Source organism: Haliotis rufescens, unplaced genomic scaffold, assembly GCF_023055435.1.
Source record: "Haliotis rufescens isolate VD_foot unplaced genomic scaffold, xgHalRufe1.0.p SCAF_11, whole genome shotgun sequence".
NCBI classification, from domain to species: domain Eukaryota; kingdom Metazoa; phylum Mollusca; class Gastropoda; order Lepetellida; family Haliotidae; genus Haliotis; species Haliotis rufescens.
This window is the reverse complement of record NW_025963791.1, coordinates 7,202,029-7,255,121: the sequence shown is the minus strand read 5'-3', so window position 1 is coordinate 7,255,121 and position 53,093 is coordinate 7,202,029. Positions and strand designations below refer to the sequence as shown.

At 42.8% G+C, this 53,093-nt stretch overlaps 3 protein-coding genes across 3 annotated transcripts; all 3 read left to right on the top strand.

Annotated features, from left to right (window-relative positions):
* Positions 1-5,133: 5,133 nt before the first annotated feature.
* Positions 5,134-15,090, top strand: LOC124134268. Its single transcript, XM_046498994.2, has 5 exons — positions 5,134-5,254; positions 9,791-9,927; positions 10,501-10,629; positions 11,463-11,579; positions 14,574-15,090. Exons 2-5 carry the CDS (start codon positions 9,807-9,809, stop codon positions 14,726-14,728), a joined length of 522 nt encoding a protein of 173 aa, XP_046354950.2. The 5' UTR covers positions 5,134-5,254; positions 9,791-9,806; the 3' UTR covers positions 14,729-15,090.
* A 9,875-nt stretch (positions 15,091-24,965) lies between these two features.
* Positions 24,966-34,388, top strand: LOC124134269. Its single transcript, XM_046498995.2, has 5 exons — positions 24,966-25,104; positions 26,196-26,325; positions 27,087-27,212; positions 32,255-32,368; positions 34,153-34,388. Exons 2-5 carry the CDS (start codon positions 26,208-26,210, stop codon positions 34,203-34,205), a joined length of 411 nt encoding a protein of 136 aa, XP_046354951.2. The 5' UTR covers positions 24,966-25,104; positions 26,196-26,207; the 3' UTR covers positions 34,206-34,388.
* Positions 34,389-39,309: 4,921 nt separating this feature from the next.
* Positions 39,310-49,257, top strand: LOC124134356. Its single transcript, XM_046499120.2, has 5 exons — positions 39,310-39,418; positions 43,772-43,887; positions 44,658-44,783; positions 47,184-47,297; positions 49,143-49,257. Exons 2-5 carry the CDS (start codon positions 43,788-43,790, stop codon positions 49,193-49,195), a joined length of 393 nt encoding a protein of 130 aa, XP_046355076.2. The 5' UTR covers positions 39,310-39,418; positions 43,772-43,787; the 3' UTR covers positions 49,196-49,257.
* The last annotated feature ends 3,836 nt before the right edge of the window (positions 49,258-53,093 follow it).

Sequence of the window (53,093 nt, the reverse complement as noted above, 5' to 3'; positions counted from 1 at the left end):
GGGGATCGAACCCCGGACCTTTCGCTCTCCGAGTGGACGCTCAACCTCTAGACCACGGGAGGCAGTCTCGCCCGTAATGGGATGTCCTCAGATCTTTATTTAGCGATAGCGAGAACTAAGATTTGATTTAATGAGATTGCATCAGTCACAAAAATTATGTCCGATGCAATTCCCTATTTTGACTTGTGTCATAATTATGTTCCCGTGTGTTTTCAGGTGAACAATTGTCTTGCTATTGCATGTGTTTGTGACGGATGCCACCGGTGGGACAGGATACGCTCACCTTTTCGCGAACACCTGGTGTCCTGGTGGAAATGGAAAGGGTTTTTTCGCTTTATTTTCATAACCATTCGCATCTTTCCGTAAGCCACACGTATATCCCAGAGTAACACATGTTCCTCGAGAGCTCATTCGGCTTGTCTATATGCTTGTCGTAAAAGGCAACGAACGGGATCAGGTGGTCAGGCTCGCTGACTTAGTTGATGCATGTCATCGATCCCAATTGGGTGGATCGATGCTCATGATATCAATCACTGGATTGTCTGGTCCAGACTCGATTATTTACAGACCGCCGTCATATAGCTGGAATATTGCTGAGTGCGGCGTTAAACAACAAACCAACCAACCATCATTTGGCTTGTCTCACAATTATGGTGGTTGACTAGGGCCATTGCAATATCGCCTTGAGATATCCACGCGATATCGCGACAAAGCGATAGCACGACACGATATAGCGATATTGCGATGCAGACAGAAACGACATGGCGATACCATGCAACGACATTGCGATAACACGACACGACATGGCGATAGCAAGACACAACATCGGGTGAACATGCAACGACATTGCGATAAAACCACACGACATGGCGATAACATGATGCGGCACGATATGGCGATATTGTTCAGTCGCCATTTGTGAAATAAAGTAAAACGGCTTCGCAGGTTCATGCTGAACATTTTGTAATAAGATGGGAGGAAGTCAGTCAGATAAACGCATCCATAAGCCGATGTACAGAATTAGCAAGCACGAAGGCACCCTGTATCTAACCGTAGTTGTAATTCTATAACAAATTATTCCATCTCAGCCACAAAGTGTGTTTTTGTTATTCATTGTCAAGACGACTGATCAAGTGAACTTATTAGAAACGTGTAATTATCACCGAATCCCACAAGTAAGGCTAATAGAATGAGCTGTTTCATAATCGTGATCACGATGTAAAATCATAAATCAGTTAAAAACAGTTCTTTTTGCTGTAAAATGTCAAATCCATATATACTCCTACAAACGAAATTTGGGTGTGCGAAGAAAAACATTTATTGCACATCCAAAAGCTTGATGAGTGTTTACATATTGCAACACTGACACAGGACAACAGTGACCACGTGTCCAGTATGAAGCTATTGCACTGAACACGACAATACCTAAATCACGAGAACTCTGTAGGCAGTAGGATTTCATCAGAACAACTTTCGGTTGTCACAGTGAGTGAGTGAGTAAGTGAGTTTGGTTTTACGCCGCTTTTAGCAATATTCCAGCAATATCACGGCGGGGGACACCAGAAATGGGCTTCACACATTGTACCCATGTCGGGATTCGATCCCGGGTCTTCGGCGTGACGAGCGAACGCCTTAACCACTAGGCTACCCGACCGCCCCCGGTTGTCACAGTGCCTGGTACTATTTTGTTCTACGTTAGGATGAGAATCTCCAACATCATTACGCTGCCATTGTCATCTCTGTTGACTCTCCCATCAGTTCAGTGCAACATCAATCTCTATACTCAACGCTGTACACATATAGCAAGACAACATAGCATAGCAACGCAACATTGCAACACGGGATCCCCCACATCATTACGCTGCCATTGTCATCTCTGTTGACTCTCCCATCAGTTCAGTGCAACATCAATCTCTATACTCAACGCTGTACACATATAGCAACACAACATAGCATAGCAACGCAACATAGCAACACGGGATCCCCCACATCATTACGCTGCCATTGTCATCTCTGTTGACTCTCCCATCAGTTCAGTGCAACATCAATCTCTTTACTCAACGCTGTACACATATAGCAACACAACATAGCATAGCAACGCAACATTGCAACACGGGATCCCCCACATCATTACGCTGCCATTGTCATCTCTGTTGACTCTCCCATCAGTTCAGTGCAACATCAATCTCTATACTCAACGCTGTACACATATAGCAACACAACATAGCATAGCAACGCAACATAGCAACACGGGATCCCCCACATCATAAGGCTGCCATTGCCATCTCTGTTGACTCTCCCACTATCTCATTAAAATCAGATCTTAGTTCTCGCTACCGCTAAACAAAGATCTGAGGACATCCAATTACGGGTCACGTGAGACCGACCTTGCGCGAACTTTGACCGACCAATGGAATGACCAATCAGAAGGCAGCTTTCTCGTGCTTTACGGCACTAATTTCAAATTGACAACTACGCTTCGAAACATATTTTGACAAATTCTCGATTACAAATTTGAAGCTGAACAAAAGAACATTCTGGAATGGTAAATAGATGGTCTAGATTGTATGGATTCAGTCGTTAAACTCGTAACTATCGTTCGGAATATCCCGTGTTAATGTTTTCGAGGTTGTATGATTAGAAATCACATTCCGACTGTCACTTTCATGATCTGGTAAGTGACGCTCTGATTGGTCGAAAGAAAGGTCGTTCTGACGTGACCCCTAATGGGATGTCGTCAGATCTTTGTTTAGCGGTAGCGAGAACTAAGGTCTGATTTTAATGAGATTGACTCTCCCATCAGTTCAGTGCAACATATATCTCTATACTCAACGCTGTACACATATAGCAACACAACATAGCATAGCAACGTTACATAGCAATACGGGATCCCCCACATCATTACGCTGCCACTGTCATCTCTGTTGAACAAAGTTGTAGTTGGAAACTAGAAAAGGAAAAATTGACATCGTAGCAGCACAACACAACGTTCCAGTACAACACAACGTTCCAGCACAACACAACGTAGCAGCACAACACAGTAGAACAGCACAATACAACGTAGCAGCACAACACAGTAGAACAGCACAACACAACGTTCCGGCACAACACAGTAGAACAGCACAATACAACGTTCCAGCACAACACAGTAGAACAGCACAACACAACGTAGCAGCACAGCAGAGTAGAACAGCACAATACAACGTAGCAGCACAACACAGTAGAACAGCACAATACAATGTTCCAGTACAACACAGTAGAGCAGCACAATACAACGTAGCAGCACAACACAGTAGTACAGCACAATACAATGTTCCAGTACAACACAGTAGAGCAGAACAATACAACGTAGCAGCACAACACAGTAGAACAGCACAATACAATGTTCCAGTACAACACAACGTAGCAGCACAGCACAGTAGAACAACACAATACAACGTAGCAGCACAACACAGCAGTACAACACAAGATAGCAAAACGACACAGGAGAACAGCACATCACAACATAGCAGCACTACACAACATGGCACCACAACACAACACAACATGGCTGCATAAAACGACATAGCAAAACAACATAGCAACAACACAACATAGTTAATATGATTTTTTTTAAAATAAGAAATATAAAACAGCCCGCACAACTGCTGATGGGTATCCTGCACACATTTCAAACACGGTAGGGGTCATGTGGTGGCAAATTCTTTTCTTACCCAAGTCCTTATTAAACGAATTCATTTTTACACAAAATTACACAGATTGCTATTTACAAACTGTTGCAGGAATGAGTGATGGTGAAATCTACATAATCATATATAACAACGTTTTTTTTCAATCTACATCCCGTTTCTTATAATTAGCCTGCTAATAAATCTGCTGCAGTGTTTGTACAGCATTACAATCGACAATAAAACACGCACACACAAGCAAATAATACAGTGTAGCACCAATTAATGTAATATAGCATAACGTGCATGTGAACAAGTACAATGCGTCATTCTTTAATTACCGTTATTTTCTCCGAATGTCGAGGTTAGTCCGGTTCCCACGAATGAAAAACTCTGGTATTGAAAATATGGACTGTGAAAAAAGTGTATACTCCCCAGGGAGGTGAGAATGTAAATTGAAACATACTGATCCATTGATAGGCCATCTTCGATAATCAAGTGTGTTCTATTTCACCATCTATTCTTTTTTTCATAATAGAACGTAGATTTACTACACTAGATCATGTTGAATGGGATGCATGTATAAGTCATGCAAAAAGACAACAAAAAAAGACCGGGATTCACCAAACGTAAGTTTGACCATAAGTTCAATAATTCAATAATGGTGATATAAGATACGACCATAATAAGGTAGAGAACAACAGGTGGCGGTGGTTACGATCGGGTTGCAACAAAATGACACAATTACATACACAACTCGAACCTGGCCTTTGGAGCAAAGAGCGAACGCGTTGATCACTTCGCTAATCGCTATATAAATAAGTGAAATATTTCAAACAATTATCGCCACCTGTCAATCAAACGACATGAAAATACCTGAAAATTAAACAAAGTTATACAGGAATTATTCTTATACACAGTGGAGTACGCACAGCACTCGACGTGGCCACTCAAGGCGTGGGAAACAATTGTATCTTCGTAATTGTTATACATGGCGTGTTAAAAGTACACAGATTACAAAGGAAACGTACATGTATATGAGTGAGTGAGTTTAGTTTTAACGCCGCTTTGAACATTACTTCGGCTACAACGGCCCGTTAGCTTCGCGTAGGCGGTCCTCTTTGTTTGTTGCTCTCAACAATATTCCAGTTATTTGACGGCGAGCTGTAAATAATCGAGTCTGGACCAGACAATCCAGCGATTGACACCATGAGCGTCGATCTACGCATGACAGTGAGTTACGAAGACATCTGAGAACGTGGCAGCCGTGACTGACTGATATCTGTAAATAACATAAAGAGAATAATTTAACCCAATGATTAAGCTAATATTAAACGCGATAAAAGTCATTTGCTAAGATCAATGTTCATTTCAAGGGCATGTCATCCAACGATATAATCGTTTCTCATAATTATCTACAAATTGGAATATTTAGCTAAATAAGGCTTTTCCGCCGTAGTGAGTAGGCGTATAATCACAGACAGAGGTTAGAGGTGGCAGAAGGTCCCACGGCTATAAGGGACGGATGTTGAAAGTCAGAACATTACAACAACGACTGACCTACTACAAGCGGACGCTGTCACAAGGTATTTGTCACTTTTTGCACCGAAAATGTAAAGTTTGGATATTGTTTATACTCGTACATAAATTCCATTTCTTCAAAACACAATTTCGCCCATCATCGTACTACGCCCATATTGTCTTTGTGTTTCAATTATTATTATGAATATAATTTTTATTTGAATCTTGTGTCAATATTAATATGTCGTACAATCCATTTACACCTGACAAGAACGATTTTATTAATTGATAAGGGTTCTTAATGGCAAGATTTCAGATCCCAGTTGATAATGGCTCACTTATCTGGCCATTTTCACCCCACATACTGTCAACCCCGTAAACATGGATTGTGCCGAGGTGAAATCGTCTGTTTGGAAAAAAATCATTGGTAGAAGAAGATTTTCTTTCATCATGCTGGCCTTTGATCCGTAATACACGTGAGGTAAATTCATTTGTTCTAAACACGCTTTCGCAAATATGTTTTTAAAAATGGTATTAATAAATGCAGATGGTGACTAATCAATTAATCAACTAATCAATCCCTTAAAAAATCACCATAGAGCGCTTTCTGCGTAGGCCTAGGTCACTCCTCTTTACTCACCAGTGATGTTCCGGGTAAGAAAAAAAGGTCTTCAGCAGCAACCCATGCTTGTCTTAAGATGCGACTATGCTTGTCGTAAGAGGCGACTAACGGGATCGGTTGGTCAGACTCGCTGACTTGGTTGATGCATGTTCGTCGTATCCTAATCCGGGATTTGAACCCGTAATCATAGGTTTCTGGCGGGCCTAAGGGGACGCAACTCTGCACAGCGAATCGCGGCGCCATAGACGAACCTCGTTGTGTTCATTGAAATTCCTGCATTCTGATTAGCTGAATTGGTCACGTGTTATTGCATTCATTTCCCAATGAATGTAAAACATTAAGCCACGCCAACCGAGGCACACTACTTTTATCACTGCGGAATGTCGGGGAATTCCAATATTACAGTCGAGGGAATTCCCTTTCTGCTCACGTGTATCGTCATGCACAGGACACTTAGCGTCATTCTTGCATTTTCATTAACCCAAACTACCCTTTGAGACCGAAGGCCGAGAAGGAATGGAACAGCAAACGTGCAGGCTCGCTCGCCTTTTTTTTAACCGCTCGCCTCGATTCCACAACTTTTGTTTCGTGTCTTTGGGTTTCATTTCTAACCCGCACATATCCAACTGTGTCTTCCCGTTCTCATGGGACTAATGTTTGGATCTGGCGGAAACTGACCATGTCATTTGAAAAAGCCGCCTTCTCGGAAACATATATTTGTACGGGTTCGTTACAGTCTGACTGATGCCGTGCTTCTCGCCTCTTGCCTAGATTGACAGGTCCTATGAAGTTAGTTTTGATCCTTCTTTGATCCTTTGTTTTTGGCTTCTGATTTGTTGGCGTGTCAAGCTTTTTGGATAACTTAAAAAATCAGCTGATTCATGTCACGCCTCCGCGTGGACCTTGTGATACTTGTGAACACATGATTGGGAAGACGACGCCATTGTTGCTGCAAAATGGTGCCAAGATCTTGCAAGGAGCATCCCAGACGTGTTCGATCGGATTGAGGTCGGGAGACCTTGACGGCCAGTCCATGACGTTGACTCCCGCATTCTGAAGGAAATTCCTTGTCAAACCTGCTGTGTGGGGTCTGGCATTGTCGTGTTGGAAGATCAAACCGGGTCCATGTGCTGTCATAAAAGGCAGAAGTTCTGGTGCCAGTACCGGGTCGCGGTAAGCAGCAGCGTTGAGGTTGCCACGGATGACAAGAAGCCTGGAACGTGCATTGCCACAGAAACCATGACACTTCCGCCTCGAAATCTGTCAACTTCCTGTACACAACACTGGGCGTAACGTTCATGACGGCGCCTCCACACCCTCGCCCTACCATCAGCAAATCGAAGATAAAATCGGGATTCATCACTGAAGACGACTTGATTCCAATTCCTCTGAGTCCATCGTAAGTGTCGCTGTGCCCACAATTGACGTTGACGTCTGTGTAATTGAGTCAGAATCGGCCCGCAGTATGGCCGTCGTGCTTGAAGGTGAGCAGTTCTCAGACGGTTTCGAACAGTTTGCGCACTCAGTCTACCCCTAAACAGTTCATTTCTGGTTGATGTAGCCGTCAAAAATCGGTTAAGGAGGTGACGTAAGACAATCTGACGATCCTCTGCCTGTGACGTAACACGTGACCACGTGGTCAGCGGTGGTACCCGTTTCCTGTAAACGCGTCTGTAAATCATAAACAGGCCGTCGACTACAACCCATCGTCCTTGCGACTTCAGCTACGGACGTTCCCGTCTGCAACATGCCGATGGCACGTTCACGTAGCACATTTGAAAGGCGTGGCATGACAAATGGCCGTAAAGACTTTTGTTTTCTTGTGTTTTTCTTTTTTTTAATGACTGCCAACAAGTATGGCTGAAAAGACGTGCGGTATTATGGCCACGTGACCAGTTGCACGTGAAAAACCACTTTTGCCACTATAGTGCTGTGCACATGATTTTGATCGATTCACCTGCACAAACACGGGTGTTATCTGAAGACAATACGTGGCCATTACTGTTTAAATACACAATAAGGGCCCACAATGATAACTGGTCAAAACGTTAAAATTTTAGGATTCTGAAGTTTTTAATTTGGTTCAATATATATACAATTAAAATTTCGTTGTGTTCATTGAAATTCCTGCATTCTGATTACCTGAATTGGTCACGTGTTATTGCATTCATTTCCCAATGAATGTAAAACATTAAGCCACGCCCACCGAGGCACACTACTTTTATCACTGCGGAATGTCGGGGAATTCCAATATTACAGTCGAGGGAATTCCCTTTCTGCTCACGTGTATCGTCATGTACAGGACACTTAGCGTCATTCTTGCATTTTCATTAACCCAAACTACCCTTTGAGACCGAAGGCCGAGAAGGAATGGAACAGCAAACGTGCAGGCTCGCTCGCCTTTTTTTTAACCGCTCGCCTCGATTCCACAACTTTTGTTTCGTGTCTTTGGGTTTCATTTCTAACCCGCACATTTCCAACTGTGTCTTCCCGTTCTCATGGAACTAATGTTTGGATCTGGCGGAAACTGACCATGTCATTTGAAAAAGCCGCCTTCTCGGAAACATATATTTGTTCCGGTTCATAACAGTCTGACTGTTGCCGTGCTTCTCGCCTCTTGCCTAGATTGACAGGTCCTATGAAGTTAGTTTTGATCCTTCTTTGATCCTTAGTTATTGGCTTCTGATTTGTTGGCGTGTCAAGTTTTTTGGATAACCTAAAAAATCAGCTGATTCATGTCACGCCTCCGCATGGACCTTGTGATGCTTGTGAACACATGATTGGGAAGACGACGCTATTGTTGCTGCAAAATGGTGCCAAGATCTTGCAAATTCTGTGGTTGGTTCTGGAGAGTGCGCAGACTTGTGCCAAGAGCATCCCAGACGTGTTCGATCGGATTGAGGTCGGGAGACCTTGACGGCCAGTCCATGACGTTGACTCCCGCATTCTGAAGGAAATTCCTGGTCAAAATTGCTGTGTGGGCTGTTTTTTGGATAACTTAAAAAATCACCTGATTCATGTCACGCCACGGTATGTATTCCTACGCTTGGAATGTTTATCAATCTCGACATTTTTGTCTTCTTTGATTTATATAACACATATTTTGATGAAACTTTTGTACATAACATACAGTTTGCACATCGGTTTTTCGATTCATACCTCAATGAACCGAAAAACATTACTCAGTCAATCCTTAAAATAAACAAGTGATTTCATCAGGTGTTTAAGTATTAAATATGCTCCAGCAGATATGGACAGATATCCCACAGGACTGTGTGACGCCTGGTCCATTCCATGAGACGAAGATGTGTTGCTTGCATCGCAACCAGAGGTGGACACACACGCTATTGATTTGCAAAATTGACATTTTGGCATGTTCATGTTTTTTTAAATATGAAATCACGCATTTTCTGAAGTCAGTATGGCAATTTAAACCATTTTAACACTAACAGGAGTCTTTAATCTGTTGCAAACCGAAATTGCTTCAGATTTGGTACAAAACATAACTTTGCATTAAATCTTATTCAATGTCACAGGAACCTTTGTTGTTCAGTATATGATGACATTTCTTTGAATCAGCTGCACTTCCAAAATATCTCAAATAGTTACCATAAAATATTAGTTATTGAGTTCTTCAGGAAATTGAATTCCAATTTAATTTCTGATAGCTGTTCAATGTACATAATTGTTATTAATCATTGCCAGGGAAATACATTTCAATTCGCTATCACAAACAAGTGTTGTGTTCTTAATTTATTGTGTATGCAGTCGTATCGCCGTGTATCTATAGTATTGTTACTTGATCTGTCTGGATATCCATGCCTCGTTATCCCGAATGTCCGGGTATCTCGATGTCTTAATACGGCCACGCTAGTATGTTCGAGATAATGGGGTTCGACTGTAATTAATAAAAAAATACTTAAATACAGTGTTTGCCTGAACAAACTCATATAACGTGATTTAATTTCGATTCATCCAGTTGGACCATAACGACAATGATGACGATGCTGCTGACAGTGACGTCGCTGCTGTTGTTGATGACCCCCGCACTGACGAAGCCACAAGAAGTGGACAGAGCCAAGAAGACTAGTGATCCTAACCAGTGGGGACGCAGAGGTCAGCTTACAGATACTCGAAACCCGTCAAGACATGAGTTAGGATGTCTTTAGCAACCTCTGCTTGTCGTAAATGGCGACAATTCTTGTCGTAAGAGACGAGCAACGGGATCGGGTGGTCAGGCTCGCTAACTTGGTTGATTCATGTCGTCGTATTCGGAATTGCGTGGGTGCCCATGATATCAATCACTGGATTGTCAGGCCCAGACTCAACAGACTGCCGTCATTTAGCTGGAATAACAAACAAACAAACAAACAAACAAACAAACAAGAAAACAGGCAAGCAAACAAACAAACAAGCAAACATATTCTTGAGGTCATCATACCTGGTTCAGATGCTGGTCTTGCATTAATAGTTGAACTATGTCTGCTGTCGTGTATGTAAATGTTGTCAGTCAGTCTAAAGCCCGTCTGAAGTGAAGTCAGGGCTCCGTTGCACAAAGGGATCTTAGTGTTAAGACTATAGCAAACCTAGGTTAAAGTATGTGAGCTACTATCACCTAAGAGCTAAAATCGCTTCGTGGAACGGGACCCATCTTGTAACCTATTTATAACATGTTGTTTTTGACGTCAGTTCAAAACCAGGCAAATGGATGCGCCGTGGGAGGACAAGCGTTAAATCACGGCGCCATCTTCATCATGAACAACAACCCGTGCATCAAGTACCAGTGCCAACATGGTGCAGCACAACCAGTTGAAATAAGTGAGTGACCCTTCAGTGACGAATTGAGAAAGATGTTGTATCAATAGTTTGCTTCAATCATGTTTTTCGGTTATTCCGACTGCTTATTAATAAGGTAATCATCGATCGATACCCAATAGCTAGACCTAGAAATAACACGCGACCAAATATCGTCGCAATGGAATTTCCTTACGTCACTCCACACCAGTGTTATAAGTACTAGTTAGGACCAATGACAAGGGGATAAACGCGACGCTAAAATTAGCGCGACATGTAAGCCACGATTTGTAATTACGCAGCGCTTGGGAGGAACGCTCGATGGCCATCTTTTAGAGTTTATATTACAAAAGTAGCTCCGGGTTCACTTTAAATGTTCAAAGATATGCCAGTGGTTGTTTTGTGCTTCTAGGAAACAATTTAATGATGGACACCATGATCACAGTGAAACTGCTAAATACAACGTCACACATGTGTCTTCTTAGAATACAAAGGTGTTTTCTACACTGTTAAATACGTTACACACGTGCCTCATGGAATGTTATGGTAAATTTTATTATAACACACGTGTCCACCTGAGCTTTGCTCATGGAATCGAACCCGTGCCTTCTTCAATGTTTATGTATAAGTTACACCTGCGCTGTCGACAATGTCAATGACCTGAGAAATGTTTAAATGACACAATCACACCTATGAATGTTTTATTGAGAACGCAACACACAGTTGCACCTGTGAATGTTTTTCTGATGAAGCTGCACTTGTGAATGTTTTACGGACGAAGTTGCACCTGTGAATGTTTTACTGACGAAGTTACACCTGTGAATGTTAACTGAAAATGTTACACCTGTGATCTTTAGAATGTTTGGACCAACACAACCGGTGCCACGTGATCGGAAGCACGATGCGAGGAGGATTCAATGGCTGTCTCATGATGCAGTGTCAGGCAAACGGGGTGTTTCAGCACGTGCAAAGTGGTATGTATATCATTTGATAAAAAGGCCCCATTCGAACTTGTACCATATGTTCCCGGGTTTATTTTTCAGATGTAAATTTGATTTTCCTTTGCATGTGTTTGTGACGGATGCCGACGGTGGGGCTACACTCACCTTTTCGCGAAAACTTGGTATCATCACTATTTGATAGGGATTCATGAACACATGCTTAAGATATAGACATGTGGTAGGATGGACTATATTTTTGCTGAGATTTCCTATGTACATTTCCCCCGCTTATATTCACATACCGTTCCACTTAAAGGTCAAATCATACACCCTTTCCTCGCTTGTTTCAAGGGGTGTATACCCCTGTATTGTCTTGAGCATTGGAGTGGTGATTGGTTTGGTGATTGAGTGGGTATGTGAGGATAGAGGTAGTGTGTGTGTTGTGTGTGGTGTGTTGTGTGGGGTGGTGGTGTGGGTGGTGTTTGGGTGGTGAAATGCGGATAGGGTGGTGATTTGAGGAGGATGTGGAAATATGAGGATGAAGTGAGGATGGGGTTGGCGATGTGATGATGGGAGTGGGATAGTGGGGTGAATAGGGTGTGGATGGGGCAGAGTATGTATGGATGTAGGGTGCGTATGGTTGTATGGTAGAGGTGGGGCGGGATGGGGCAGATATGTATGGATATAGGGTGTGTATGATTGTATGGTAGGGGTGGGGCGGGATGGGGCAGGGTATGTATGGATGTAGGGTGTGTATGGTTGTATGGTAGGGTAGGGGCGGGATGGGGCAGGGTATGTATTGATGTAGGGTGTGTATGGTTGTATGGTAGGGCTGGGGCGGGATGGGGCAGGGTATGAATGGATGTAGGGTGTGTATGGTTGTATGGTAGGGGTGGGGCGGGATGGGGCAGGGTATGAATGGATGTAGGGTGTGTAAGGTTGTATGGTAGGGGTGGGGCGGGATGGGGCAGGGTATGAATGGATGTAGGGTGTGTATGGTTGTATGGTAGGGGTGGGGCGGGATGGGACAGGGTAGGGTATGGATGTAGGGTGTGTATGGTTGTCTGGTAGGGGTGGGGCGGGATGGGGCAGAGTATGTATGGATGTAGGGTGTGTATGGTAGGGGTGGGGCGGGATGGGGCAGGGTATGTATGGATGTAGGGTGTGTATGGTTGTATGGTAGGGGTGGGGCGGGATGGGGCAGAGTATGTATGGATGTAGGGTGTTTATGATTGTATGGTAGGGGTGGGGCGGGATGGGGCAGGGTATGTATGGATGTAGGGTGTGTATGGTAGGGGTGAGGCGGGATGGGACAGGGTATGTATGGATGTAGGGTGTGTATGGTTGTATGGTAGGGGTGGGGCGGGATGGGGCAGAGTATGTATGGATGTAGGGTGTGTATGGTTGTATGGTAGGGGTGGGGCGGGATGGGGCAGGGTATGTATGGATGTAGGGTGTTTATGATTGTATGGTAGGGGTGGGGCGGGATGGGGCAGGGTATGTATGGATGTAGGGTGTGTATGGTAGGGGTGAGGCGGGATGGGACAGGGTATGTATGGATGTAGGGTGTGTATGGTTGTATGGTAGGGGTGGGGCGGGATGGGGCAGGGTATGTATGGATGTAGGGTGTGTATGGTTGTATGGTAGGGGTGGGGCGGGATGGGGCAGGGTATGTATGGATGTAGGGTGTGTATGGTTGTATGGTAGGGGTGGGGCGGGATGGGACAGGGTATGTATGGATGTAGGGTGTGTATGGTAGGGGTGGGGCGGGATGGGACAGGGTATGTATGGATGTAGGGTGTGTATGGTAGGGGTGGGGCGGGATGGGGCAGAGTATGTATGGATGTAGGGTGTGTATGGTTGTATGGTAGGGGTGGGGCGGGATTGGGCAGCGTATGTATGGATGTAGGGTGTGTATGGTAGGGGTGGGGCGGGATGGGGCAGGGTATGTATGGATGTAGGGTGTGTATGGTTGTATGGTAGGGGTGGGGCGGGATGGGGCAGAGTATGTATGGATGTAGGGTGTGTATGGTTATATGGTAGGGGTGGGGCGGGATGGGGCAGAGTATGTATGGATGTAGGGTGTGTATGGTTGTCTGGTAGGGGTGGGGCGGGATGGGGCAGGGTATGTATGGATGTAGGGTGTGTATGGTAGGGGTGGGGCGGGATGGGGCAGGGTATGAATGGATGTAGGGTGTGTATGGTTGTATGGTAGGGGTGGGGCGGGATGGGGCAGGGTATGTATGGATGTAGGGTGTGTATGGTTATATGGTAGGGGTGGGGCGGGATGGGGCAGAGTATGTATGGATGTAGGGTGTGTATGGTTATATGGTAGGGGTGGGGCGGGATGGGGCAGGGTATGAATGGATGTAGGGTGTGTATGGTTATATGGTAGGGGTGGGGCGGGATGGGGCAGAGTATGTATGGATGTAGGGTGTGTATGGTAGGGGTGGGGCAGGATGGGGCAGGGTATGTATGGATGTAGGGTGTGTATGGTTGTATGAGGGATCGGGGTTGGGTGTATGGAGGGAGTGGGGTAGGGTATGGATGGGAGTATGGAGGGAGTGGGGTAGGGTGTGGATGGGAGTATGGAGGGAGTGGGGTAGGGTGTGGATTGGAGTATGGAGGGAGTGGGGTAGAGTATGGATGGGAGTATTGAGGGATCGGGGTAGGGTGTGGATGGGAGTATGGAGGGAGTGGGGTAGGGTATGGATGGGAGTATGTAGGGATCGGGGTAGGGTGTGGATGGGTGTATGGAGGGAGTGGGGTAGGGTATGGATGGGAGTATGGAGGGATCGGGGTAGGGTGTGGATGGGTGTATGGAGGGATCGGGGTAGGGTATGGATGGGAGTATGGAGGGAGTGGGGTGGGGAATGGATGGGTGTATGGAGGGACAGGGGTAGGGTGTGGATGGGAGTATGGAGGGAGTGGGGTAGGATGTGGATGGGTATGATGTGGATTATAACTACCAACATCCTGACAGGACAAAGTCATTAATGTAAAAACATGGTGGTGATTCTTTTTCAGATCCATACAAATGTAAGGACATCAACAACGTTTGCCGACGCCCCCTCGTTGACCGCTTTCCCTACAACGTGAACGGCTACCACGTCAACGGCTGCACATGCAAAATAGAGGGAGGCGGGGTTAAGTATTACTGCCCTCAGGTTGGGAAGAAGTAGCCAGATGTCGGATGACAAGTCAGAAACGCCATCAGATGATATTGAAGGTTTACGAATTGGATTTTCACTACTTCTAAACCCCGTGCAAGGAACAACCATCGGTACACATGCATCATACCGGACACATATCCGCCATGTTTGTTTGATGCTACTCATAAAGCCGCACACGTTGTATTTTGTTCCTACTTTGGTAATTAAACATTTCATTTACTTACGAAAGTATTTAATTACAGCCGTTGACTGGGGTATTTTGTATTTTAGCGAGGCGTCAAAAATGGCGTCTGAAAAACCGTTGCTAAGGAATGACACGTGCACATGGTCTTATGGTGCTTTGTCGGTCATGTTATAAATGTTTCCATGTCTCTCCAGTGTTTCTTGTCTTTATCACATTGCAACAGTTCCCAGGCTGTGCGACCGATGGTGTTAACGATTGCCACACGAAACGCTGGTGTCATCGATGAAACCAGTGTTACGGATACTAGTATTTGATACTCGCAGTCTATCCGTGGTGCTGTGCCTTAATATGACTAATACGTCTTCAGGTATTTAGATCTCCATAATTCACTCTGCACTGTTTTTGTCATATACTCTAAAAAAAGTAGGGGACACTCGAAAATCACTTGAAGAGATATTTTTTTCTAGTAATAGTTGTATGATAATGAACGAATTATCTTTGGTGAATTTTGACAGTATATGTTATGACCGCCAACGATCTTGAAGGACAATCGGGGTAGGATGGGACATTTCAAAGTTTTTATCAGTAGTGCGTAATACTGCCACGATTTGTCAAACATTCACTCGACCAGGCATACAGCGTATGAATCTCCCAATGGCGATCTGAGGGTGTCCCACTCCTTTTGCAGCGCCTGGCTAAGTTTAGCCAACGTAGTCGGTGGCCTTGACGTTGACACACGCGTCTCCCTATTATGTCCCAGTCGTGTTCAGTGGGGCAAAGGCCTGGGCTCATTGCTGGCCATCCACGGTTCGTGGACAATGAGCACGGGCGTTGACATTCTGAAAGACAAAACTTCGACTCACACCCCTTGCAAAAAGGTCGACTAAGGGTGTCAGCATGTTGTCCCGATAGTTCTGTCCAGTGACCCTTCCTTGCACAATATGGAGAGGGGTTCACACAGTCATAGTGATGCCACCCCACACCATACCCGATCTACCCCGTGGTGTCAGGTTGGCAAAGGCTTGACGTTCATTTCGACGTCGCCAGACACAATCACGCAAATGCAAAATGAAAACGTGACACGTGACCAGCTACGATTACCCCAGTTTCGACGTTGTGTACGTTACTGACGTCTGTTGGCAATGTGACGATTTGTAAGAGGCGGCACAACACATGGCCGTAGGGCATGGAGTGAGTGAGTGAGTGAGTGAGTGAGTGAGTGAGTGAGTGAGTGAGTGAGGTTTTACGCCGCTTTTAGCAATGTTCCAGCAATATCACGGCGGGGGACACCAGAAATGGGCTTCACACATTGTACCCATGTCGGGAACCGAACCCGGGTCTTCGGCGTGACGAGCGAACGCTTTAACCACTAGGCTACCCGACCGCCCCCGTCGAGCCGCGAGATGAACTGCATGTAGACATTCCTGATCGTCTGAGCCGTAATTCGTACTCCAGTAGCTGATGAAAGATTGCAGCAATTTGAATCGTCGCTTGAGCTCGATTTCGTAGAGCCTGGTTTCGGATCAATCTTTCCATTACTCATGTCGTTGACCCGGAACGACCTGAACGGGGTCGATCGTCTACATTTAGGGTTTGTTGGTACATGTTCAATTATCTCTTAATCACAGACTGTGAAGGTTGAACGTACTGGCCGCTGAAAGCTGACTTCTGCCACTTTCCAGCATTCCAATAGCTAGTAGACGATCCGCGCGTTGCAGACGCCACATCGCCCGTTCATTACACAAACAATGAATGAAATAAAGTTAATCACAACTGTATGATACGTAGAATCAAAAAGACTGATGAATCGACCTTCCTTGAAAGTGTCAAAATCAGGAATGACATCTTTAGCACGGGTGTGGCGCTGCTGCATGAAGCACGTGCAAGCTACAGGATGTGTTTTGGTGTTAAGTGTTACAGACATAAACGTTCTTGAATAATATGTTTGTCATCTTTGTTCTAATACTTGGTGCTAATATTCATAGTTCACGATCCACTCCTTCGCCCCTTCTTTGCGATTAAAGAAAATGTATGTATTGAAGCACAGACAAAAATATTTATGTCTAATAAACATCCAAAGTCCTTTTGAGAATACCATACTAATGGCTGCATAATATCGTGCTGCGTGTCATTGAAACTGCGGAATTCTAATGGTACTTCAATGCTGTGTATTCAGTGTTATTCGTTTTAATGACAATATCATTGCACATGCGTCATCCAGTGAGTCACTTAACTGTATGTTCCATCAGTAATACGTGTAATTAAGGTGACAACAAAATGCAGGATAATGTTTGGTTTGTATTACAGTACGAATAATTTGATGCATTTCTCAACCACCCAAGCAAACATTACCAAGAACTATGTGCACTGACCTACATGCACCTAGGGATCTTAGTGTTGCGACCATTGTAACACACAACGTTTATACAGACATAAATATGTCGTAGCTATAATCGCTTTGCTCAAGTGGCCCCCATATCCTTTCCGGCACAATATCAGTCTTTAAAATGTCATGCGAGGTGCACACTCCGTCGTACATTTTCAAATAAGATCTGTGGTACGTCAAACTCTTCTTGCAAAGTTGTTGGTTGTTTGTTTATTGTTTAACGCCGCACTCAGCAATATTCCAGCTATATGATTGCGGTCTGTAAATAATCGAGTCTGGACCAGACAATCCAGTGATTGATATCATGAGCATCGATCTAGGCAACTGGGATCGATGACATGCATCAACCAAGTCAGCGAGCCTGACCTACCGATCCCGTTCGTTGCCTTTTACGACAAGCATAGTCACCTTTTACGGCAAGCATGGGTTGCCGAAGACCTATTCTACCCGGGATTCTACTTGCAAAGAGTACACCTGCTCTGTTTCTCTTCCGCTCCTGTAACTTTTACACAGGTTATGACAGGATGCTGATATATTATGTTCATGTAGATTTGTCGTTTCATTCAGTAATATCTCATTTACTCTAATTATTGGTGAGTGAGTTGAGTTTAACGCCGCTTTGAACAGTATTCCAGTCAGCACCTCACCTGCTTCAACGTAGAGCTTTCGAGCGCCTTTCTTCAAAGGACATATACTATGTACGATGGCAATTTGCAATATTTACTTTCGGTCTATAAAATGATATTTCAGGAGAGCCTCATTAATTGGATCCTGGAGAGAATGCGCCAATTTTAGTCCATCATTCCTGACGTCGACAATGTAAGATTATGCTATGGATGAGGGTGCCAAATCCCTTTTAGTACGCCGGATGTCGAGCCCTGTTATAGTTAAAACACGACTCAGATGTTTTTGTTGAAAATGTAAAACCTCGAGCGATGACAACTGAAGTCATGGCATGTGAGATTGAACATCCTCTCGTCATCTGTCTCGCGGTTCTGTGGGGAAAACAGTGGGTTACTGTGAGGTTGCAGGTTCGATTTTCAGGAAATTTTCATGTGAAAAAATTAGACTTTCAACCAGCGGAAGCTGTTTATATAATTCAACTGAAATACTAGGTTTTACAATTAAAATGTAAAACCTCCAAACAGGTCTTACAATTCAAATGTAAACCTCTTAACAGGTCTCACTTAAAAGTAGTGCCTCTATAAGATAGCTAGATACCTACAATACTATAGGAAAAAGTAGGGTTATAAGTGGTATTAAGGATACCACAGCTAGATGATATGAGATCTTTATCGGGAATGTGGATGCCAAAATGTCAATGTTGTTATATTGAATCCAGGTCTGCCATCAGACATTCCTCTACTACCTGGACACATAACAGTGTCTTTCCTCTCTATTTTGCAAGCACAAGGAGCACATGTATTGAAACGTGAAATAACATTGATATGTATAAACTGTGATAAAACAAAAAATGCTTGGTGCCATAAGTGGTGTCTTAATATTAATGATGATGATTCCAAAATTCCCCTTTTTTTCACAAAAGCGATGTGTATAATCTTTTTCTCACTAATAAACACCACTGTGCACTCACTGAACTCAGCCCTTTAATACAATGTCACTTGTCAAGCATGTATTTTTTGGATAACTATTTATTTTATTGGCAACAAAAAATTACTAACGCCCAAGATTTAAGTGACGCGCCGATGTCGGAGAAACACATACACTTCTCTTTTAAGACTTTAATATGATATATACTGTGAAGGAGATAGCACGGTATGGTCATCGCGATAAGCAGCAAAGATCGAAGGAATTTAAGCATTTAGCTGGTATATGAAGCTCTCTACATCTTCCAGTGATAGACTTACAAGCCAAGACAAGAAACGATTCTTTCCCTGATACTATAAATAGACTGTGTAAACAACTCAACGTCAACAACACCACAACGTCTCTGAATTCGTGTATTAAAACGCTGTTCACTGAGACTTGACGAGGGGGAATATTTTCTGGAATTATGGAATAATGTAAATGGAAACAAGCTGAGAACAAGCAGCTGATGAAGGAATGTACACCAGCGCCTTACCTAAAATGCATCATATCTAGAAGAAGGCATCTTTTAAAACAGTGGTATGGCATAGGTGGCTTCAAATAGAGACAGGTATAGTCTGGAAGTGAATTTGAGGTACCAACGTTTACTACAATATCTGAAAAAACTCCAGTCAAAGTTGGTATGAAATTATTAAACAGTCATACATAACTGGATATTACATTTAAAGACAATCGGTGCATGAATAAAAAATCTGTCTATTTAGCTATCACTATATTTCACCAACAACCAGACCTGTTCGTCGCGGTTTGAACGAGCATTCATTGGAACAGCCATCTGCATAATGCTACCCCTGCGTCACAGGGCCATATGACACAGGTGAACCAATCAACTCAACTCGAAAGGGTGCACGGGAATCACGCACGCACGAATGCGGTGTTAGCATTAGATTTCATGATGTCTCAGCGCAAGCATCTTTCGGCTGATGCGAAAGGTTTCGTTGTTAAAATATTTGAATACTCTAAGGCTGAAAGTGAAAGACGTTCGCCCTTCTTTGACATTTCAAAGTACATGAAAAGAACAATTCATGCGTTACAGCTTCCCAGACAAACCATAGTTAAGATTTTGAACTCTCATAAAAACACACGCACGAATACGGTGTTAGCGTTGGGCGTCTCAAGCAGTTATTTATTATAATAATATTTATCCAATTATTTTTGCAATCTTTTTCAGGTCAGTGCTATTGACCCGAATGTATCATTCCTTGCCACATTATTATATTTCATGCATCATGTTGTATGTGTAATATATCATACGTAATTATTCATTTAGACAAATCATTGCTTTATGGTTTCGAAGATAATATTTTAATATTTTCGTAGCTGATTCGAGACTTTCGGGGCTGTTTCGGGTGAAAGAGAATCAAATTCTGAGCCAAGAATTGCACAAAGTGGACAAGATCCGATTACGATATGTACTACAAAGCACGAACCTGAAATTCGAAGACGATTCCTAGAAATCACACGAACTACAAGAATGTTTGGGAATCAAATCTTTAAGATTCTTAAGAAATGATTAAGAATATGTACAAATACGTAAGAATTCATATCCGTGGTAAATCGGGCTATTACATGTGGTAGTGAAACAGGGGTATATGTTTTGCACTATTGGTCCCACGAAATGCCCTCGTCGTCAGATTCGGAGTCTGTGCTGTCACCTAAATGAACAACAACAGGCTGGACAGTATCTGGTCGGATACAGTCTTGTTTCCAATACTCTTCCTCAACTTTGATAACATGTTGGACACAGTTTGCCCAAAGTACATCTGCCATCAAATTCAAGACAATCTGCTTGACGTCGGCAAGCTTGAAGGTCTTATTTTGCCGTGCGACCATATTTTTCAAATCACCCCAGATTACTTCGATGGGATTCAAGTCACAATGGTAAAGAGGAAGCCTAAGCACTTCGTGACCGTGTTCTCTCAACATGTTGTCAATCAAATAAGAGGGCGGGGGTTTGTTCTGAAGAACCAGTTGGTAGTAGTCAGGTTTTTTTGGCTTTCGTTGGCCTAGCAATGCGGTTGTTGTCCAACCACTGACATATCTCACCTTTGGTGGAATTTGAGGTTGGACAATGGTTAATAGGATCTCGACAACTGTGATAGGGAGCATTGTCCATAACCACCAACGATTTATCAGGCAGTGCTAAGAGGAGCTGCTCCTCAACATACGCAGTGAAAACCTGACCATTCATCTCGGTATTGTAGTCTCTGCCATCTGTAGATCTGGATCTGAACACTAGATCACACCCAGGGAGGAAACCTCTGTGGGAGCCTGCATGGAGGACAATCAGGCGCTCCCCTTTACCAGGGGGGATCTTGCGCTGTGGCTCTCTGGTATCTGGGTGAGACCATTGGTAAGCCGCTGTGTGGCACGAGGCGTTAACCCAGGTTTCGTCCAAATATACTCTTCAAAAAAAGAAACTTGACATAGATTTAAAACCACTTTTTGCCAAATATCTGAAATAATTACATTAATTGAGAACCAAATAAGTCAAACAGAAAGATGATGTGTCTATAATTCGCGAAAACACACGCAAAGCACATAAACGTAGCGTTTGGGGATCAATTTTGCAGCTTCATCCAAACGCAACCGCCTGTAAAAAACGTGCAGCACTGGATCCTGCATTTAGGCATGCAGGCCCCCCTGCTGAATGGGTATACAAATCCACATCAACGGCTGTTCATACAGTCCTTACAACGGCAGTAGAGGCGGTGACAGAATGCCAAGACTGAATGCAGCTCAACGGAACAACGCCATTGGGAGATTACAAGCTGGAGCAACTCAGCAAGAAGTGGCCAGGCACTTTGGCGTATCCAGACAGACAATCTCCGCACTGTGGACCCGATACAACAACACCAAAAGAGTCGACGAAAGACCAAGGTCAGGAAGACCAAGGGTGACAACCCAAGCACAAGATCGATACATCCGGCTGCGACACCTCCGAGACCGCACTACCACAGCCACGTCTACAACCACACAGATCCCTGGGGTACGCAGAATATCAGATCAAACGGTACGCAACAGACTGAGGGAGGCTGGACTTTTTGCACGAAGACCTGTTTGACGTCATGTATTGACCCCACGTCATCTGGCGGACCGTCTGCTTTGGTGGCAACAGAGGGTTAGATGGGCACGTGCAAGGTGGTGAAATGTACTGTTTCCTGACGAGTCCCGTTTCCTACTCACACGTGCTGATGGGCGCGCACGTGTCTACAGGCGTCGGGGTGAACGTTACGCCCCCAACTGTGTGCAGCAGGTTGTCACATTTGGCGGCGGGAGTGTCATGGTATGGGCCGGAATTCATCACGGTGGTAGGACGCCTCTCGTGCATGCGGCAGGTGCATTGACAGGTGTGCGTTACAGAGACTTGATCCTACAGCCTTACGTTCTTCCTCACGTCAAAGTTCATGGCGGACAGTTCCAGCAGGACAACGCTCGACCGCATATTGCACGTGTTTGTCAGGATTTCTTACACCACAACAACATCCAGACATTACCTTGGCCAGCCCGGTCACCAGATTTGTCCCCGAATTAAGCATCTGTGGGACGAATTGGATCGACGCGTTCGCAGAAGGAATCCATCGCCAAAAACACTTCCGGCGCTTCTTGATGTACTTCAGCATGAATGGCAGCACATCCAACAGCGTGTTATTGACAACTTGATTGCATCTATAGGTCGTCGGTGTCAAGCGGTGATTGATGCACGTGGTGGGCACAACCGATACTGACATTTTCTGTACCCCTGTGACATAAACTATATCGTGTACGTGTGTCTGTCTAGGTGACACGATTAATGTTTTGAACATTGTGTACATTGATCTTCTAGCAGTGTTTCAATTATGGTTTCTGTGTCCTATTTTGAAACAATCGCATTATATTACATTTTGAAAGTCAGTGTCAAGTTTCTTTTTTAGAAGAGTATAGTTAGGCTCATAGCCTTCTTCTCGTTTCTTTTTAATAGTGCGCAAATAATTGATACGCAAACGAATGAAATCTGGTCGTTCACACATTGCTAGTTTCGACCCTTTCGTCTTTTTGTACTGATATCCAAATTTGGAAAGGAGTTTACAAATGGTCCATTTGGAAATATCTAAGTCATGCTCTGTAAGGAGAATTTGTTTTAGTTTTCATTTTCTCGTGTTAACCGCCGAATCACGTCCCTGACAACTTTCTTATCAAAGGAATCTAACTTTAATTTCCTATCCTGTTTTGAGATGCCCCCTAAGGGATGTGCAGGGGAGCATGCATTTTTATCGGAGTTCAAAATCTTAACTACGGTTTGTCTGGGAAGCTGTAACGCATGAATTGTTCTTTTCATGTACTTTGAAATGTCAAAGAAGGGCGAACGTCTTTCACTTTCAGCCTTAAAGTATTCAAATATTTTAACAACGAAACCTTTCGCATCAGCGGAAAGATGCTTGCGCTGAGACATCATTAAATCTAATGCTAACACCGTATTCGTGCGTGCGTGATTCCCGTGCACCCTTTCGAGTTGAGTTGATTGGTTCACCTGTGTCATATGGCCCTGTGACGCAGGGGTAGCATTATGCAGATGGCTGTTCCAATGAATGCTCGTTCCACCCGTGACGAACAGGTCTGGTTGTTGATGAAATATAGTGATAGCTAAATAGACAGTTTGTTTTATTCATGCACCGATTGTCTTTAAATGTAATATCCAGTTGTGTATGACTGTTTAAGAATCTCATACCAACTTTGACTGGAGTAGGTCCAATAATTTTTCAGATATTGTAGTAAACGTCGGTACCTTAAATTACCTTCCAGACTATACCTGTCTCAATTTGAAGCCACCTATGCCATAACACTGTTTTAAATATTTCAGATTGCGTCACAAAACACCATTCATTTCGTTATTCGAGAATGAAACATAAACGTATTTTCACTTACGCAATGCTTAGCAACTAAGAACACCAAACACTTTTACATGTCAGTTGAAATCCTATATTCCAGACGTCTTTTAATTGTGTTTCTAGAAATACTGTGCATGAGATAGAACGCGAGCAAAGAAATAACCTTTATAACCGTTGACACATGATTCTCTCATATATATATAGTAGGGTGAAAACCCTGTTTAAGTCCGTATGCCATCTCTATCTCATTGTTGGTTCGAATCCCAAAATTATGTTGCTAGGTTTTGTCATGGCAGAGTCACAGGTAAATACTATCGGGACAACATCATTGCACCACTCTCGAGGCCAATTGCAACGTTTCATCTTTCAAGATGATAATGCACATGTTCATCGTGATAGGATTGTGACCCAATTCCTTCAACAGCAAAACATCCATGTCATGCCATGGTCAGTACTCCATGGTCCTGACCTGCCCCCATTGAACACGTCTGGGACGTCATTGGCAGACGTGTAGGTCGTCGTCAAAATCCACCCACCGATCTCAATGAACTCGGTCGGTGTTGCTCGCACTGACGAGCGAAACAACATGAGTCAAGCTGACTTTGGGTGCCTAATCAGAAGCATGCCTCGAAGAATGCGTGCATGTCTGGCCAAAAGAGATGGTTTTAACTGATTTTAGTGATTTTGGCTGCAAAATACAAATTTGACCCCGACCTCTTTAACGACATAGCGGGCCACCATCTCATCACACCAACCATTAGAACCTATCAGCTCAGATCGCCCACTCCCCAGCAGTTATGAGCATACCATTTCCATTTGCCCAAACAATATAGATCAAAAGATATGTCTTGATGATTCCGACTATCCCCTACATTTTTGGGCATATACACTGTTAAAGGCTCATGTCCTAAAAACATCATTTCAGGCGCATTTAACATTATTTAAATTAGTTGTTCGATTTTAATTTCATATATTCAATTTTAAGTTAATTTAAAGTTAAAACATAATTGCAAGGTTCCACCCCTTTAACCCCTTGTCAGAATCCTGCTTTATTTAATCCAATCTGATTTCGATTAAGTCGAAGTCGAACGTGTCGATACGTAAATAATTAGGCACTGACATTATGTACTAAACGAATCGAGGAATAAAATACACCATCCTCCTCCTCCTTGTAACAATTGTAGTGAACTGCATCCTTCCGCTTCGATTAGCTGGTGTACATTATGAAACAATATGTCAGAGTGCAAATCTGCCAGAAATTACCACGACAGTTCTCATTACGCAACGGATGTAAAAGTCAGACCCACAACTGACGTATTCCAGCGTCTGCCGTCACAAGGTAGGTTGTGTCATCTGAATGTCTGCATGCTTTGTATGAAGTAATGGATTTTATAGAATCAGGAGAGAACACCACTGGTCGGAATTGTTTCAGCTCAGCGTTACATGGATGGCATTCTTCGTCCGATATGTCCTACCATTTCTACAACAGCCTCTACGACGTGTCAGCATGACAACGTCAGACCCCATACGACCCGAATCGTGCAGGAGCCACTTAAAGCCAACACCGTCAATGAGTTGCCCTTTCTTGCACAGTCCACAGACATATATATGCATGTCCCCTATAGAACACCTATAGGATGTCATGGGTCGTTGACAGCGTCCATATCATCCAGCCGACCAGGCTCTCTAAGAAGAATGGCGACGTATCCCAAGTGACGTCATCAGACGACTGAATTTTTCTTTGCGCCGGGGAGTTTTTGCATGGCGTGTAGCAGGGGGTGGTCATACACGCTATTAATGTGACGTGTCATTGAATTTGAGCGATCTTAGATGTGTGTGGCCTTGGTCCATTACGTTGAAAGCTTGTTTTTGCTACCCCGCTTCAATTCGGGCTGTAGGACTGTGATTAAGTTGTTGATTACGATCTTTTCGAATACATTTAACTTCATGCATCTATTCTTTGTGATTTTAAGACTAGATTGATTTAAAACTATAATTTTTTTGGCCGTCAGTTTATTTATTTTCACAATGATTTAATTTGTTACACAACAGAACATTAAAGTGGGATAAATAGATTATTAATTTTGGCTACGTTTTCTGCTTATATGCAATGGAGAATAATTACATCAATTATATAACTCGTCATACGAGTCAGTAGACAAAGGGCGTACTAATTGACAGTTTGTTTTATTTATAAGGTATTTTGTAGGTATACTAGTATATTACTGTAAGAAAGTGTCTTCTTTCAAAGTAATGACGTCATCGTAATTCATGTTATCAGAGGTTATTTGAGGTCCTACTTTGAATAAGTAACGTTAATTTGAATGTTATAAAATATGTTAGATATATCCCTCAAACTTATGAACCTATTTCTATGATAAAGATAAAGATGAATTTTCAGACTGAATTATACTCTTTTGTTTCATTGAGATCAAGGAGACAATGTCGACATTACTACGGACTCTGATGTGTCTGTTGCTGCTGGTAGCCGTCTCCTCGGCCAAGCCGGCACTGGACAGGGCCAAGAGGTCAAGCGATCCTAATCAGTGGAAAAATCGAAGTAGGTGTTATATATACAACCATATAACCATGCGGGGATTCTGGTTTAGTATTCGTCCCCAGCAACCTACCCTAGTATAGGTGTAATGATTCTGTCATGCATATACATGAAACCGCGTTAACTCGAAAGCCCTTGGGACAATACACACCCAGCGATTTAAGCCACATATCGAGTTAACCATGTTCGAGATAACGAAGTTTAATGGTATGGATACAGTCTCCCTGTTCCCCGTTGTGGCGTTGATTACATAGAACTATAAGGTGCATAAAACTAAACTCACTAACCCAGATAGAGATTTGGGGGGGAGGGGGGTCTAGTGGATAGAATGTCTGCCCCGCGAGTTGGAAGTCTGTGTTTGAATCCCCTGGCCACGTCGTACCCTTTTTTGTTGTCATGTCTGGCGCTCGGCATTAAGAGGATAAGACAAGGATTGGATGGGTCCGAGTCCGTGTACTGTGTTACAGTCGGCTGTCCATGGTATCTCAGTCGGCTCTTACTGACTGGCAAAATCCGGAATAGTACACGCAGCCACACCCACGCACGCACACACGCACACACACACACACACACACACACACACACATCAAACCCCATTTCACCTCACCTCAGGGGGAAATGTCGCACGTCACGCCGTTGCCCCGGGTACAATTCTCTGTATTATTACATGATCTAAAGCCCATTCTTGTGCCTTAACCTATGAATATTGCTAACGGCAGCATAAAACCATACTCACTCACTCATTAACTCATCTCTTTCCTCAGATCCTGGTCAGGCGTCTAGATGTTCTTATGGGGGTCGCGTCTTCAACCATGGCGCCGTGTTCCTTGCCGCAAACCGATGTACCAAGGTTCAGTGCAATGGCGGACGGATAAATTTCTTTGACATAAGTAAGTTTAATACATTTTCTATGATTGGGTGTAGTTCATTCTTAAATTGAAACGCTATGCACGCTCGTCTCATTCTCCTCCAAAGCGAAGGTACGGGTGGCCAAATCCTATAATATTAGGTTCGAATCCCAGATTTACCCTGAAATGGCAAATACATATAGTAGAGGCGAATAGTTTGTTCTTGTTTTCTTAAATGCGTGGCGGTAAATGGATTTTTAGTATTGTTACTAGCTAATTGTTCCACTTTAATTTTCTGTATGCACATTGCCTCGTTACAAGGGGGCAAAGGTTCGTTTCCCCTCATGGCACTATGGCACTGTCGAAACGGATCTTATATCAATGCAATGGTCGATTGCAGGATTTGCAAAGCATGTGTACTGTCAACTTAGCGTCAACAGATCATTTTCCACATCCTTTCATGCTAATAATCAAGGTGCAGACGTGAGTTGGTGCACTTCGCGAAGTAAGACCCGTTCTTTTACAATATAGATCTTGATTAGCGATCCGATCGTCTTGACTGGGCGCCGCCATTTTGTTTGAAGCAAATGCAAGTTGTAGCAGAGGTGGAATCTGATTAGTCAATAGGAGGGACATACAAGGGACGTAACTCGTAATAGTCACTGACGCGCTACGATCGAACCCAAACATTGACAGTCATTTAGCTCCCTTGCCCCGGGTAGGTGACAAAAAGTAGTTTTGGAGAAAATGGGAAAAGATGCCTTGACGAATTATTTACTAGTTATCTACCCAATACAATCTCTTGTTGTATAAACGTTACATAATTCAATACCAACTTGCACAACTACGACATTTTACTAAATCAATGAAAAGAGAGCCATGATGCCAACAACGACTCGTGGGCCCTTCTTAAGCTAATTTAGGCCATAAGTAAGACTGTAATGTTAAGGAAATTTCTTGAAATTGAATAAGCTGTTATATAGGATGAAATCGGAAATGCAGCGCTTCCAACCCCATTTAAGTTCATGCCTTGAGAACCAGGGTCAAGGGTCCATTTGGTACCAAACCTGTTTACCATTCGGCAATTTCTCGACTCGTGATTATCTATTCTTCCTGTCATACCCGCATCGATTGATAATGTAATTTGATTGCATTCAAGTCTTTCTTGTCTACCGAATCGGGATTTCCTCCACATAATCTTTGGTTCATAAACTGTTCGTATCGATGAAGCATGCTTCATAACGTCGTGCCTCTAAATGCTGGCCACCCACTGGGGTTTGTGCAACATTGTGAACATTTTCGTTTTGATATATTTCGTTTGTACAAGACCCATTGTCAAGATCAATCTTTGAGTGAGAGGTCGCCATCCTTCTTAGAAAGGTAATTCTTGCGGCCAATGTTAATGCTAAACTGGTTTCAGAAAGGGGGTTACACTCGCCCATTCTACCCTGGGTAGATTTATATAATACCTCATACGACAAGGATCCCCTCAGCTCCTATTGAGTTCGCCATACTTCTAACCCTTTTTTGATAGAGGCTTCGGCTACTCTCGTTGGATAAAAGATTTTTTCACAGGGGCGTACACGTCTGACATCGACGATGCATGCATGTCAACTAACAAATATGTTCAAACATCAGGGGCAGTTAATTCTAATCACCATTCCGGTTAAGATATAAGGTTAGGTAAAGCATATAATAGTGCAAATAAAACGTCCATAAAATATCAATACACAGTAACTTAAGTTTACAACAGCATCAATGGCAGCGATGATATCAGCCTGGTTCCCTGGGCATATTGCGCTGGCGCTACACTGAGCCAAAGAATCAAGAATACAAGATGATATATAGGAAGAGTAACGAAGTCACTCCAGGGAGTTTGTTCGGCTGAAGGTCAAAGGGAGACAATTCGTGCAACTGTGATTGGATTTAGGAGCCTTGCAGCCTGGTTCCTTGGGTATGCAGCGCTGGCGTTACACAGTAGCTCAGTGTAGCGCCAGCTCAGCATACCCAGAGAACCAGGCTGGGAGCCATCCTCACAGCGATAGCCCGTTCGCGGAGCTCTCTATACTGCCGAGAATGTAACGAAGGTGTCACACGCTGGGAAGGAGCTTGGACGTTGATGGTCAAAGGGAAGTAACTGTAAACCATTTGTTAAACCGGCTTTGGAACAAGGGACGTAGCTCTTGATTTGTTGTACGCGGTTAACTCCCTTTAAGTGATGGCAGTCAAGCTCCTCACAGCGATATCCCGCTCTTTACTCATTCGTCACCACTCGCCCCTTTCCGAGTAACCTGCTTGTCATGGAATAACACGAGTTGGTCACGAATGGCTTGATACTATCGCCCCCTATCGATTAATGTTATGTGCGAAAATACGACAAACCAATCAGTATGCGGCAAGGTCAAAGAATCCCTCAGGAATAATTTTTGATTTTATATATGTCTTGTACGGTGTCCCATAAGGGACATTGAGACTGTTTTTCCATATTTTGATATTTCACTTACTTTTATCGTAACCTTTTGCAAATTAACACCATTTGTCTTACAAATGTGTGATAAATCATGTGTAAAGAAGATATTGAATCGCTGAAAAGTGAAACGAAAATGTCAAAAACAAAAACGAAAATGTCAAAAACTAAAATGAAAATGTCAAAAACAAAAGCGAAAATGTCAAAAACTGAAATGAAAATACAGAAAACTATTTACACCCCGGTGAAAACTATTTACACCCCGGTGAAAATAGTTTTCTGTGGTTTCATTTTAGTTTTTGACCTTTTCGTTTTGGTTTTTGACATTTCCATTTTAGTTTTTGACCATTTCGTTTTGTTTTTTGACATTTCCATTTTAGTTTTTGACCTTTTCGTTTTGGTTTTTGACATTTCCATTTTAGTTTTTGACATTTTCGCTTCACATTTCGGCGACTCAATAGCTACTTGAAAGTACATTTTCCATTTTTTCGGTTGTTTTTATACATGATTTATCACATATTTGTATGACAAATCGTGTTAATTTGCAAAAGGTCACGATAAAAGTAAGCGAAACATCAAAATATTGAAAAACAGACTCCATGTCCCTTATGGGCCACCGTAGTCTTGCATTGAAAAATATACCCATGATACAGATTAATGTGTTCAATACTGTGTATAATAAGTCGCACAAATGGCCACGAGAGGGGCACGAGTCGCTATTCGGCTTGTCCCGGAATAACACGAGTTGGTCACGAATGATATTATCGCTGCCACCAGTCAAAACTCCCCAACTTCTATTTCATTAGAACTGTCATGAAATTGGTATAGTACGAATAAGAGTAATAAGGGGACGGTTGGGTGATTTTCCGTTTGTCTGTATTCTCGAACCAATCTGATTAAACAAACAAAAAGGTAAATTCATGTGGGAAATCTGGTCCGTCGTAAACGTTTTCAAAATACGCTATGTTGAACTTCCTGAAGACACAAACAAAAATATAAATGTGACTACATTTGGTTACATTTGGGGTAAGAGGGCAAATTTCAAGATTCTTGTTATGGTCGCTTCCACACTGACTGCAGTGATATTACCTAAGCTGGTTCCCGGCTCCCCACGCGCGCCGTCAACGTGTGATATGAGAGACGGGGCCCAGCTAACGATTGTACCGCGCTGGGAAGGTGCGTGTGCGGAGCTCAAGCTCCTCACAGCGACAGTCCGTGAAGGCAAGGGAGTTAATTCTTGTACAAACACGATTACCCCCCTTTGTCCATAAACAAAACCACTTCCGACCAGCACTTGGCCCTTTGCAATGTTTCTTTTCTATCCATTTTTTTTTAATGAAAAACATTCGCATAAAGGAGGAAGACTATTCAAGCTTGCACGCTGAGTTATAATTCATGTAACTGAACCAGCTTAATGGCAGCGATGGTATCTGAAGGGTAAGGAAGATGTCACGCGCTTGGAAGGAGTATATTTATGCCCTCATCTTGATTTCAGTTTCATTAGGGATCACCTGGCTTATTTCGTTACCAATATAATTAATCGATAGGTCCCCTTGAAAATCCGGGTAGAGAAGAGGTCTTCAGCAACCCATGCTTGCCGAAAGAGGCGACTTTGCTTGTCGTCAGAGGTGACGAACCCTTCGTCACCACTCGCCCCTTTCCGTAACTTGCAAGAAGACTCGTCCCCCTATCGATGAATGTTATGTGCGAAAATACAACAAACCAATCAGAATGCGCGTATGATTTCAAGTTCTTCGTCAAAGAATCCCTCAGAATTTTCTTTTGAATTTACATATGTCTTGCATCTAAAAATATACCAAGGACACAGTTAAATGTGTTCAATCATACTGTTTAATTCCGCATGTCCCGATGTGCTTTAAATTGCATCTGAAATATATATAATATATGGGAAGATATATGTGAACCATTACACAACGAGTTGACAAGTGTTTTAGGTATGCCCGTTTGCGCTAAGACAGAACCCGGTCGGAAAAATGGTCAAGAGAGGGGCACGAGTCGCTATTCGGCTCGTCCCGGAATAATACGAGTAGGTCTCGAATGGTGACTAACGGGATCGGGTGGTCAGGCTCGCTGACTTGGTTGATGCGTGTCATCGTGTCCCAATTGTCTGGTCCAGACTCGACTATTTACGGACCGCCGTGATATAGCTGGCCATGGAATATTGCTGAGTGCGGCGTTAAACAACAAACAACCACAAATCTATTCAATGAGTGAGATGTAGGCCTATATTATCCATGGTGCGGTACTTGATTTCTAATTAATGATCAAGACAGTGTTAACACGAATGCGGTAATTAAACGGTCAGATGTCTTTATGTGGGGTCGCGGCCTCAAGGTAAATTTCGAAGAACAGTAATATCCCTTGTTCTAGTTGTCCTCGGACATTTTGTATGCACCACTCCGTGTTAAAACCTGCCAGTAATAAAAGTATTCACACATTATATATTTGGTTCAACTGGTGCAAAAAAAGGCGGAATTAAAATCGCCATGATTACGAGATTCAGCATGAAGCCCTAATTGTTCTGTATAATTTCACCGGGGCGATATTTTGATGGAATCAGAATCTCCTTATTGAAGGTAATTATTTTGTAATTCAGAGTGCTTTCACAACAATATGTGCTACAACGTCGGTGGCAACGTCAGAGCAGGACACAATGGCTGCCAACTCTTCCGGTGTCAAGGAAACGGACAGTTCAGAGCTGTGCCAAATGGTATGAGATTATAATGTGAACCCTGAAAGTAATACAGAAGGGATCTTTGTTAGAATCGGTAAATAATACCGAATTCATGTCTTGTCAAAAGATAGTGAATGTTTTGCTCACCTAACTGGAAGTCAAGTAAGCCTTATACGGCCTAATTGTCGTCCGGAAACACTCGGAAACACTCGGAAACGTCATCTCCTCGGGAACCACTCCAACGATGAAGCTGAATCTCCCATGCTTGTTTCCATCAATGGTGACACTGTAATTTGTTCAAGAGGTGTGAATCTGATTTCAATATGTCCACCACAGCAGCCATATTGAAAGACCTATTTATATCTATTTCTAAGTCTTTCGTGTTGAAAATGTAATGAAATTTGGTATGTTTAGTGGGACTCAACACACTGCTCGGTTTTCGCAACGTGTTTTTTTAATCTTCATGTTTTGACCATTTCCATCATTTCTTTCCTAGTGCATACACGCCCCTGTATCAAGCATAACTTTGTGACGTACATGTATATCTATCTCCCTACGAGGCAAAAGGCTTATTTGAGGGAGTCGGCCCCACTCCTCTTGTTGACGCGCACTTCTCCCTAACATGTCCCAGATGTGCTCAATAGGGAAACGGTCTGGGGTCGTTGCACACACACACACACGCACGCACGCACGCACGCACGCACGCACACACACACACACACACATCCAAGTGAGTTACAGTGCTTTGGCAACATTTTCTGAAGAAAATCAATTGTCATATTATGTAAGCTAATCCATTTGTCTTGATTCCGTTTCATCACGATACCATGATATGTATAGTCTCAGTTTGACAAGGATACTTGACGAGGCAAGAAATCAAGACCGATAATTTAGCACGTACCCGTCTTTGCATCACATGTTCTTGATGGTGGTGGGGTGTCACCAAATGAGTAATCCGGGTAAGGATTGGTTTCTAGTACTACGTGCTTGTCTCCCCGTGGGCATTCCGGGGCAAAGGACGTTTCGAGTCAATCTCATTTAAATCAGATCTTAGTTTTCGCAACCGCTAAACAAAGATCTGAGGACATCCCATTACGGGTCACGTTAGAACGACGCAAACGTTGACCGACCAGTGAAATGACTGACAAGAAATAGACAGCTTTCTCGAGAGCTTTTCGACACTAGTTTCAAACTGGCGAGTACGCTTCGAAACAAATTTTGACGTATTCTCGATTATAAAATTTAAAACTGATAAAAACATTCTGGAATGGCTTATATTTGGCCAAGATTGTATGAATATAAGCATAAAATCCGTAACTGTCGTTCGGAATACCCTCTGTTTAATACTTCGATGTTGCATGATTAGAAAACACATTCCGATTGTCACTTTCATGATCTGTAAGCGACGCTCAGGTTGGTTCGATGAAAGGTCGTTCTGACGTGACCCGTAATGGGATGTCCTCAGATCTATGTTTAGCGATAGCGAGAACTAAGATCTGATTTAAATGAGATTGGTTTCGAGTTCCCATATTTGTCTCCCCGTGGGCATTCCAGGGCAAAGGACGTTTCGTGTACCCATATTTGTCTCCCCGTCGGTATTCAGAGACCGAGTAACTTCCTGGTACTCCATGCTCGTATGGAATTCAAGTCGAAATTCGTCCCAGCGCGCCACAGGGATTCCAGCCGCGCATTAGTTGTTCTTGCCCCTGGTATAGAGCTGTATTTCATTGTGCAGGAAGGAATAACACGTTGCAGGAACAAGGAGGTGCGTGTGTTGGTAAAGCTTGGATGAAGGCAACATGTCTTGTGTTGTGTTTCAGACCCATACAGATGTAAGGACGCCAACAACATGTGCCGCATATGCCAGGGCTGAAAGTGGAATCTCGCACTGAACTTTTTGTATCCTTAATAACTATGAGTTAAAAAATGTCCATGACGTAGAACGAATGTTTGGTTTCAAGCAAGAGGAAAACTATGTCATGTCAGCTTTAACTGACTGGTATTTAAAAAAATGTAATATAAAGCTTTGTTTAAAGAATAAACTATACGTTAATCAGTGAGTGTATGAGTATCATGTTGCATCAATCTTCGAGTTATATGACAGCGGCCTGTAGATAATCGAGTGCGGACCAGACAAACCTGTGATTGATGTTATGAACAACGTCCCAACGATCCTACACCTCCACCCAAATTCACTTAGGGACCGACTATTTGATGAACTGGAAGGGAGGAGGGAGAGTGCGTGTTGGGCTGGGATTTTGTATCGAGATTAGGTATTATTTCGGCTACAGCTACAAAACGTTATTTTTTAATTTAAAACAATTATCCTTATTATGTTTTTAGGAAAGACACCTTGCAACAATTTCATTGTTGTGGCAGCTAATTTTTTTCAACAGTCTGAAGCATAATTTTTTTTTCTCAAGAATTTTCGGGGCCAATTTCATATTTTTGATAAAATTCCAGGCAATCGGGTATTCATCGCATTCACCACGGAGCTGATCCTTGCTCATAATGTCAGTCGTGGGCTTGGTTCGGTCAAGATTCGAGTATTTAAAGGCCGGGGTCATACAGCTAAAATATTGCTGAATGCGGCGTTAAACAACAAACGAACAACCAAACAGCAGATCCGGGGAAAGTTGTTACCGTTAACATTGTCCACAGCTCAACACAACAAATTTGACTCACCTTCAGTTGACGTAACGTTACGCGAATCGGGAACAGCTTGGTTGGTTGGTTGGTTGGTTTGTTGTTTAACGCCGCACTCAGCAATATTCCAGCTGTATGACCCCGGCCTTTAAATACTCGAATCTTGACCAAGCATAGACTCGTTAATCCAGCCAAGATGTAACTCCATAATTCCAGCCTAGTTCGACAAGGGTGGAAACTGGACTTTTATAGTCAGTTAACTCACTTGCCTCGGGAGGATGACGAGTGTCCAGAACATTGTCACACTTCGTTTTGTTTGTTTGTTTTGTAATGTTGTTTAACGCCGCACTCAGCAATATTCCAGCTATATGACGGCGGTCTGTAGATAATCGAGTCTGGACCAGACAATCCAGTGATTAATATCATGAGCATCGATCCACGCAATTGGGATCAATGACATGCATCTACCAAGATCTATTCTACCCCGGAATCTTCACGGGTCGGAACAGCTTGGTGTGCTTTAAGGTAGGTTTGTGTAACTCGGATATAGAGCGGTACCGTAGTAACCTGTGAATATGTTCTGATTCAAAACAAACGATTAATATGAACTTGAGTTGTAGTTATTTGTGTTACATCAATTGAACCATTGACGTCTTGTGTGATATCACGAACAATCGACACATTAGCTCGTCATAGATTTATTGCCATCGATACTTCGATCGACGGGTATATTTCTATCAGCAACGTGTTTATGTTGAATATATATAATAGCTGTGTGAACATAGCTTTCTCTCTAAGACGCATTTCCAGCTGCTCAAAGTAACTGTTACGACTGCTTCGTTCACTATATCAAGCCAAAGCGTAATAAAATATTAACGTGTCTGTTAAAAGGTATGTCCTGGCAGGATCAACCAACCAATGTCTTAAGTTGTGGACCAAGCTGGACACAGATACCAGCAGCATGGTCAGTTCAGAGAAAGGACAACATGTATAGAGTTAACAACTGTTAAGAAGTGATTTCGAATTGAAACGCAAAGGTTAACCATGAAAAACCGGTATGTACAGAACTTCATTGTGAAATCAGTATTTGACCACAAAAGATCAATGAACAATTAACAATTTATATTGAAACACGAAGTTTTAAGTTTACAGTAAAAAAAAGGCAATACAATGGCAGCAACACTAAGTACCAGGCTCAATGACGTGTGTCAGTGCACACACGAGAGGCTGGAATTCCTGGGCTTGATCGTAGCGCCACCAGTGGCTATTACGAGTTATGTCCGTTATAAGCCTCTCCTATGGACCAATCAGATTCCACCTCTTGTATCACTTTGTTTGCTTCAAACGAAATGGCGGGGCCCTGTCAGAACAATCTGATTGATAATCAAGATCTATATTGTGATAAAACGGGTCTTACATCGCGAAATGCGTGAAATCACGTAAGCACCTTGATCTAAAAAATGAAAAGATTCGGAAAATTTCTGTTGACAACGAGTTGGCGGTGCACATATTTTGCAAATCCTGCAATCAACCGAAATCTGCAAGACAGTTTACGAAATGGATTTCGATTTGGTTGCGCGATTTTGATTGGACTATGCATAGACTCGTTAATCCAGCCAAGTTGTAACTCCATAATACCAGCCTAGTTCGACAAGGGTGGAAACTGGACTTTTATAGTCAGTTAACTCACTTGCCTCGGGAGGATGACGAGTGTCCAGAACATTGTCACACTTCGTTGTTTTTTTGGTTTTGTTTGTTGTTTAACGCCTCACTCAGCAATATTCCAGCATTACGACGGCGGTCTGTAAATAATCGAGTCTGGGCCAGACAATCCAGTGATTGACATGATGAGCATCGATCTACGCAATTGGGATACGATGACATGCATCAACCAAGTCAGCGAGCCTGACCATCCGGTCCCATTAGTCGCCTCTTACGACAAGCATTGTCGCCTTTTACGGCAAGCGTGGGTTGCTGAAGACCTATTCTATCCCGGTTCTTCACGGGCCCACTTTGAAGCTGGCTGGAATTCGGTGTTTGCAGATAGGTATCCCGTCTTGGTAAGAACATTACTGTAGTTCCGTCACGGCGTGTCAGATAAATGTGAGAGGAAAGCCAATGTGACGCATGTCGTATACTTTAAGCATGGTTAAACCCACGGGCATGGAAATGGTGCTGACACACCAAGGGTCATAATCGGAAAGATAAGCGGATACGAACCCACCACCAGCGGATACTCGTGCTAAGGGGAAGTAACTCTGAATAGACACTTTCTGTGCCTTAGACACCTGGGCAACCCCTAATGTAACTACTCCCATGAGGGACTGGGCCCGGGGGTGCGCCCATAATGAACGAAAGATAAATGTTTATAACAAGCCACGGCTGGCAATATTCCAGCAATACCAACACGATGACACGCCATAGGGCAGGTCAAATTTGTGGCTACCCGATCCTCATTTGTCGGCCATTACAAAAAACATGGGATCATATTCTGACTCAGACGGACGGAGGCTGTGCTGGACATGAACGACGTCGTAGCAAGGAAGCTACCTTTCACCTTTGTATTTTTGTGATTTGGGTCAGATTGCCTTGTAAAGTCAACTCTCATTAGAACTGAATGTTTTAATACATTCCAACGGCAATCATACGACAGAAAAACTATAATGATATATGTAATAAGACAGGAAATACGTTATTATAACAAAAAAAAACCTTTAACTATCCCCAGCTATGATGTGCGTCAGTTATTTCGTACCGACCAAGTTATAAGCTATAAACGGGAAGAGGGGTGGGGGGATGCTTTGATTTACATATTGTCCTTCAACGTTGAACGCATTCCAACGAAATCCCAGATCTACTTCGTAATGATAAAGATCGGGTCTAATTATGATGTGTCCATGATTATATGTTCAGTGACTGCGTGCCCTTTGCTTGGTAACTCACTCACGGAGAGCAAGCGTTTTGACTCACTGAGTAAGAAAGTCCATGAAAAGTATTCCCTACCAATAACAGGCACCATTATAGTTAGGCCGTCTGAATGTGTGGCGTTTCTCATCTCTGACCTGTCCTAAACTACCGCCACGCTACAAAATAGGAAAAACGCTTTTAAAGTTAACCCAGTTGCCCGTTTGAATATATATCTGCGCTCACTGGGAAAAAAAGAAACGAAAGATTCCAAAGTTCATCAAAATACCCACTGTACTTTATCGTAGATATATTTCAAGGCAGGAGTTGTAGAGTTCACGAAGCTCCTGCCTTCAATCCCTCCTTGGTGGAGACTTTTCAGATTGAGGTTCCTGTCTTTGGCCACTCGATCATGTATACTGCTGAAAAAAGGTTAGGACCACCCACTTATTTCATTTTACAATAGTTAATCTGTCACGACATGTCATGACATGACAAATTAATTCCTTGACGTTTTGGGACTGGTATATTTCATTCGCTGTACACCCTTTCTTGACTGCCCTTTGCTCCAACTTGCTGAAATCTATCATGGAGACATCCCCTGCTCCATATGGTGTTATGTGTTATGAATTATTCAATTTCTGCTTTGTATTTGTTAGCATGTAATCAGCATATGACATACTACCAAACACCAGAAACTCTCTAACACTGAACTATTACAAGGATCGGGTCAGGCTAGCTCGGAGAGAGTGTCAACGTACCCCGACGGCGTGGCTTGTTCGAGACTCGACTATTTACAGGAGGCCGCCATATTGATAGAATGAGTGCGGCGTTGAACAAGAAACAAACAAACAAAGCTAGGCTGCTGTAACCGACATTCTCGTAGTGGAAGAGCTTAACACGTGCTGGCGGGGAATCGAACCCGGGTTTTAGAGTGATCGCTTCACCCACGGAGCTATGATGAGCCACGTTGTTCACGGAAATGTTGACACTACGTAGTGTTCGACCTGACCCCATTGACTCAACTCTGTAGTCAGTGTCTACTATACATACTTAACATCTGAAACTGAACTTGACCAACGGATCTATGCTGTGCCGCGTTGTTTACGGAAATGTTGACACTGCGCAGTGTACGACCTGATCCCATTGACTCAACTCTGTAGTCAGTGTTTACTATACATGCTTAACATCTGAAACTGAACTTTTATAAAGTCATTATTGCTTGCACGGCTAATAATATGAGCTAATCTCTGTCCTGTCTCAGCGACCACGCCATTGGAAGCCCAGGACTCTGGTACGCATGATATTCAGCTGGGTTATGTCATGAGAGGGCTTTGATCACCCAATTATCATCGATTACGAAGTGTAATTGATGAATTAAGCGAAATGAGGCTTTTCCGTTGCAATTTGTTGGTCAATTATGGGTAATTTTTCTTAATGCATATATGTATGGCTATAACCGCCTTGAAAATGGATGTAGAAAATAGTGTTTTGCGGCATCTGCTACTGACGTCTTCTTGATCCTGCTGTCGCGAGGTAGGTTCAGAGAATGTTTATTCCTTAAGTAATGTAAAAAATATCGAGGTGGAGGATCTAAGAATGTACTTCACACGTCATGGGAAACGAATATGAGAGCTTTAGGCAATTTTAATGATTTTCCATGAAATCAGGGACTGTGATTTACATTATCAGTGCTTCAGTACTTGTGAATGAAGACAAGCAACTTGTGCGGAGTAAAGGTGGTGGTGGGTTGGGGTTTTGGGGCTTTTAAAATTAAATGATTCCCCAATCTAGAGAAAATTTAGATTATGTCTTGTCAGATAATAGAAAAAGGGGTCTCAAACAAAAATATCAATTAGATAATTGCGACGCATCGCATGTTTGATTAATTGTTACACCCCTACCTTTAAGTAATCTTTAAATTCGATCGTTTATTTGCATTTCCCTTTTTGTATACAACTCATGAATATCAAGGCAAAAGAAAGTCGCAATCTGATTGTTGAAATGTACAGTGAATCTGTTTATTACCATCGGAGTGAGTGTTCGATTCGCCGCTTTGAAAAGTATTACAGCGGCGTGTCAGCTTAATGTGTGAGGAAAGTCCGAAGTGATGCAGGTCTCAGACGTTTACCACTTCGGTGAAACCCAGGAACACGGGTATGGTGCTGACAAACCTAGAAACATAATCGGGGTGAACCGGGATTCGAACCCACAATCATGGGTTTCTGGCGTGCCCAAGGAACGCCACTCTGCACAGCGAATCGCGGCGCCTTAGACGACTGGGCCACCCGTGCCCCCTATTACCATCAGAAATTTGTGAGCACATTTAATTTGTTGAATATGATGCAGAAGAATACAAAGAGACAAGTCAGTGAAATGAAGTTAAAGGGCGTCCTACAGTGAAGTTAAATGTTGTCCTTCACGAAGGTCCACGGGGTCCCTACGGGGAAGTTAAAGGGGATCTCACTATAGTTAAAGAGTGTCCCCAGGAAAGTCAATCGGGGTCCTACAGGAACGTTAAAGGGCCAATACAGGAAGGTTACAGAAAAGAAATTATGCCCAGGATCACGACTCGTCCTACATTCTGTAAGCGCTTACACTGGTCCCTGTCTTTGGAGCATCCTTGCCGCCTGTCATAACCGCAGGTAGGCCTCTGAGCGTTCGTCATCCCTCGCCCCTTTCCGTAACCTGCAAGAAGACTCGTCCCCATATCGATGAATGTTATGTGCGAAAATACGACAAACCAATCAGAATGCGCGTATAATATATGGGAAAATATGTGTGAACACAACGAGTTGACAGGTATGCCCGTTTGCGTTAAGACGGAACCCGATCGGAAAAAATGGCCATGAGAGGGGCACGAATCACTATTCTGCTTGTCCAGGAATAATACGAGTAGGTCACGAATGGTCTCTGAGATGAGAAACGGGGCTATCATTGCTCTCATCCTTTCATCTGCGGTCAAACAATTTTATTTGTTTGTTGTTCAACGCCGCAATATTTCAGCTATATGACGGGGGTCTGTAAATAATCGCTGGAATATTACTGAGTGCGGCGTTGAACTACAAGCAAACACAATTGTTTGACCGCAGATGAAAGTCAATATTCCAGCTATATGACGGCGGTCTGTAAATAATCAGACCCGTGAAGATTCCGGGGGTAGAACAGGTCTTCAGCAACCCATACTTGCCGTAACGTGCGACTATGCTTGTCGTAAAAGGCGACCAACGGCTCGATGACATGGTTGATACAGCTCGTCGTTTATTTCTTTTCTGAGATATTTGGATGCAATCGTTCGGCCATTACGTTTATCTGCGTAGCCCGCCTACATCTAACGGGAACGACGTACAAGACACTTCCCTTTTAAAAATAACGTCGTCCAATATACCCTCTCCAAAGACAAAAAAAGAAAACGCACAGGTAGATTTTTAGTAAATTTATTCTACCTAATAAAGTCGATGTACTTAATTTAATATGATAGATATGAAATATGAAATATGAAATTTTGGAGTTCGATAGTCACATGTTGTCGTTGTACAAAGACATTGAAAACTGTTGATTGTCATGTCACATAAGGCCACAAGGTGGCGCTGAACTCAGTATCTTGTTCACGTCTCTGAATCTCCTCGGCACTGACTCGATAAATGTACGATTTCTGTCCTGCGGAATTCTGCGCCATTCTGCTTGTAACGCGTTGGCCAGTTGTGGGAGTTCACTTCGATCGAGTTCATCCCAGAGGTGATCGATTGGGTCGAGATCTGGAGATCTTGACAGCGCGAGGGCAAGACGCTGATGTTGGCATTATGACGGTACCGTGACACGAGCTGTGTGCGGTGGAGCGTTGTCCTGTTGAAACAACTTCTTTGGCGGTCAATGATTGGAAAAAGGTAGGGTTAAAGAATTTGATTCATGTGGCGATTTGCTGTCAAATTTCCCTGAACCACAACCAGGACAGATCTCGTGGTTTGGGATATGACCCTCCACACCATGACACTACCGCCACCGAATTTGCCGAATTCACGTACGCAATGGTCAACACGTCTATTTCGACGACGATAAATACGTTGTCTTCCATCTCGCCGGTGAAGAAGAAATCGTGATTCATCGCTTTAACCACACTCCAGTTTTTCAAATTCCAAGGCTGTCAGGTATGGCACCAACGCTAGCGTCGCTGTCGATGGATCTGTTGCAAAACAGGCACGATAACTGGCCGTCTTCTGGGTCGGATTCCAGCCTCGCGAAGATGGTTTCTGACAGTCTGGTCCGATATTCTCCTCAAACCAGGGATGCGTCTTGCAGTCTCCGTAGCTGCAGCCTGGTTCCCTGTTTATGCTGCGCTAGCGCTACACTGACCCAGGCAATGACTGCAGAATGGCCGCCTCCACTAGACGAACAAACATGGCGGACACGACATGTATTTATTATAGAAAAACGCAAGAACGGGTGGTTATAATTTTGTTTAAGCATTTTCATTAATGCTCTTGCAATGTTTACGTCACGAGAATAACGTCCATTGTTAGTGAAGGAAAACATTATTCAAGCTGTTTCGAGACACGAAAGTGGACATCACATCGGTGAAATGTAAACACACCCCATTTTCGACAGTGATATGTTCGTAAATATTTCGTGTCAGCTCTCTGTCGTGACGGAATCGTACACATAATACATGGAATTAAACGTCTACGTTAATAAAATATCGTTAGCATCTTTATTTTAGCAAATCTGACGACGCAAATGTCGCCGATTATGCCCCGTTTTTCCCATTGTAAAGTGGTGGTTTAGCGGAGTTATTGAACGCCCAGTATAATAACTAGAAAAAACACACAAACACTTTTGATCCCTAATAATGGTATTTAATGATAGGGTCTGTCATTGGTTCTGACATTCACATGAAAAGCCATTTATTTGGCATTTGTTTTCTTATTACACAATGAAATTAATCATTAATAGATCTAATAATTTTGGAAAATTAATTGATTAAATTCAATATAGTCTTTTTTAACTTTGTCGGATCTGAATGGCATAATAATAAAGAATATTGTTTATTATTTTGAAATAATTTGGCACAGTGGCATACACATTTATGTGTATTCTATATGATGCAATTTAGCCACTGGGGAATCCGTGTACAGAACAACATAAAGAAGTGTGCATACCATTATTATTGAAAAATAGTTATGATTATAATCATCATGTTAGATGAAATATCTGTGTACGAAATTAGGAACCAGGCTGCCGTAGCTGTGGCATTGCGGTGACGTAGGTGGAACAGTCGAATGTAGCGATCCTGTGCAGGGGTGGTAACTCTTGGTCGGACCGTCGGTTCTCGGACGGTCTGCAGTGGAATTGAACTGTGTGTATCGGTCACAAAGGCAGCAGATTGTGCTGTGGTGGACGTTGAAGACTATGATTCCCCTCTTTGGCAGCACTGAGTCTCGGCAGTTTCGAACTTGATAAATGTTGACATTTGAATGACAAATTATTGGCTTATGCTTGCCTTTTTATAGCCACTACCACGAGTACGAATGTCAAAACATTTTCCTTTACTGTTTTCCTCAATGACATTTTTGAACAAGTGTGAAAAGACATTGCAAATCGACAATAGCTGCGTTTTGACGCACTGTTTGTCGAATATCAGTCCACCAACATTTTCCAATAACATATATCCAATTTATACACCTGATTTTTTGTGTACTCGGGTTCAATGAACTCATTTTTTTGAAGTGTGTGAGCTGCGAGCGCATATTCGAATCTCCAGAAATGACGTCATGAAGGAACAATGTTTTATATGAAATAAACCACGTTTCGTTCCGCTTCAAGCTGACACGTCGTGATATTACTGGAATACAATTCACTCACTCACTCATTCATCCACAATTTATTTTCCAGTCAGATCTGAAAGACAATGACGACGATGTCTCTGTTGCTGCTGCTGGTGACCACCTCGGCAGCTACATCTTCATTGGAGAGGGCGAAGAAGACCAGTGACCCCAACCAGTGGAATTGTGAGTGTTTAAACATATCGGCCTATCACATTTCACACCCTGTATATATACTGAACCGCAAAATAAACGTCACTTCATGAAAATATTTTTTTTAGGTTTCTCGTTTTGGCATTAGTCTGTATATATCCAGATTTGATGTTAAACGGCCAAAAAGTGACATAGATATGGACATAATGATTATAACTACCTCAGAAAAAATGAGTTATAATAATATGATGCGTTTTGACACGCTGATTCTTTGTCATGAACATAAAGGAACTTACACATGAATTATGAATAACCGCATCATCCACGAAAAACTCGTACTGTTTGGATAGTCAACTGGCCAAAGCATTGGCTTGTCACGCCGAATGCACCCAGTGTGTTGGTGCATTGTGTGAACGTACACTGTGACCTACTTCTTCACCCTTTTTGTTGTTACCCTGGCTTTACGTCAGTGTACTGTGTCTGAGTGGGGTATTCATGTTAAACTGCGGCATGGTATCTCAGTGGGTTTGCACTATACATCGGCATCAGTCCAGACTAGTACAACCAGACACACACACACACACACACACACACACACACACACACACACACACACACACACACACACACACACACACACACACACACACACACGTCGCTATATAAATGCAATAATTTTGGACGCGGCGTTAAACCCCATTTCACCTCACCTTCTTCTTCTTCTCCTTTAACGTATTATCGTAGGAAGAGACTCACTCACTCACTCACTCACTCACTCACTCACTCACTCACTTTGCCCACAGATGACATGCCTGGATCTGGATGTTCGTACCGTGGCCGCACATACAACAAAGGCGCCGTCATCCTGGGCGCAAACCGCTGTTCAAAGATGAAGTGCAATAACGGAATCCTAAATTACATTGAGATAAGTAAGTTGAACTGTAATGTTGCCATCTGTTGATGTAGTATTCATGTGAGTCGCAAACAATACAGTTCTCTTTAAGCCATGCACGCTGTACACCTCCAAAACGACGTGGATAGCCCTGCTGTCTAAGACACCGCAATTCCCTGTGTTGCAAGATTTCGATGATCGTGGTTACAATTCCAGAACCGTACCGATACTGATTCTATATTTGTTAGCACCATACACGTGATCGTGTTTTTTAAATGTACCAATGTACTGAAAATAATGATCCCCTAATGGTTGCAATTGACATCTCTATGTCATTGTAATTTTCTTTCATGACCCTTCCCGAAAAGACAAAAGCATTTTATAATTTTTGTTAAAATGTCCATTTACTCTTCATGACCCTCCCCAAATATGTGTAGTGTTCTTTATGACGCTGTCCAAGAGATTGTAATATTTTTCGGTGACCTTTCGAAGACATTCCCCTGAGGTCTCCAGACAACTGAGCGTTTACTCACGTGGTATCATTCACATTCGGAATTGATAGCTGGGCGTTCAGTGTATTATTACTCTCTGCCCCCCCCCCCCCCCCCCCCCACCACACCACACACACACACACACACACACACCACCAACCACCCCTATTATAAATGAAATGTAGGATTATCTATAATGTGACCCTTCATTAATCGAATGAGAACTTGATTTTCATGGTGTAGGATTATTATCAATCTTACTTCTTTTTTTTAAAAACGCGTATGTTGCAATTGATATTTAACTTGCATTCAGAAGGGTTATTATTTAGGATTCTCGTATCAATCATATTCGGGTAATTAATATAAACGTATTCTTGATAATCGTGTTGATAATGGATTCGCATGTTGTATCATATTAAATCTTTATCATTTGCAAAAAGTAAGGTTATAAATAATAAAAATATTCTGCATTCATCTTATTAACACACTCTTCAAAAAAAAGAAACGCACAGGTTGTATGTAGTTTAATGAACCTGACTACACAAAATATCCGGTATATAAATTGGATATGTGTTATTGAAAAATGTTGGTGGCCTGATATTCCACAAACGGTGCATCAAAACGCAGCCATTGGCGATGTGCAATGTCTTAAATGGCATTGTTTTCACACTTGTTCAAAAATGTTATGGAGGAAAACAGTAAAGCAAAATGCACGTTATGGCACTTGTAAGTCGTGGTAGTGGCTATAAAAAAGCAAGCATAAGCCAATAATTTGTCATTCAAATGTCAACATTTTCTAAGTTCGAAAATGCCGAGACTCAGCGCTGCCGATCGGAACATAGGACGTATCTAAAGAGGGGAATCGCAGTCTTTTGTTGCACGCCACTTCAACGTCCACCACAGCACCATTTGCCGCCTTTGTGACCGATACACACAGTTCAATTCCACTGCAGACCGTCCGAGAAACGGCAGACCAAGAGTTACCACCCCTGCAAATTCTTTATCCTCACCTTCTTCCAATCATTGACCGCCAGAGGGAGCTGTTTCAACAGAACAACGCTCCAACGCACACAGCTCGTGTCACGGTAGACTACCTTCATAATGTTAACATCAACGCCTTGCCCTGGCCGTCGAAATCTCCAGATCTCAACCCAATCGAACACCTCTGGGATGAACTCGATCGGCGTGTCCGTCAACGTCAGAATACGCCGCAGACACTCCAACAAATGGCCAACGCGTTACAAGCAGAATGGCGCAGAATTCCGCAGGACAGAATTCGTACACTTATCAAGTCAGTGCCGAGGAGATGCAGAGCCGTGATTGCTGCCCGGGGCGGTCACACGAGATACTGAGTTCAGCGCCATCTTGTGGATTTATGTGACATGATTATGAACAGTTTTCGAAGCTTTTGTACAATGACAATCGAGCTCCAAAATTTCATATTTGTATCTATGATATTAAATCAAATATATCGACGTTTTTTAAGTACAATCAATTTACTAAAAATCTACCTATGCGTTTCTTTTTTTGAAGAGTGTAAGTCGTGTAGGATGTAGGATTGTTATTATACTTAATGTTTTACTAATTTTATTAATCTTATTCTTGATCTGTTATTAATCTTATTAATAAATGTTTGCCACCTGTGAAGATCCGGGTTAGAATTGGTCTTTAGCAACCCATGCATGTCGTAAGAGACGACTAGCAGAGAAGTCGGTCTGGCTCGCTGACTTGGTTGATGCATGTCATAGTGATCTCGATTGCGCAGATCGATGCTCATGATGTCAATCACTGGATTGTCTGGACCAGACTCGATTATTTTTAGACCACCATCATATATGTGGAATGTTTGCATTATGTAGGTTTTTTTTTTTCTTAATCTGTTATTTATCGTATTGATAAATGTCTGTAGGATGTTGGCTTATTATTACATAACGGTCGTGCTTCAGAATGCTTGTACAACAACATGTGCTATGGTGTGGGCGACAGCGTCAGAGGAGGGAGAAATGGCTGCCACCTGTTCAAGTGTCAGGCGAACGAGCAGTTCATGGCAGTGACCAGTGGTAGGGATACAACAACTTCAATCAATCATTCAGCTATAAACTGTCTGTTTACACAACTTTCCTGAGAGCTAGTTGATAGAATGTCTGCCCGGAGATTGGAAGGTCCGGGTTCCACCCCTGCCGGCGTCATACGAAAAGACGTACTGGCCTCCACAAGAGATATCGCTTGGGTGAGACCTTGTGATCTCTCCTAGGAGATATCGCTGCAGCAAAGACCACTGTGACGTCATCAGTTGCCATGATGTGACAATTAAATGACATCACTAATATCTCTGCTACTGAACCTTGATAGCAGTCCACTTTTTGACTCTGCTTATTACTGTTTATAAGCTGAAAAAATTGAAAGAATGATCAACACTCGCCGACAAAAGTTCAAAACTCCTCGGCAAGACTTGGAGATTTAAACTTTTATCGACTCGTGCAGATATAGTTGATATCAAAAGATACTCGGGTGACATTCTCTATTGATCCGCTCGCTCGCGTACAAACACACGCACACACGCACACGCACGCACGCACGTACGTACACACATACGCAAGCACACACGCGCACACACACACGCACACACGCACGCACGAACGCACACACTCACGAACACACTCACACACACACGCACACACACACTTTTTACTGACATCCTAAATAGGTTGTACGTATGTTGATGTCTCATATAAGAAAGACACACACAGAGACACACAGAGACACAAACACAGAAAGACAGACAGATACACACACAGAGACAGACACACAGAGACAGACAGACAGACAGACAGACACACACACACACACACAAACAGACACACAGACAGACACAGAGAGAGACACACACACCGATTTCTTCTTAACATAAGTCCTAACTGGTAGCTATAACACTGGTGTCGTGTGCAAGAAGGGCATTCCGTTGTGACATAAATTAGCAGTAGGTTTTAACATTTAGAATGTCTTGGAGATATAACACGTGAATTATAAAATGTGTTCTATCAAAGTTATCTTATAAAGAGACACATAGATAAGTACTCAGTAATTAACGTATCTGATAATATAATGGTGTGATTGAATGACGCATTGACATCTATTTATCTCGAAACAAATGGGATCATTTGGCTTATTGCGTGTCATTGGGAATTCATTCATTGGTGTTGGGACACGGGTGGCCCAGTCGTCTAAGGCGCCGCGATTCGCTGTGCAGATTTGTGTCCCTTGGGCACGCCAGAAACCTATGATTGCCATTTCGAATCCCGGTTCGCCCCGATTAAGTTTCTAGGTTTGTCAGCACCATACCCGTGCTCGTTGGTTTCACCGAAGTGGTACGCGTTTGAGACCTGCGTCACTTCGGGCTTTCCTCCCACATAAAGCTGACACGCAGCGATATAACTGTAATACTGTTAAAATCGGCGTTAAACCTAACTCACTCACTCCTTCATTGGTGTGAATGTGTTGCTCATGGTTTCAGTCATTGGTCTGTTTGGTTCAGATTCGATTATTTACTGACCGTTATAAGGCTGGAATTTTGCTGGCCTGGTGGTCAGGCTCAGTAACTTGGCTTATTGCGTGTCATTGGGAATTTGTGATGGTTTAATTGCTCATGGTTACAGTCAGTTGTTTGTTTGGTTCAGATTCGATTGTTTACTGACCGTTAACAAAGCTGGAGTATTGCTGACTAGGTTGTCAAGCTCGATGGCTTAATGCGTGTCATCCGGTATTCGCGATGTTGTAGTTTGTTGCTCATGCTTTCAATCACTTTTTTGTCATGTTCAGATTCGATTATTTACTGATAAGGTAGTAATGTTGCTGATTGCAGCGCCAAGTATGAATGGTTAAAGCATGTCTTGTTTTGTTTTCAGATCCTTACAAATGCAGAGACGCTTTCAACAGGTGCAGAATATGCCAGGGATAGGTGAACTGAGATATGTCAGTGACCGTGAACGGTTTCGTAATAAATGTTCTCCCCTCAATGTCTGTATGTCTCTGAGTGTGTGATCGTTGTTCTGGCTGCAGTCTGCAAAATTCCAGCTATATATCCCACAGCCTGTGAATAACCGAATAAGGACAGGCAAACCTGTCGTTGATGGCACGAGCAATAATCTCAAGGTCAGTGTTGATTTTGTTGATGGTTCTGTACTGCTGGACGGTACAGAAATGAGTGTCAGCCAAGCGAAGTGCTTTATCAAATCAGCCCAGACTCAGTTTATGTGCAGTGTGTTGAGCAAACAGGCAACCCTGCAGAGTCCTTCGCTTGGGTGAAGTCGGCCGGCCTGAAAAGTGAAACAGAAGGCTTTCTGTTTGATGCTCAGGACCAGTCACTTCCCACTCGAAACCGCCACTTTATGATTTTGCATCGAAATGTAAATATGAAATGTAGATAATGCAATGAATTTAATGAGACTAGCCAACACATTGTCAGTGGATACAAACACAGTATCTTAAGCGACATGATGGAGTGGCTCCATCATTTTATTACCGTCTTCGCCATGCTTGTTGTTTTGATACAGAGGTCCATTCATGGTTCGACTCAGAATATTGAGGGCGTCATGAAAAATGATAAATACAAAATTCTTTTGAATAGGTCCGTATACAGACTCAGACCTATCCAGGCCAACAAACCTGATCTTGTCCTCTTTGATAAATCCAATGAAATCCTGTATACACTCTTTAAAAAAAAAGAGAAACGCAAAGGTATATTTTAGTACATTTATTTTTTCTAATAAAGACGATATATTTAACTTAATATCATAGATACAAATCTGAATTTTTTTGGAGCTCGATAGTCATATGTTGTCGTTGTACAAAGGCATTGAAAACTGTTGATTGTCATGTCAAATAAGGCCACACAATGGCGCTGAACTCTGATGGCGCTGATCTCGTGTGACCGCCCCGGGCAGCAATCACGGCTCTGCATCTCCTCGGCACTTACTGGATACGTGTACGAATTCTGTCCTGCGGAATTCTGCGCCATTCTGCTTGTAACGCGTTGGCCAGTTGTTGGAGTGTCTGCGGCATATTCTGACATTGTCGTACACATCGATCGAGTTCATCCCAGAGGTGTTATTTCGGGTTGAGATCTGGAGATCTCGACGGCCAGGGCAAGCCGCTGATGTTGGCATTATGAAGGTAGTCAACCGTGACACGAGCTGTGTGCGGTGGAGCGTTGTCCTTTTGAAACAGCTACCCATGGCGGTCAATGATTGGAAGAAGGTGAGGTTAAAGAATTCATGTAGCGATTTGCTGTCAGATTTTCGAGAACCACATCCAAGTCAGATCTCGTGGTGTAGGATATGGCCCTCCACACCATGACACTATTGAGCAAAACGCTCATTTCGACGACGATAAACTCATTGTCTTCCATCTCGCCGGTGAAGAAGAAATCGTGATTCATCGCTTAACCACATTGGTCTCCATTTTCTCAAATTCCAAGGCTGTAAGGTATGGCACCAAGGCAAGCGTTGCTGCAGATGGATCTGTTGCAAAACAGGGACGATAACTGGTCTTCTGGGTCGGATTCCAGCCTCGCGAAGATGGTTCCTGACAATCTGGTCCGATATCCTCCTCAAACCAGGGATGCGTCCTGCAGTCTCCGTTGCTGTGGCATTGCGCTGTCGTAGGTGGAACAGTCGAATGTAGCGATCCTGTGCAGGGGTGGCAACTTTTGGTCGGCCGGTTCTCGAACGGTCTGCAATGGAATTGAACTGTGTGTATCGGTCACAAAGGCGGCAAATGGTGCTGTGGTGGGCGTTGAAGTGGCATGCAACAGAAGACTGCGATTCTTCTCCTTTGATACGTCCCATGGCGATGTTCCGATCGGCAGCGCTGAGTTTCGGCGTTTTCGAACTTGAAAAATGTTGACAATTGAATGACAAATTATTGGCTTATGCTTGCCTTTTTATAGCCAGTACCACGAGTTACGAATGCCATAACTTGCACGTGCATTTTGCTCTACTGATTTCCTCCATAACATTTTTGAACAAGTGTGAAAACAATGCCGTTTAACATTGCAAATCGCCAATGGCTGCGTTTTGATGCACCGCTTGTCGAATATTTTCCAATGACATATATCCAATTTATACACCTGATTAATTTTGTGTAGTCAGGTTCATTAAACTACATACTACCTGTGCGTTTCTTTTTTTTAAAGAGTGTATTAATAAGATGAATGCAGAATATTTTTATTATTTATAAACCTACTCTTTGCAAATTAATTTTTTAATATAATACAACATGCGAATTCATTCTCAACACGATTATCAAGAATACATTTATCTTAATAACCTTAATATGATTAATACGAGAAGCCTAAATAATAATCCTACTGGATGCAAGTCAAACATCAATTGCTACATACGCGTTTTTTAAAAAGAGTAACATTGATAATAATCCTATATGCGGACCTCGCTTTCGAAATGTCACGCTTGCATCCCAAGTATTGTCCGATTCCCCATTCATCTGAATAAAGCGTTAACCTTACATGTAATCCCTTCCTAAGTTAATAAGTTGTGTATGCGCAACATCTCCTCTGAAACTGCAGCTTTAGTGGGTGAGTGGGTGGATGGGTGAGTGAGAGTGAGTGAGTGGGTGAGTAGGTGTTTGGGTGGTTGAGTGAGTTAGTGAGTGAGTTAGTGAGAGAGTAAGTGAGAGTATAGTTTACGCCGCTGTTTTTTGCAATAATCAATCAATTTCACGCCAGGGAACAATGTGTTTCACCCTTTGTGGGGAATCGAACACGGGCCTTCGGCATTACGAGCGAACACTTTAGCCGCATGGCTATCCCACCGCATGCATGCAGCTTGAACGGCCACGGCGTCATATTAGCAATTAGTTGCTGTTCACATACCCAGACACAACAATACTCAAGTATTGGTATGCGTAAACGCTTATATTATGGCCGGTAGGTTTTACAATTTATGCATGTACCTTGAAAAAATAAGTACTTTCTACCTACATTATCTATGTCAAACTGTCAGAACTATCAGTCACATGTACATAGGCCATACATATCTGTTGACGTATATGATAACATAGTCCAAGGCCAAATATAATTCAAGAAGTGACCTTTAGATATCAATATTTAAATCTTGCTTCCATTTAACAATGCCCTTTTGTCTAACCCTAAAAAACATATAGCATAGTTTATAACGCCAACTTATGCACGTAGGTAGTCCGCTTAGATCCGTTCTACAAACCCCTCTTACTTAACGCAATAAGGCGCACAGCTTGTGTTTATGTAGTTACAAATAAAGTTTTCTATATGTCTAAGAAAAACGATTCTATAAGAGAACGCCTCAGTATCAGGGAACCTTCAAGGCGTTTAGCTTCAAAGCTTGAGAATGGAATAAGTCCAGGCTGCTAGAGTTCAGAATAGGAAAATTAGAGATATACTGTAAACTATAAATATGGGATTAAATCATATATAAAGCATGTCATAACAAGTATCTTGAAGATAAAACCATTCCGTAGGCAATATTAGTAACGAAAACGTTACAAACCTACTCGTATTCCGGAAACTACCGAGATTTTATGAGCAGAGTTGTCAGCACGTGACCTGACGTCATAGTGGACCGTTTACCTCACTCATATTCGTACATTTAAGAACTGACTTTCACTTTGTGTGAGTTCATTGGAGGATGAACCTTCATAGAGTGAGGGTCAAACTGTATGAACGTCGGAGCTAGATTTCTTATCTGAATTAATTTCACGCCTAAAAAATACCTATGAACAGGATTGGCACAGCAAACGGAAGCAAAACATCATCATATTTATTGTTAGAAGTTACTTTTCGAGTAGAGCTGTAACTCAGATGT

What these genes read in the sequence shown, in the direction of transcription:
- LOC124134268 (XM_046498994.2), top strand. Translation starts at nt 9,807, where the DNA reads ATGATGACGATGCTGCTGACAGTGACGTCGCTGCTGTTGTTGATGACC. An exon ending in TAACCAGTGGGGACGCAGAG is followed by an intron (nt 9,928 to 10,500) that starts GTCAGCTTACAG and finishes TTTTGACGTCAG; the next exon opens with TTCAAAACCAGGCAAATGGA. An exon ending in AGCACAACCAGTTGAAATAA is followed by an intron (nt 10,630 to 11,462) that starts GTGAGTGACCCT and finishes TGTGATCTTTAG; the next exon opens with AATGTTTGGACCAACACAAC.
- LOC124134269 (XM_046498995.2), top strand. Translation starts at nt 26,208, where the DNA reads ATGTCGACATTACTACGGACTCTGATGTGTCTGTTGCTGCTGGTAGCC. An exon ending in GATAAATTTCTTTGACATAA is followed by an intron (nt 27,213 to 32,254) that starts GTAAGTTTAATA and finishes TTTGTAATTCAG; the next exon opens with AGTGCTTTCACAACAATATG. An exon ending in GTTCAGAGCTGTGCCAAATG is followed by an intron (nt 32,369 to 34,152) that starts GTATGAGATTAT and finishes GTTGTGTTTCAG; the next exon opens with ACCCATACAGATGTAAGGAC.
- LOC124134356 (XM_046499120.2), top strand. Translation starts at nt 43,788, where the DNA reads ATGACGACGATGTCTCTGTTGCTGCTGCTGGTGACCACCTCGGCAGCT. An exon ending in CCTAAATTACATTGAGATAA is followed by an intron (nt 44,784 to 47,183) that starts GTAAGTTGAACT and finishes GTCGTGCTTCAG; the next exon opens with AATGCTTGTACAACAACATG. An exon ending in GTTCATGGCAGTGACCAGTG is followed by an intron (nt 47,298 to 49,142) that starts GTAGGGATACAA and finishes TTTTGTTTTCAG; the next exon opens with ATCCTTACAAATGCAGAGAC.